The sequence below is a fragment of the Ascaphus truei genome, chromosome 15 (assembly GCF_040206685.1).
Source record: "Ascaphus truei isolate aAscTru1 chromosome 15, aAscTru1.hap1, whole genome shotgun sequence".
Classification (NCBI taxonomy): Eukaryota; Metazoa; Chordata; class Amphibia; order Anura; family Ascaphidae; genus Ascaphus; species Ascaphus truei.
In genome coordinates this window covers 41,159,392-41,231,480 of record NC_134497.1, presented here as the reverse complement: position 1 = coordinate 41,231,480, position 72,089 = coordinate 41,159,392, and the positions used below count along the sequence as shown (strand labels likewise).

The 72,089-nt window shown below is 45.3% G+C and overlaps 1 long non-coding RNA gene across 1 annotated transcript; it reads left to right on the top strand.

The window, feature by feature from the left end:
- Positions 1-32,777: 32,777 nt before the first annotated feature.
- On the top strand, positions 32,778-48,514 carry LOC142466993 (uncharacterized). Its single transcript, XR_012788299.1, has 4 exons — positions 32,778-32,952; positions 46,292-46,412; positions 47,607-47,746; positions 48,467-48,514. It is a non-coding gene; the product is annotated as an uncharacterized LOC142466993 (long non-coding RNA).
- Positions 48,515-72,089: the final 23,575 nt, after the last annotated feature.

Below are 72,089 nucleotides of genomic sequence, written 5' to 3'. Positions count from 1 at the left end.
AAAAGTGTGAAGTGTAGTGACATCCCCCCTCCAAATAATAATTAGGTCGTCCACAAATCTTTTATAAAAAACAATATTGTGACGAAATAAATTAGTGCTTCCCACCATCCCATAAATAAGTTCGCAAAAGAAGGAGCAAAACTTGTACCCATAGCAGTGCCAATAAGTTGCAAATAAAACTTACCATTAAATGTGAAAAAGTTGTGCGTGAGTAAAAAGTGTATAGCGTCCAAAATAAAAGCCGATTGAAAGATTGATATTTCTGGTATCTCAATAAATTGGCGGACCGCTGCCAAACCATGGTCATGTTGTATAACAGAATACAGAGAGGTAACATCAAGAGTTACCCACAGGTAATCATTACCCCATTTAACATTTTTGATCTGATCAAGAAGATCACCAGAGTCCCGTATAAATGAGGGCAATTTCCTAACAAATGGCTGAAGAAAACCATTAACATATCTTGACAGACCATCTCCCAAAGATCCAATACTAGAGACAATGGGATGACCTGGAGGGTCGACCAATGTCTTGTGGATCTTTGGGAGATGGTGGAAGATAGGAATAATGGGATGAGATGGAATAATGAATTTAACCTCGTCCTTCGACAGAACTTCCATAATAACACCTGAGTCAACCAGTTCTACAAGGAACTCCAAGAATTGCGGTGTGGGGTCGGCGGATAGTACACGATAGGACCGGCCATCATCCAGTTGGCGTAATGCCTCCCTGATGTAACCGTCTCTGCCCTGCACCACCACCGCACCCCCCTTGTCCGTACTCTTAATGACCAATGCAGAATTATTTTTCAAAGATTTTAAAGCTAAACGCTCACTTTGATTCAAATTGTCATGATCTATAAAGGATAGGGAAAATCCCTGAGCTAGAAGACGAAGGTCTCTTATAACCAGATTTTCAAACATAGTCAGAAATTGACCCTTGACATGAGTGGGGTAGAACACAGAACTCCTTTTTAGGCCTGAATTCCTCGTCGTCTGGTGGCACAAAGGGCACCACCTTCGTGCGTGTCCTGATCTGCAGGAGACATGAAGTGTTTGTAACCAGGGACAGTGATACCCTGTATCGCAAGAGCTCCTGTACCACTTATACCCCATCCCCAATACCACATTATACCGCCCTCCACAGGGCAAATACCCGTTATACCCACCTCCCCAGGCCCAGTACCCAGTTATACAACCCTCCCAAGGCCCAGTACCCTGTTATACGCCCCTCCCCAGGCCCAGTACTCGTTATACCCACCTCACCAGGCCCAGTACCCATTATATACCCCTCCCCAGAAGGTCATATTTCTATTTATCAAAAATACATTGAGTTACCTCTGGTTTTCAGGCATGTCCTGGGGGAGTTATCACAGAGACACAGAAACGTCACTGAGTTTGGGTTAGTAACTCCCTTAACCTCTCAGCAGTTGAATTCCCCATTAGGCGCTTAGCACGTTAAAAACAAGCGTTGCTATTTCTCTGCATGAAGTTGCAGGTAATTGGGAGAGTTACACAGTGACGGCTATTTCATCACTCACCTTCTTCCCCCGAAACGGTCTTTTCTGTCTTATTTCCGGCTTCACATCGGATATCCATATCCATTCTTGGCCTCTGATCTGTATGCAAGACAATGCTTTAAGACAGGGTTGCACAACCTTTTCCCCCTGCTCCCCCCTCCACCTTCCCCACCTTGTCTCCGACGTTCTGATGTAACGACGTCATGTGATATCACGTTGCTATGGCAATGCCACATCATGTGACGCCATTTTGCTGTCGCCAGAAGCCGCCGGAGACAAGGAAAGGGAACTTACAGAGGCCTTGCGCGCGATCTCCGGCATTTAATTTAAATGCTGTGGGGAAGAGCGAGGGGCCTCTGTAAGCGCCGAGCCCCTCCTCCCAAGAAAATGTTGTGCCCCTCGATTTGTGCACCCTTGCTTTAAGAGATATTCTGGGACCCTCCAAATCCTCCATCGGACCCTTCCTCATATTGACTGACCTTGCAGTGCTCTGCACTGACTTGCACTGACCTGCTATGGTGCCTCTCAAAATACCATGCTAACTCATTCTGAACATACATGTGTCCTTTCTACATGTTACTCAGCTTGTATGGGCCACAGACAGCTTTCCCGGGGTCCAGGACTAGTTTCCACCGGAGACACTCACCCATGGGTCGGCGACTTTGCGAGAACCCACCCCCCCAACCTGTTTTCTCTTGCACTGCCATAGACAACAACATTTCGGCCTGCTGGTCTTTCTCAGGTAAAGTGGCTAAACCCACTAAATCCAGCAAATCCGTGTGCCCTTTCCCATCAATCATATTGTATCCATTGGACGAAATGCCGGTCTTCCCTGAGACTAAGGGGCACCGGTAAAAGTATCACTGCTTATTTTTTTTTTTTTGGTGTGCAGCAAATCCCCATCATTTTTGCGTTCTCTTGCTCTGCCCCAATCTGACACACCACCTTGCTCTCTCACCCCCCTCTTAGACTCCCCTGTCACCCTTTCCTTCCTCAAAGGTTGTCCTTTAATCAGATCTTACCCAAATTGTCTCCATCTCCCTTGGAAATGTTCTGTCTTTAAGCTGTGCGGCTCCTCTTGATCTGAACTTTCTTAGCTGACCCCTTTAGGTTTCGGCTCCGAGGGTCTACAAAATAAGCGACTCCGAAAAGATGTGAAATATGCGCACGGGTCCTAATGGGGCACTGAGGGGGAGACTTAAAAACTAGTAAATATAATCTACTGTGCTAACAAATATAATCTATTAACTAACAAATATAACTTATTAAACTAAGAAATATAATTTATTAAACTAAGAAATATAACTTATTAAACTAAGAAATATAACTTATTAAACTTAGAAATATAATCTATTAAACTAAATAAATATCTATTAAACTAAATAAATATCTATTCAATTAAATAAATATAATCTATTTAAAAACAATACAATAAAAAGCTGGAGAAATGATACGTCAACCAAGCCACAGATGTGATGCCAATGAGCATCATTGAGCTGTAACCACGGCAGTCAGGTTAGAAATCAACACAATATTTTTTGAAATTTAGAATGAGAATCTTCTGTATGTCACATTCTGGGCTCAGACTCTGAGCCCTGTCACATGTTAGCAGCTTGTGATAATAGAAAGTATCCATATACTGGGATGTGATAAGAAACATGAAGGTCATTTTATACTGGGTCCCATAACCTGCTTTATATGAAGTATCATTTTACACTAATTAGTAGAGATGTTACATTTTGAAAAATAGCACTTCTGGCGGCATTGTTCATTTTCTCTACAAATGATAAATCAAAAAGTTGGATAAAACGTTATATATGTGTGTGTGCGCGCAATATATATATATTGAGGTATCAGTACCGTGTTAGCCGAGCTTCAATAATCAAAAAATAAATAGATGATACCGTTCTGTGGCTAACGAAATGCTTTTATTTGTGCGAGCTTTCGAGATACACTGATCTCTTCTTCCGGCGATGTTACAATGAATGAAGCAAGCAAAAGGTATACTTAAAAACAGTGTCTCTTGGAATGTTATCTGTGCTGGTCCTTCCCTCGGTGTGGATGTGTTTTATGCCTAGAGGTGTCAAAAGGTTCCTGAGAGCAAGTGATGAAAGAGTGTGTATGTGTACCAGTGTGAATGAAAATGAATGGAGATCCACAGTATATACAGTGCTTTACAAAAGGTGTGTGATATAAATGGTGTGGGTGGGTGTGGAAATGTGAGAGTTTGTAGCACAACTAAAAGTGTGTGTGGATACTTTGTGGTCCCTATTGATGTATAGGGATGTAAAAACAGTATTTGTATGTGTAAGAGACAGCTGTGTGTGCATACATATAGCACAGTATGTTAAATTACGCCGCGGGGTCATGTGACGTCACCCTCGTCAAATGCCGCTGCAGGTCACATGACGCCGCATCAAGGTAAGGGGGGGGGGCGCGAGCACCGGCAGGGGGGCGAGCTGCAAAAGTTTGTGCTCCCCTGGTATAACCAATAAATAATATAGCTGATATAGCAATTTGGTTGTGGCTAGAGAGAGATTATAATGGCAGTGAGAATTAGTGGTCAGAATTAATAACAGTGCAATTACTAAAAAGTAGCTGTAATAAAATAATAATAAACACTATGCCTAAACACAATAAAAGTCCAGAAACCTAGCTCTAATAGCTATGTTATAACTCAATCATAAAAGGATCCAATTCGAGCGTCCTCTGGAGCCCTGGCAGCTCTCTTCATGGAAACAACACCTCCTCGATAGATATCTAAACAAAAAAAAAGAAGAGAAAGCGCCCGCTCCATGTGTAAATTCGGTTTAACAATTTCATTTCCTGGACAAGATAAAAATAGCAAACTCACAAACATCCGTTTGGTAAAAGCATTGTGTGAGACAGGCTCGGGCTCCGTGGTAATCCGGAAGTCACTCCGCAGCTCCAGACTTTGGACGATGACCGGGAAACTCGATAGGCTGCGCCCCTCGCAGTGTGGTCCTCCAGCCATCTGTGGTATGTTGTGGTTCCACTGTAAATCCGGTGTCTCGTCTTGGTCGTGTACCAACTTCCCTTCCGGCGTCAGGACGTATAGTGTGGCAATAGCAACGAGAAGAAAGTACTGAGGTGGGGTTGGATCTCCCTCGGTTATTTCTTGTTTTATTAATAAATAATTTACTATATTTTAATCTCTGGTGCGCATTGTGTGCATTTTTCTTCTTGTCTGCACAGTGCTTCAGATGCTGCATCTGAAAAAATGCCGGTGGATCGGGATGTGAGGTAGGGAAGTGACGGCCGCGCCGGAATGTTATTGCCACGCCTCCAAATATTTATTGCCACGCCCCCAATCGCACCCGCTGCATACCCTGCAAAGCCATAAAAAAGCTCAGGCTTCAGCAAGTGTATTGCAGCGTGTATGCCTTCCCTCCGTCTGAAATACTACAGACGCAGCCTTATCGACGCTTACTAAATAGGCCCGTGTCTCTCTCTCTCTCTCTCTCTCTGTGTCTCTGTCTCTCTCTGTGTGTCTCTGTCTCTCTCTGTGTGTCTCTCTGTGTCTCTGTCTCTCTCTCTGTGTCTCTGTCTCTCTCTGTGTGTCTCTGTTTCTCTCTGTGTGTCTCTGTCAAAAGAACATTTCAGTATTGCCAAAGCGTGAGTAATAGGGGATGTGGGACAATGATTACACGAATACTAGGGGGTACGGTATAATGGTTATACAGTACATTACTTTTATCTCTCTCTCTCTCTCTCTCTGTGTCTGTCTCTTTCTCTCTGTGTCTCTCTCTCCCTATGTCCCTCTCTCTGTCTCTCTCTCTCTGTCTCTCTCTCTCTTCTCTCCTCTTTCTCTCTGTCTCTCTCTCATTCTCTGTCTCTCTCTCTCATCCCTGTATGATAGGTATGTCCCAACTCTATTTTTTGCTTTTCTTTTCCGTTTGAGAGGAGGGAGTACCTCACCTCTTCAGCCACACACCAGGAACGCTGGATTGCTTTCAGACGTCGGAGAGGCGGATACAGTCGTGGATTGCAGGCACTGATTTATCTGGTAAGTACCGCAAACATGCTTGAACAAGGGCCGTAGACATTTTATTTGATGGTTTAGACTATCATTGTCTGTGGTTGTTAGTTATTGGTATTAGAGTTTTTTGATGTTGTTACGAATCAAATACATTTTGAAGTAGTAATCCCCTCCGAACTGGGCATTCCTGGCCAATAATGCCCTGGCTGTAAGAGTTGAAGGGCCCAAGCAAAGCCCCCACCTCTATATACACTAACACTGCAGGGGCATCAGAGTGTCTTGTTGTCATGGCAACAGGGCGTGTCACGTGATGTAATTTGTTTAATAAATTATTTTTTAAGGTGTCACGGTTTTTCATTTTCGAAATCTGGTCACCCTATTCATCAAGCAGAAAAAGTGAAGAAACAACTGTAGTTTTGCTAATGGACGTCATTTTGGCATATCATTAGCTTTGAGGATATCCATTGATATGAAGAAAAATAACATCGATTCCCAATGTAGCCCCCCTTCCTTGGGCCAATCGCAGATCAGGCCCCCCTCCTCTGTACTAGGGTCTGGCTACGTGTCTGAGTGTGGTGCATACCTGCTGGCAACAGGGGGGCCTGAGTCTCCCGCGATGGTATGGGGGGTGACAGGATCAGGTTTCTGGGGTGAATGCCTCCGTCTCATCAGAGCAGGATGAAATTTCTCTTCAGAAGGACTTGGAGAGACTGGAAACGTGGGCAGGTAAATGGCAAATGAGGTTTAATACAGATAAATGTAAGGTTATGCATTTGGGATGCAAGAATAAAAAGGCGACTTACAAATTAAATGGAGATATATTGGGGGAATCCTTGATGGAGAAAGATTTAGGGGTGCTTGTAGACAGCAGGCTTAGCAATAGTGCCCAATGTCATGCAGTAGCTGCAAAGGCAAAGAAGATCTTATCTTGCATCAAACGGGCAATGGATGCAAGGGAAGTAGACATAATTATGCCCCTTTACAAAGCATTAGTAAGACCACACCTTGAAAATGGAGTACAATTTTGGGCACCAATCCTAAGAAAATACATTATGGAACTAGAGAGAGTGCAGAGAAGAGCCACCAAATTAATAAAGGGGATGGACATTCTAACTTATGAGGAGAGGCTAGCTATATTGGATTTATTTACATTAGAAAAGAGGCGTCTAAGAGGGGATATGATAACTATATACAAATATATTCAGGGACAATACAAGGAGCTTTCAAAAGAACTATTCACCCCACGGGCAGTACAAAGGACTCGGGGCCATCCCTTAAGGTTGGAGGAAAGGAAATTTCACCAGCAACAAAGGAAAGGGTTCTTTACAGTAAGGGCAGTTAAAATGTGGAATTCATTACCCATGGAGACTGTGATGGCAGATACAATAGATTTGTTCAAAAAAAGGTTGGACATCTTTTTAGATGGGAAAGGTATACAGGGATATACCAAATAAGTATATATGGGAAGGATGTTGATCCAGGGATTAATCCGATTGCCAATTCTTGGAGTCAGGAAGGAATTAATTTTTCCCCTTAATGGGGTTTTTTGTTTGCCTTCCTCTGGATCAATAAGTAAGTATAGATATTGATATAAAGTATCTGTTGTCTGAATTTAGCATAGGTTGAACTTGATGGACGTACGTCTTTTTTCAACCTCATCTACTATGTAACTATGTAACTACACTGGCGACACACTTTATTCGAGCTCGGCTAGTCCCACGAATTCGGGTATACCCGGGTGTATTGAGGTTTGTGACTGTTTTCTGCCCGAGTGCATTGAGGTATTTTCCAAGCAGGGATTGAAGCATTTTATTCCCTCTGGCTGCAATACTGCACAGTATATAAATATATAATGCATTACAATTCAGGAATTTATGCCATCTGGTAGACACGCGAAGCATTGCAGCCTATTAAATCCTAATCATTATCATTTAACAGATCAGCCGCCCGTCAGCCAGGCATGAACCCAGGCTGGGAAGGCAAATGCAACGGGGCTTGTCAGAGGTGAGGAGTGGCGCATTCCAGGTATCTGCCAGGTACATACCGGGTATTTGCTCGAATAAAGTGTGTCGGTGCAGTATGTATGTAATGGTGCAGCGCCTCCATCTCTGAGCCCCAGGAATACGGGTGGAATCCTTCCAGAGAGTCCCCCCCCCCCCCCCCTCGGGGATGAGAGATTCCAGTCTCACACTGTATGTCTTTAAAAGCAGCCGCAGCTCTTTATTCACAGCAGCAGAATAGCAGCAACAAGACTGTCAATCAGGTACAGGGTGTCTTCCTCCACACAGGACTGCTCTCCCTCAGGATGGTCTCTGTGTCCCTGCCACCACCCCAGGTCAAGGGCACCCAGGGTGGGGCTAGCTCTTCCCTCGCCCCCTAAACAGGGTGAGAGGAATTGGTCCACCTCCCTAACTAAGGTTGCATCAGCTCTACTCAGAGGCTGATGGCTCCCCTTCTCCAACGGCCAATTGATATAGGCTCTCTCTGTCACCCTGGGCCAGCCAGGTGACAGACTCAGCAGACTCTAACTCTGGACTGAACTCTTAACTCTGACACACACTTCTACTAAATAGGAAGTGCACTGCTCTTTATGATATTGGCAGGCACTGCCCCTGTGTCTCTGCCTACCACACAGGGTCAGGTACCAATTTCAGGAATGTCCCGTTATTAGCGTAAACACAACAGAGTTCCATGGATCTAGCATTAAGACTGTAAGCTCTCCAGGCCAGGGATTTCCTTTCCTATTGTCTGATTTTGTTTGTTGCACTTATTGTACTATAATTCTCTGTACTGTATTGCCTCTCTTATAAAGCGCTATATAAATAAATATTTACATACATAATCTATCTTAATGCATCTTAAGACACCTTAGAGTTCCCTCTATAAGACACTTTATGGTCCACTCAAGTGAATAGTCTGTAAGTAGGGTGACCATTCGTCCCGGTTTTGCCGGGACAGTCCCGTTTTTTTCTGCCCTGTCCCGATTTTAGCTCCGTCCCGGTTATGTCCCGGTTTTTGTCCCTGGTCCCGGTATTGCGGGGCAGCGGCGGTGAGGAGAATGCGGCGGCCGGTAAGTAAGTGTTAACCTAGGGCCTGTCCCTGTGGTACCGCAACCTAAAGTGGCTTTGGGGAAAACTCCTAGAGGCCTACCGGGGTTAATAACCTGCCCCACTTCCCTAACTCTTCCCAGCCTTGACTGTACTTACTGTACTAAGACCTAACGAGTCCCAGCGCCTACAGCAGCAAGCTGTAGCTCACTGGATGCTGCAGCCAACGTGCTGCGCAACAAGGTGCCTGCCTGTCAGACCTCACAGCACTAACAGCCGTGACTCTGACAAGGCAGCACTCTACACTAAGGGCAGCGTCCCTATGTTGGGCCTCCCTAAGCATTTACCCACTAAACTAGTGGGGAGTTGGGGCCTACCTGGGGTGTAGGTACCTATATGGGGCAGGAGCTGCACTCGCTCCCTGCACCCTTCCTTCCCTCACAGCTCCCTGACTCCAACTCTCTGTAACCTTTCTTTCCTAGCTCCCACTAATGTAAGTGGCAGGGTCCCTAACCTGAGGGCTGTCCCTGGCAACACTCACCTTACTGGGGAGCTGAGCTCTCTCGGGCCCTGGGGGTGCTGGCCTAGTACAGGGAGTCCCTGACTCCTGTACCCTACCTCCTTCCCTGGGATGTTCCGGTCTCTGCACACAACATTGTTGCAACTCTGCAGCATGAGAATCTGCCAGCTCTATTGGCTTCAATGCTGCCTGTGACAAGGGTGAAAGTGCAGTCCCCAGAGGCTGCTGGGAATTGTAGTCCTTGGCACAGCTCTTTCCTATGGGGACCGCGTGCACGAACTTTACTGCGCATGTGCGACGCTGTAATGGCCGCCGCTACGCTTAACTGCGCCTGCGCAACCTCCCAGAGCTCCGACACACTGGCGATGGCCACCGCTACCCAGGCCAACCTCTGCGCATTGCGCGAACCTCGCGCCACAACCAAGATGGCGGTGCCCGCTGGGAGAAGTCGCCGTCCCCTTCCCCCACTGCCACAGGGGTAAGGCAAGGGGCAAAGGAAGATCAGGGGAACCGGGGGTAACCCCCTTACAGTTAAATGGGAGTTGAATGCCCAGATATTTCAAACAAGTAACAGGGGCTAGGATGGTTTTAGAGCTGGTTTTTATCTGAAGCTCTGTCATTGGCAGCTTTAGCAATTTAGCTCTGCTCCCAAATACCATTGTTACAGTCTTGTCAGTGTTTAAAATCAGTTTGTTTTGGGAAATCCAGTTTCAAGTCTCAAAAAATCAGATTGAAGTATGTGTTCAAGGTCAGAGAGGCGAGCGCTGCGTGCATATAGGATAAGATCTAAGGCCTCTCACAATAACCCGTTAGGAATATTAATTCCTCATCTATCCGACATAAGTATAAAATATAGTCTACCAAGACCCCTAATACAGAGTTACCCACCTTACGGGAGCAGCTACCAGACGAATATAGTAAATGTATCTTATTTCTTTTACCACTGGAGGGCAGCGTGGAGTTGCAAGCAAACAAACAACATGGAGCCCAGATTTTACACTTTGCACATGTGATGTGACATCATTATACACATCCATCAATCACGAGGATGGCATTTCAGCCATAGATAGGACACTCAGGAATGACCCAAACATGCACATAGAACAAAAATCCTTTATTTTAGAAAGTATGAACTTCATTTTAAAACACAACCTTTTTAACTTCGATGGGAAGCATTTCCTACAAAAATGTGGCACCGCAATGGGTACAAAATTTGCACCTAGCTATGCCAATCTTTTTATGGACGTCTGGGAACAGGACAAAATTTGGTCCACACACGAATTCAGCGCAGATCTGGCGCTATGGCGAAGATATATTGACGATATCTTCTTCATCTGGAAAGGAAGCGAGGTAGATCTGAAACGATTTCTGGAATACATCAATAACAATGAGATAAATTTAAAATTTACAGCATGTACAAACCAAGTCTCAGTAGATTTCTTAGATCTCACTATCTATGTAGAGAATAACACTCTCAAAACCAAAACATTCTTTAAAAAGGTAGATTGCAATAATTACCTACTACAAACAAGCTGCCACCACAGAAAGTGGCTATCCAACATACCCCCAGGTCAATTCCGCCGAATCAGGCGGAATTGCAGTGATAGCAACGTCTTTAGAGAACAAGCAGGTATCCTGAAAGATAGGTTTGTCAATAAAGGGTACAAAAAAACACATTAGAAGAATCCATTAATAAGACAGGCCTCCTGCAAAGAACAGACATTCTTAAAACATGTTCTTAAAACATCCCAAAAGCAACAAAGAGAAGATTTTAACGCTCCATTTTTAACTCAGTATAGCCAGGATTCAGGTAAAATACAACAAATCCTAAATAAACACTGGCACCTTCTACTAGGGGATGACACTCTTAAAAATTACCTCCCAGAAAGACCAAGGGTCATTTTTAAACGAGCAGACAATATAAAAACCAAGCTAGCACCCAGTCTCTTCAGAACAGACAACACCAAAAAGGAACAGAATTGGCTATCAACAGCAAAAGGTTTTTTCAAGTGCAGCACCTGCAAAGCTTGCAAACAGGGCTCCAGCGACAAGATGAACTTTTCATCACAAGTAACAGGTGAACAATTCAAAACTGCACAGTTCATCAATTGCAAGAGCGATTACGTAGTTTATCTACTAAACTGCCCCTGTGGACTACAGTATGTCGGCCGTACCAGCAGACCATTAAAGGTTCGTATACTAGAGCATATTGGGAACATTCGACGACAGTTAATGACCCACAGCGTGTCCAAACATTTTTCACTCCAGCACCAGGGAGATCCCTCCGGCCTCACCTATAGAGCCATAGAACAGATCCCCCCCCTCTGGCGAGTGGGTGACAGACTAACCAAATTAGCCAAAAAGGAGACTTTATGGATCTACAAATTATAGACGCTAGCACCCCTAGGACTTAACATTGATATAGACATTGGGGCTTTTCTAGAATAAAGAATAGATTCTATTCGAGGTATTCTTTATCATGATGTACTAATCACGTTTTTCTTCTTTTTCTTCTTTTTCTTCTTCTTCTCCTCCCTTTTTTTCTTCCCTCTTTTTATCTCGGTTTCCTCTTTTTCTTCTTCTTTCTCCTTTCGCTTTCCACTCTCCTTTCTCTCCCCCTCCCTTGTACCAGCACCGCCGCAACTTTGAGGATCCATTAATACTTGTATTTGTGTTAACTCACTTCTCATTGTACCAACAAGCATACGTTTAATATCTGCATCTGTTTAGCTTAACCCACTAAACACACAGCTATAGAGCGACTAAGTATTGTGACCCTGGAATCGAATCCCCGATGCACCATATACAACAACACTGGCGTTTTAAAGTCTGAAAATGACTTAAATACAAAACTACAGTATACACCATAAAGATACCAACCACAAGGGGGAACCAAAAGCTCCACAAATATCCTTTATTCTATCATCTGGGCAATCCAGCACATTTTTCAATTCAGAGTATTAATGAAGACACATGTGATGCGACTAATTTGCCACACATGAACTTTACTAGTTAATTTATTATGAATTCTACTTTTTATTATGAATTCTATCAGCTATTTTTACTATGAAATTTCTATCAAGGGAATTTTTACTAATTTTTTCTACTTTTTATCATATAGCCCCTTTTCAACTACATAGTCTTTTTTAACCATCAAACCAAATTTTTAACTATCCAATCACCAGCTATATAGCTGTCATACCCAATGTAGACAGCAACAATTATATTTTGCGTTCAAGTTGCCATCATCACCAGTGGATGGATAATGTCCCCTATAGCCAATTTAGAAGAATGCGTAGGAATTGCACGGAAGAAACTGTATTTGAAGAACAGTGCAAAACTTTGGAGTCACGCTTTAAACAAAAGAACTATAAGAAAGAAATTTTAGACACTGCGTTCAATAAAGCGAAAAACCTGGATAGAAAAGATTTATTGGAACCTAAAAAAGAAATAACACCATTAGTAAAAAACAATGTATTTGACACAGCTTTTCTGACAACTTACAATAAAGATGCCAGCAATATTGGTAAAATTATTCGAAAACATTGGCATGTTTTAAAGAGTGACCCAATTTTAAATAGCACACTCCCAGAGAACCCAAAAATAATTTTTAAAAAAGCACAAAATCTGAAGAGTATTGTCGCTCCAAGTGCCCTAAAAAAGATAGAAACAACAAATAAAGGATGGCTTCAGAATCTGGAGGGCTTCTTTGGTTGCACAATGTGCAAGGCATGTGAACATAAACAGACAGACAAAAAGAACTTTATGTGTAATGTAACCAAAGAACACTTTAAAATAAAGCAATATATGAATTGTTATAGTGACTATGTCATATACCTATTAGAATGCCCCTGTGGACTACAATACGTGGGAAAAACTAAAAGAGCCATCAGAACACGTATTGTAGAACACCTCAGCAATATTAGGAGAAGCATACTAACACATAGTGTGTCTAAACATTTTGCTAAGTACCACAATTCCAATACTAAAGGACTAAAATTCACTGCCATTGAGCATGTGCGACAACACTGGAGGGGTCGCAGCAGAGATGTAGATCTGAGCAGACGTGAGATGTATTGGATACACAAATTAAAAACATTAATGCCAAATGGGCTTAATGCAGAATTTGAGATTATCCCATTTCTTATCTAATGCACGGTCTGCTCGGGCCCCTTATCTCTGTATATCCTTTCTGCGACCTCTCCCACCGACATTAGCTATATGTCAGGTGCCTTTTATTATCAATATTGGGTCACTTATTAAATGAACAAAGGTTTTTTTATATTTATATATATTTTATGTATATTTATATTTTTATTACTTTTGATACATATAAGTGTATATTTTAATCAATCTTAATATGTTACTAATATGTTACTAATTCACTCTTATATTCTTCTCCCCTCTCTCTCCCTCGTTTTTGCTCTGTGAGTACATAAGAACCAATTAGTTATGGCTCCCTATAAAATACCTAGAATATTATCATGATTAGATCCTGAATTTTATTTACTTAGATATTTTATTTACTTAGATGTTGTTTTAAATGCCTATTTGTATTAACACTGCGCCGTTTTTTGAACACTGAGTTATGTACCTATTTATTGGAGAACCAGTGTATCTTTTAAATTTTCAATTATATAATTGTTATATTAAATTGGTTAATTGCTTATTTGTTCAATTGTTTAGTATATATAAACCCACAACTCATTTGAGAATTATTCATTGCTCCTGAGGAAGTTGTCTAGTACGACGAAACGCGTAGAGCCACTATCATTGCTGCAGCTGCTCTTTCTACTGAAGGCTTCAGAGTTGCTGAGTTCCCCCACCGTTTGCCTCCAAGACCGGATGCCGTCACCCCAACAGCGGATGTGACGTCAGACGCCATCTCCCACCCGGTCTGTTGTGAGTCTAAGGAGAAGATCCCCGGTGAGCTGCTCCACACTGAACCAGCACTCCATTTGCCTCAAGTAAAGCCTTATGTGAACTATGATTACTGTATGTACACAATGTGAGTACAATTCCTAAAATTTGTTGTTTGTTTATATAAGTTTTATGCACGATCGACACTATGGTCTGCCTTTCTTTTGCATGTCTCTGATCCACTCACATCTACTGACGTCTGAGCTGAGGTGCTGATTTCTTATGCTGTAAACCTGGGCTGTTGTTCCTGAAGATCCTGACACCTTTCTACCTGCTGTGTAGATCAATGCTTTTTACCTTTTGACCTGCTGTAAGTAGGCATTGCTATAGAGCCAAGACATACATGTTTTATCCAGATTGATAAGAACTTATTACACTATTGTATGCATTTATTTTTTATTTTTTATTTTTCATGGTGTATCCCTGCTATCTTCGCTCCCTTCCCATCCCGGACAAGCTACTATTGAAAGGAATCTGTACACATTCCTGGAAGGTTGAGAATTTGATCAGTGATCACCTTGACACATTTTATTTTGAATTTAAATTTTGTGCACTATTTTATCACAGATTGGGTGTGGTTAGCGCCGGTAACAAATCACTTTAAGTTCACTTAGTTATACCCAATGATAGAGCCATGCATACATTCTTTGGGATTCAATCACAAGGTTGTAATACAATATATTTCTGCAACAGCACTCATTTTAAGAAAACTGTTTAAAGATGTGTGTGTATTATCCTAATTACTGAATTGCATACCCACCTGCGAGATAATCAGGATCCGAGTAATCTACTATGCAGAAGTGATACCATGTGTGCATAATTAATTGTTTAACTTATTATCTCCTTTGTATAAATCATGCATCCGCATTTTTTTCATTTTTTTCCTTTTAAAATCACTCATACAGTTAACGTACAATAAGTATAATACCCACTATTGAATAAAGGTCGTTTTAATCATGTAATTTTATGAAACACTAATTGATTGCAATCAACCAATTAACTAGGTTTTAAGAGGTAGGCAAATGGTGAACAGACGGCGGTCACTGCTCCTCTGAAAAAACTCTCCAACCAGGCGTGTAAAACAAAAAAACTTTAATGCATCAAAACGAACAACCTCATGTCAGTGACACTCTGACGCGTTTCGTTCTGGGAACAGAACTTTATCAAAGAGTTTAAGCCTATAGGTTTTAAGCCTATAAGAAGGGAAGACACAGGGCATCCGGCAGGAACCTGACGAAGCATCACTGCGAAACGCGTAGTTCCCTGCCGGAGCCCATTGCCTGAAGGACCCAGCCAGCCTGCTGACATCCGGTAAGCCCTCCTCTTCCGGTCCCGCCATCGGACGCGATCACGGGAGGCACACTGGTCGGAGGAGCGTGAACGGACGATCGGGCTGTTGCCCAAGCTGTATCGTGAGTGTTATTCTTGTTTGCTGTTCTTTTTGCACTTAATAAATTCTATTTTACTTACTCACCGTGTTCGGCCCTTTTTCTTCTAAATTGGGCACCCGGGAGATAAGTCACTTGCATACTGCCTCCATTGGGAGGGGGAGGAAGCCATTCATTGCCTCTGGCAGCACTTTGATAAAGTAAGACTGCCCCTCATTTTCTGCTAATCAGCACTACCACCCCTGTCAGACAGCAGGCTATACAAAAGCCCGCTAACCACCCGCTCTTACCCCCCTTTTCTTATCTCACTACCCCCAACCTTAGATCAGTTCAATTAATCACAGAACTCCATTTTTAAACATATGAAAAAGTTTTTATTCAAGGTTTTTATTCAAGCATTTTATTAAATACTTTAGGAGACAACCTTTTATTACTGCATAATGTACTGTTTGGCTAACTAAACACTAATCACGTGTTCCTTATCCTCTCTTTTTATCCTGTGAGCAAAATCCCATGCGCTGAACAACCCACCATCTCCACTGCAACTCTAAAGAAGATTCTGGGCTTTATCTTCTCTCCAGGTCCAGCTGCAGAAAACAACAAGGGCAAGTATACACTACCCTTTTTTTTTTGGGTTACACATTACAAAACAGGCAACATCACAAGCCTAAGAAACAAGGGAGCGCCCCAGCATCTATTCTTTCAGCCGGTAGAGCAGGTCAGTCGGTCAGCCAGTAGAGCAGGTCAGCCAGTCGAGCAGATCAGCCGGTCAGCCAGTAGAGCAGGTCAGCTGGTCAGCCAGTAGAGCAGGTCAGCCGGTAGAGCAGGTCAGCCGGTCAGCCAGTAGAGCAGGTCAGCCGGTCAGCTCTGAGATCAGCATTACTTATATCTCCTAACCTTTGCCCCCCTGCATGTAATGCTGCAGAACAGCCTACACTGCATATACTGTACATGAGATACTTAACCCTTTCTTTCGCTTGACTCTAATCTGAATGATTTGCAAATTGGTTTGTAATTAAAGAGATATTTGTAGCAGAATCCCATGTATGTTCTTTTTACCTTTTTAGATACCGTTTTGTGTAATAAAAGATATGACAGATCTTGCACTTGTGTTTTGGCAGAAGTGTATATGTGACCCTATAAACCTTCTTCACACCCGGGCTTGGCAGCGTGACACTAGTGCAGCGTCCTGGGGAAGAATCACTGAGCTGTTAGCAATAGATACAACGGATAGAAATGACACTACACATAGGTTTGATTAAAGAGAGTATTAAATTTAAATAATTCATCTCTTTGCTGGGAGGGGCCTGCAGCACATTGCAGAGCGATATAGTAACACGCAGAGCAATGCACTGCAGGCCCCTCCGGCAGCGAAGCGGTGAAGACCAATGCAGGGTGTATAAAGATCTCACTGATAATTCATGCACAAAGGGCAGTTTGTTGCTGGGATCCAGAGGAAGGCGAAACATAACCCCTGCTGTGCAATGGGGGGAAAAAATCCTTCCTGACCCCATTAAATGGAGATCGGATGGTCCCTGGATCACTGCGCAGTGAGATCAGATGGAGCAGCACAGATCAGCATTGTTATACACAGGGGCACACTCGGTATATAGAGATGCGGGTGATGGGGCCCTTGTGCCCCTGTGTATAACTCACCTGCTCCCCCATCCCCCTGCATATCTATCCCATTCACCCCTTTTCCTCCCGCATACCTCGCAGGGCCGGCCGTCCATGAAACCCGTGCTCCGGCCCTGCTCCTTGTTCTCTCTCACCTTCTCACGCCCAATATCCCTATCTCCCTCTAGTACCTGCCCCTCCCGCAGCCTTCCTGATCTTATCTGCCTCTCCTGCGGTCAAACCAACTTCTCAGGGCCCCTAGAATACCCCTGTATCTAAGCCCTGGCTCCTCTGCTACCTGCTCCTGGCTTCTTCTCCGCCTAAAAAAGGTGAAGCAGCAGATCTGTCCGCACCTCTCGTATTCTCCTACCTGCTCCTGGCTTCTCCTCCGCCTAAAAAAGGTGAAGCAGCAGATCCGGCCACACCTGTCGTATGCTCCTTGGTCATCGTACACCACGTCTGCGTCATCGGCCGCCTTGTAGCCCACCTCATTGTTCCACTTGACGCCCGCTTTGTTGTATATGCCTCGTCGTCCGCCTCGTAGCCCGCTTCGTCGTCTGGTGGCACAAAGGGCTCCACCTTCGTGCGTGTCCTGACCTGCAGGAGACATGAAGTGTTTGTAACCAGGGACAGTGATACTCTGTATCGCAAGAGCTCCTGTGCCACCTATACCCCCTCACCAATACCACGTTATACTGCCCTCCACGGGGCAAATACCCGTTATATCCACCTCCCCAGGCCCAGTACCCAGTTATACACCCCTCCCCAGGCCCAGTACCCTGTTATACACCCCTCTCCAGGCCCAGTACCCTGTTATACACCCATCCCAAGGCCAAGTACCCTGTTATACACCCCTCTCCAGGCCCAGTACCCTATTATACACCCCTCTCCAGGCCCAGTACCCTGTTATACACCCCTCCCCAGGCCCAGTACCCTGTTATACACCCCTCCCCAGGCCCAATACCCTGTTATACACCCCTCCCAAGGCCCAGTACCCTGTTATACACCCCTCTCCAGGCCCAGTACCCTGTTATACACCCCTCCCCAGGCCCAGTACCCTGTTATACACCCCTCCCCAGGCCCAGTACCCTGTTATATACCCCTCCCCAGGCCCAGTACCCTGTTATACACCCTTCCCCAGGCCCAGTACCCATTATATACCCTTCCCAAGGCCCAGTACCCTGTTATACACCCCTCCCCAGGCCCAATACCCTGTTATACACCCCTCCCCAGGCCCAATACCCTGTTATACACCCCTCCCCAGGCCCAATACCCTGTTATACACCCCTCCCAAGGCCCAGTACCCTGTTATACACCCCTCTCCAGACCTAGTACCCTGTTATACACCCCTCCCCAGGCCCAGTACCCTGTTATACACCCCTCCCCAGGCCCAGTACCCTGTTATACACCCCTCCCCAGGCCCAGTACCCTGTTATACACCCCTCCCCAGGCCCAGTACCCTGTTATATACCCCTCCCCAGGCCCAGTACCCGTTATACCCACCTCACCAGGCCCAGTACCCGTTATACCCACCTCACCAGGCCCAGTACCCATTATATACCCCTCCCCAGAACTCCGTTATACGTCCCTCCCCAGGATCCTTTACACACACACTCCCCAGATGCAGGACCCCCTACGGTGGAGGTGTAATGTCACATGGGTAGTGGAAGGTTTCCCAGAGAAGGTGTCCATGTGTCACAGCTGTTTCATCACCTTGGGTGAGAAGTCTCCTTACTCTCTGCCTTTCCTTTCCCTCTCCTGTCAGTCTCTCTCTCCCCCTTTAATCTTATCTCTTTTATTTATCTCTGTCCCTCCTCATTTTTGTTTCTATGTATTTCTCTCCCCACCCCCCCCCCCCCCATGTAAGGCCTGGGACATAGAGGGTTCAGCCACGCTGAGCCGCGCTCCTGCTCTGCGTCGCCTGCTGAAAATTGTGTTTTTTTCTGTCCTTGCAGGCGAGGCAGTGAGCGCGCTCTGGGGGCGGGGTGAAGACGGAGCAGAGGCAGAGCGGAGGCGTGTCAGGAGGCGGAGCGGGAAGCGGGGCTAGTCCCCGCTCCCATTGGATGGGAGTGGTCACGTGACCGCTTCTTCGCTTCCCCGAGCGGCAAATTTGAAACTTGCCTGTCTCAGCAAAGTTTCTGAGCCTCTGCACGCATGAGCACGCATGCGGAGGGGGAAACTATAGCCGCGCTGATGACAGATGCAGGGGGTTTGTGCATCTGCTCAGCGCGGCTCAGCCCGCCTCAGCGAGCTTGAACTTACTAATAGGCCCAGGCCTAATAGGGGCACAAACCTCAGATCTAAGTGTGTGGGGTTCTCTGTGTCTGGAGAGACCCCTAAATGTTCTCTCTTTGTTTGGGGAGACCCCTAAATATTCCCCAGTGTAGCTCGTTTCAAAATAACCCAGAAAAGTAGCCTTGAGCCCTCGGTGACCGGGCGCTATGACCAGAGGGACTAGGATCTCCCTTACCTGTGAGTGTGGACTACGTCCCCCCTGGCCTTCCCCCCCCCCCTCTGGCAGTGACGTGACACAGCCGGGGGAAGGGCCAGGGAGGTTAGAATTAGACAGAGGCGCGGGGTCAGTCTACGCCCTGCCATGGGAGTCCCGCCCACCCTGCCCTTTATTGTGAATACTGGTAAATATGTTTGTTGTACGTGTTTAAAAGAAAAAAAAGAATAAATAAACAATGAAAATGAATAACAGAAATAAAATAAAAGGTGGCTGGGAGTGGCGAGTGGGAGCGGCTCATTTACACGTGCGTTCCTGGGCCCATTCTCACCAGACAGGCGGGGCCCAGCTACGGGGGAGTTACGGGCCATTGGATCGGGTACCTTTGGCCTTTACCCAATGAGCGAGCACTCTGACAGGGGGTTGGCACTAATTAGGTTAATTGAAGTTTTACTAAAAAGCAGCGGCCGCCAGACCTCGTGTTTGTGGTTATTTATGTATTGGTTATGGTGGGGTTTGGGAAGCCAAGGGAAGGGGGGGAAGGAGAGGGGGTCTCACAGTCTCCGAGGTCAAGTTTCTATTTATCAAAAATACATTGAGTTACCTCTGGTTTCCAGGCATGTCCTGGGGGAGTTATCACAGAGACACAGAAGCGTCGCTGAGTTTGGTGAGTAACTCCCTTTACCTCTCAGCAGTTGAATTCCCCCTTGGCGCTAACACGTTAAAAACAAGCGTTGCTATTTCTCTGCATGAAGTTGCAAGTAATTGGAAGAGTTACACAGTGACGGCTATTTCATCACTCGAAACGGTCTTTTCGGTATTGTTCTCGGTCTTATTTCCAGCTTCACATCGGGTATCCATATCCATTCTTCGCCTCTGATCTGTATGCAGGACAATGCTTTAAAGCTGCAGTTCAGTCAATATCCTGCATGTGTGTTTTTTTTTAATAAATCAGTTCTGTAGTAAGAAAAAATACTTTTAGCATTTTCTGTTTTTAAAAAAACAACTTTGAAAGACCAATTTTCTTGTATTCTATTTTAACAGCCATTTGCTAAGGCACTGCCCCTTCATGTCCTGTCACAAGCCCTGGCACACCCCTTTGTCAGCCCTGCCCTCCCTCTAGCACATGTCAGTGCAGGAGTGCTCATGAATATTCATGAGCTTCCACTGAGAGACAGAAGCAGAAGAAAAACAGATCCCTTCACTAATTATGTCACCAAATTTCGCCTATCAATACATGGAGAACGAATTGACCTGCAGCTATACAGTTCTTTAGGTAATTAGAGATTGCACACATGAAACTATTGAAGTAAAAAAATAAATAAAAAAAGACTGAACTGCAGCTTTAATAGGGCCTCTTTGGACTTGAATATTTTGGTTATTGAGGAGGTGGGGGAACAACTTAGCCACACAAGGAAGGATATACCAGTCTAGCCCTGGTACGGACGTTGTACAATCATTGGATAGTCTTAAGACCAAGCTGGAAAAAAATTAAAAGTGATCTTATTCACTTTAAGAAGTTGAAATTCAAAAAAGTTGTTAATGACTATAAAGATGGAAGAGTATACCCGTGGCTGAAGCAAGACCCCAAACAACGCAAGAACCAAAGATGGAGAGCACCCCAGGGAGTCCAAGAAGTCCACACCAGTGACTCTGAAGCCCATTCCTCAACAGAACGTCAGAGAGGCCAAAGTCCGGCCCCTTTTTTAGGCCAATCCAAGGACAAGGAGAAAGGAAAAGGAAAATTAGACGCGGGGGCCAGGGGAAAGGGAAGATCACCCTATCCCCTACGTACAACGGAGCAGAAATGAGTATGGACACCTTGGTTGTTAATCTGTCTGATTACACTCTTAATCAATGTGAAATGTCTGTCTTAGCTAGGGGGCCCTCATATGTACCTACTACATTGTTTAATGATTTTGATTTGGAGGTTGACCTATTTAAATTCGAACGTGTATTAAACCTTAAATCATTTCTTTCTAACAGGTCTACATAATCGGTGCATTCCAATATCCAACCAGGGACAGGTAATCCACCTATGAACAACAAGGGACAGTTAATTTGGCCACTGACCAGCAAGGGACAGATAATTCGGCTTCTTATCAAGGTACCAAAATGTGCAAGCTCAAATCCACTTTTGTCCCGCCATTTAAAAATCAATCAGTCAGCGCATATATACGACTGGTTAAGGGGGACATTGCAAGGTACAAAAAAAACAAACATAGGGCTACATACAATATGTCTGTTCAGGAAAAGGAAGCATTAAAAATGTTGACTAATAATAATGAGATTATTATTAAGCGTGCGGACAAGGGGGGTGCCCTAGTAGTGCAGAATTACTCAGATTATAAGGCTGAAACCATCAGACAACTGAGTGACATTAACTGCTACATTAAATTGGATAGGGACCCTACCTTTAACTATGCGAGAGAAATTAAGGAAATTATCCAAATGGGGGTTAATAACCGGTGGATAACAGAGCCTGAATCTGAGTTTCTAACTATGTTGCATCCTAAATGCCCTATTTTCTATACCTTGCCCAAAATACACAAGAATTTAAACAATCCCCCGGGGCGGCCTATTATAGCTGCTATTAATTCATTAAATCAACCCCTTGCAAAATTTGTAGACACATTTCTACAACCTATAGCACAGACAGCCAACTCATACATCAAAGACACGTTTGATTTCCTTGACAAATTAAAAAACTCACCTGGTGATGGGACTAATCATATTCTGGTTAGTTTAGATGTGTCTAGCCTTTATACAATAATCCCCCATGTTGAAGGTCTTGAGATAATCAAGGCCACCCTCATTCGCCATTATAGTGATACTGTTCCAATTGAATACATTATGCTCATTTTACATTTCATTCTCTATAAAAATTATTTTAGATTTGAGAGTGATTTCTTCCTGCAGATTAAGGGGACAGCAATGGGCAGTAATATGGCCCCTGCTTACGCCAACATATACATGACACATTTCGAAGAGCAGTACATCTACAAATCAGACTTTCTGGTGCATATTAAAAGCTATTACAGATATATTGATGATGTTTTTCATATGGACAGGTACGGAGGATCAGCTGTTATCTTTTTTTGAGTATCTTAATGGTCTCCATTCACCGGTCCTCCTCACTAATACATGGAGTACACAGCAACTCTCATTTTTAGATGTCCTCATTACACAGACTAATGGGGAGTTACATACTGATCTTTTTAGAAAGGATACAGACAGAAATGCAATTTTAAGGGCAGATAGCCATCATCCTCCTTCTCTTATTGATGCATTACCTTTTTCACAGAAATTCCAGGTCTGCAAAATCACGAGCAGGAAGGATCATATTGAACCAGCTATTGGAGAACTATGTGGTAGATTCCTGGCTAGGGGATATCTTCCTGCGTATATCCTCCTGCAGTGTTAAACCGGGCACTGGATAAAGAGGTAAGTGCTACCAAAAATAAGAAGGAGGACGGGCTTGTATTTACCACTATATACAGTCAAGCTGGTGGTTTTATTAAATCTACCATTCTTAAACACTGGCATATTCTGCAAAATGATGATATTTTATCTGAAAGTTGCTGTGTACCACCAATGGTGGCATTCAAAAGAGGGAGAAATCTGGCGGATAGCCTGATACATGCAGATAATGAGGGTAACTACAGAACTCCTCATTTTCTGGAGGGTGACAGACCGGGTAACTTTAGATGCATGAGCTGCTCGGTCTGTAACAGTCTGACTACCGGTAGTCAATTCAGTCACCCCCAAAGCGGGACGATCATAAAAATCAAAAATAGAATCACATGTAGATCTGAATATGTAGTGTACGTAATAAAGTGTCCATGTGGTCCTCCTTATGTGGGTAAGACCATAAGAATGTTAAAAACAAGGTTCATTGAACATAAAAGTGTAATTCGAAAAGGTACGGATCCCTCTATTCTTGTGCAACACTGTGTGGAACACAATCATAATGTTGCCTCTTTACGCATCATGGGTATTGAGACAGTAGCACCTAGACAAGGCACTCCAGATAGGGAGACTTTCTTATTGAGACGTGAAGCATTCTGGATACATGCTTTAAATACCAGCAACGGTATGGGTCTTAATGAGCAACAGAATTTAAAATGCTTCCTTAATAGAAGGTAATTTTTTGTCTTTCTACAGGCATATTTGATCTTGCACCATCCATGGACTCTGCACTTACCAATTGGGAAGATTATCCTTTTTGTGTTTTTTTCCCTTCTTTCTTGCCCCTCCCTCCCTCCCCCTTCCCCTCCCTCCATCCCCCTTCCCCTCCCTCCCTCCCCCTTCCCCATCCTCCCTTCCCCTTCCCCCCCCTCTGTTTGTGTGTACCCTTTTCTGACCTAGGTATACACACTAGTATATTCTAAATACGGATGTACTGCATATTCTTATGTGGCATTTCACTGTAACTTTGCAGGATTATACTGATGTCATCAGCAGTATACAGTCACATGTTTTTAATAGTATATTGCTGTATTAGTTTTGTGCACATATGCTTTATTAATATTTTGGTGTGTGGTTTATTTACACTTTCAGGGTGATTTATAGGAGTGTCTCACTCCACCCTGCTCTGACACTGATCCCATGGCGACGGATACATCTTTGTCCAGCCCTGTGAGTACAGTCTTGATTGGTGCACGCCCGCCCCCCCTTCCCCCCCCTGACTGCCGGGTCACTCTGACGTCATCATGGGGGAGTGTTCAGTCTGGGGAGAGGTGTGGCTGTGGCTGCAGTCCTCCAAGACAGCTCTATGCTGTATTGCCAGGGATTTAGACCTAGACGTCTGACGTCACTAGGGGGCGCCATATGGTAGCTCTGACGTCATCAGGTGGGCGTCAACATCCTGGTTATGTGGCAGAGCGGGGAGGGGTGAGTATCAGGGGGGTGGTATATATTGTGACTGTTTCTTGTGTTTGTAGCCTTCACCTTGACTGCCGAAACGTTGGACTTTATGGCATATTAAACCTCCTTTGAGTAAGACCGTGTGCCTGCTTCTTCTTCTTTGTCCGGCTACAGGAAGGGTCAGGAGACAGGGAGGACAGAGGCAGGAGAACCCCATCTGGCTCCGGCCTTGCCTGTCCCTACGAATACAAACATACAACCCCTCACTGAATAACATAGCCCTAATCCCATGTAATAATCCTGGGTGTAAACAAAATAATGGTTTTATGAATATTGTAATGGTTTATTAGGGACCTAGGAGGTGGCCAGTGGGGCTGTTATGTGTATTTTTTTTTATTGTGGGTAGCGGGGGTGGGTGAATGGGGTATTGGCCCCAAGGATGGGTGTTTAGGCCTACCGGGTGGGGGGGTAGCGGGAGGGGTTAACCCCTTCATTACCTTAGCGGTATTAACCGCTAAGTTAAAGAAGAGGTTGTCATCCCGCAACCCCCTGGCAAGGCCTAAACACCCACCCAGGGCCAAATACCACCTTCACCCACCCCCACCCCCGCTACCCACAATAAGCCTGGCACGGGTATATAACCCCTTCATTGCCTTGGCGGTACTGAAGTTGCCTGTAAATGCATTTTTTATGCATCGGATTCATGCCGGGGGTCACTGGTGCTGATATTAATGGATATCAGCTCTGGGACACATGCACTTTATTTTCATCGCAGCTTCACCCCACCTTCTTTCCAACTTTTGTGGCTGGACAATTTGGAGAAGAAACAGCAATTTTAAAGTGGCGATCAGCCGCAATAAGCTGATCAGGGCTTATAGAATTGAGCGTGTTTGAAAAACTGGCGATCAGTGCCGAAAAGTGGCTTATCACCGCGCGTCTGCCGATTTTATTTATTTATTTATTTACCGGCAAAAAAAACCCGGTTATTTTTGCTCTAATCGCCAGCTTCTCTGGGCTTACTGAATCGCTGTAGGCGATTACTGCATGAGGGCCTTAGGGAGGATTTGTTCCTGTAAAGTACACCTAGTTTGGCATAGGATTTGGATGTCAGGGTATCAATGTGCAACCCAAATGTTAAATGGGAGTTGAACTATATGCCCAGATATTTCAAACCAGTAACAGGGGCTAGGATGGTATTAGAGCTGGTTTTTATCTGAAGCTCTGTCATTGGCAGCTTTAGCAATTTAGCTCTGGTCCCAAATACCATTGTTACAGTCTTGTCAGTGTTTAAAATCAGTTTGTTTTAAGAAATCCAGTTTCAAGTCTCAAAAAATCAGATTGAAGTATGTGTTCAAGGTCAGAGAGGCGAGGGCTGCGTGCATATAGGATAAGATCTAAGGCCTCTCACAATAACCCGTTAGGAATATTAATTCCTCATCTATCCGACATAAGTATAAAATATAGTCTACCAAGACCCCTAATACAGAGTTACCCACCTTATACGGGAGCAGCTGCCAGACGAGTATAGTAAATGTATCTTATTTCTTTGGCCACTGGAGGGCAGCGTGGAGTTACAAGGAGTGGCGCCCGTAAGGACGACATGCCAGTTAGGCGGAAGGAGAAGCGCACACACTTTTATGTGAAACGGATATATTTGGGGAGGGATTTAGTAGTCTGAGTAAGAAAATTAACCATTTAAATATGCACAGATTTAATCCCACTTTTGGAAATTAGGGATGTTGCCTAAAAGTTTGAGAATGCATAAAGTGCCACCCATGGGCTTTAATGAAGCAGCATTTGTGGACTAAAGGGAACAGCATTCTGTATAAAGGTATTTTGGACTCGATATAAATAATTGATGCAAAAAACTAATATTAAGTACAGTAAATTGAGAATGGAAAAATCTTCAGCACAAACGTACAGAATGTGATATTTTGAGAGATTTTACAGATGTTATCAAATCCCACAGTGAATATATAGAAAATGTCTGTATAGAACGAGTCAAACAAGAAAATGCCCATAAAATGTTTAATTGGGAGATACAGGGGCCACAATTTAGGTCATTTAGCTGAAAGAAGAGAAGCCGGTCAGCCAGTAGAGCAGGTCAGCCGGTCAGCCAGTAGAGCAGGTCAGCCGGTAGAGCAGGTCAGCCGGTAGAGCAGGTCAGCTCTGAGATCAGCATTACTTATATCCCCTAAACGTTGTCCCCTGCATGTAATGCTGCAGAACAGCCTACACTGCATATACTGTACATGAGATACTTAACCCTTTCTTTTCGCTCGACTCTAATCTGAATGATTTGCTAATTGGTTTGTAATTAGAGAGCTATTTGTAGCAAAATCCCATGTATGTTATTTTTACCTTTTTAGATACCGTTTTGTGTAATAAAAGATATGAGATCAGAGGGGCTTCCTGTTTGCACTAGTGTTTTGGCAGAAGTGTATATGTGACCCTATAAATCTCCCTCACACCCGGGCTTGGCAGCGTGACACTAGTGCAGCATCCTGGGGAAGAATCACTGAGCTGTTAGCAATAGATACAACGGATAGAAAAGACACTACACATAGGTTGGATTAAAGAGAGTATTTTATTGAAATAATTAATCTCTTTGCTGGGAGGGGCCTGCAGCACATTGCAGAGCGATATAGTAACACGCAGAGCAATGCATTGCAGGCCCCTCCGGCAAAGGGGTGAAGACCAATGCAGGGTGTATAAAGATCTCACTGATAATTCATGCACAAAGGGCAGTTTGTTGCTGTGATCCAGAGGAAGGCGAAACATAACCCCTGCTGTGCAATGGGGGAAAAAAATTCCTTCCTGACCCCATTAAATGGCGATCGGATGGTCCCTGGATCACTGCGCAGTGAGATCAGATGGAGCAGCACAGATCAGCGTTGTTATACACAGGGGCACACTCAGATGCGGGTGATGGGGCCCTTGTGCCCCTGTGTATAACTCACCTGCTGCCCCATCCCCCTGCATATCTATCCCATTCACCCCTTTTCCTCCCGCATACCTCGCAGGGCCGGCCGGCCATTAGGCGGTCGCCTAGCGCGCAGAGCTCCTAGGGGCGCATTAATAATGATTATTATTATTTCCTCTTATTATTTTATTTATTTATCTTTTTTTTTAAATTATTATTCTTTTTTTTATCCAGTATTTTGGCGCCCTTTTATTTTTATTTTGCGTTTATTTTATTATTTTATTTATCTTATTATTTTTTATACAACTGGGGCACAAATTTTAAGTTTCGCCTTTGGCGCATGAAACCCGTGCTCCGGCCCTGCTCCTTGTTCCCTCTCACTATCCCAATCTCAATATCCCTATCTCCCTCTAGTACCTGCCCCTCCCGCAGCCTTCCTGATCTTATCTGCCTCTCCTGCGGTCAAACCAACTTCTCAGGGCCCCTAGAAAACCCCTGTATCTACGCCCTGGCTCCTCTGCTACCTGCTCCTGGCTTCTTCTCCGCCTAAAAAAGGTGAAGCAGCAGATCTGTCCGCACCTCTCGTAGTCTCCTACCTGCTCCCGGGGTCTTCTCCTCCGCCTAAAAAAGGTGAAGCAGCAGATCCCTCCACACCTGTCGTATGCTCCTTGGTCATCGTACACCACGTCTGCGTCATCGGCCGCGTTGTAGCCCACCTCATTGTTCCACTTGACGCCCGCTTTGTCGTATGCCTCGTCGTCTGCCTCGTAGCCCGCCTCGTCGTCTGGTGGCACAAAGGGCACCACCTTCGTGCGTGTCCTGATCTGCAGGAAACATGAAGTGTTTGTAACCAGGGACAGTGATACAGTACTCTGTATCGCAAGAGCTCCTGTGCCACTTATACCCCATCCCCAATACCACGTTATACCGCCCTCCACAGGGCAAATACCCGTTATACCCACCTCCCCAGGCCCAGTACCCAGTTATACAACCCTCCCAAGGCCCAGTACCCTGTTATACGCCCCTCCCCAGGCCCAGTACTCGTTATACCCACCTCACCAGGCCCAGTACTCGTTATACCCACCTCACCAGGCCCAGTACCCATTATATACCCCACCCCAGAAGGTCATGTTTCTATTTATCAAAAATACATTGAGTTACCTCTGGTTTTCAGGCATGTCCTGGGGGAGTTATCACAGAGACACAGAAACGTCGCTGAGTTTGGGTTAGTAACTCCCTTAACCTCTCAGCAGTTGAATTCCCCATTAGGCGCTTAGCACGTTAAAAACAAGCGTTGCTATTTCTCTGCATGAAGTTGCAGGTAATTGGAAGAGTTACACAGTGACGGCTATTTCATCACTCACCTTCTTCCCCCGAAACGGTCTTTTCTGTCTTATTTCCGGCTTCACATCGGATATCCATATCCATTCTTGGCCTCTTATCTGTATGCAAGACAATGCTTTAAGACAGGGTTGCACAACCTTTTCCCCTGCTCCCCCCTCCACCTTCCCCACCTTGTCTCCGACGTTCTGATGTAACGACGTCATGTGATATCACGTTGCTATGGCAATGCCACATCATGTGACGCCACGTTGCTGTCGCCAGAAGCCGCCGGAGACAAGGAAAGGGAACTTACAGAGGCCTTGCGCGCGATCTCCGGCATTTAATTTAAATGCTGTGGGGAAGAGCGAGGGGCCTCTGTAAGCGCCGAGCCCCTCCTCCCAAGAAAATGTCGTGCCCCTCGATTTGCGCACCCCTGCTTTAAGAGATATTCTGGGACCCTCCAACTCCTCCATCGGACCCTTCCTCATATTGACTGGCCTTGCAGTGCTCTGCACTGACTTGCACTGACCTGCTATGGTGCCTCTCAAAATACCATGCTAACTCATTCTGAACATACATGTGTCCTTTCTACATGTTACTCAGCTTGTATGGGCCACAGACAGCTTTCCCGGGGTCCAGGACAAGTTTCCACCGGGGACACTCACCCATGGGTCGGCGACTTTGCGAGAACCCACCCCCCCCAACCTGTTTTCTCTTGCACTGCCATAGACAACAACATTTCGGCCTGCTGGTCTTTCTCAGGTAAAGTGGCTAAACCCACTAAATCCAGCAAAGAAAGGCCAGCAGCCGAAACATTGTAGTCTGTGGCACAATAAATTATCTTTTTTTATTCAAATCCGTGTGCCCTTTCCCATCAATCATATTGTATCCATTGGACGAAATGCCGGTCTTCCCTGAGACTAAGCCGCACCGGTAAAAGTATCACTACTTATTGTTTTTTTTTGGTGTGCAGCAAATCCCCATCATTTTTGCGTTCTCTTGCTCTGCCCCAATCTGACACACCACCTTGCTCTCTCACCCCCCTCTTAGACTCCCCCGTCACCCTTTCCTTCCTCAAAGGTTGTCCTTTAATCAGATCTTACCCAAATTGTCTCCATCTCCCTTGGAAATGTTCTGTCTTTAAGCTGTGCGGCTCCTCTTGATCCGAACTTTCTTAGCTGACCCCTTTAGGTTTCGGCTCAGAGGGTCTAAAAAATAAGCGACTCCGAAAAGATGTGAAATATGCGCACGGGTCCTAATGGGGCACTGAGGGGGAGACTTAAATACTAGTAAATATAATCTACTGTGCTAACAAATATAATCTATTAACTAACAAATATAACTTATTAAACTAAGAAATATAATTTATTAAACTAACAAATATAACTTATTAAACTAAGAAATATAACTTATTAAACTAAGAAATATAATTTATTAAACTAAGAAATATAACTTATTAAACTAAGAAATATAATTTATTAAACTAAGAAATATAACTTATTAAACTAAGAAATATAATTTATTAAACTTAGAAATATAATCTATTAAACTAAATAAATATCTATTCAACTAAATAAATATAATCTATTTAAAAACAATACAATAAAAAGCTGGAGAAATGATACGTCAACCAAGCCACAGATGTGATGCCAATGAGCGTTGAACTCCTTGCAGATCCACCGTCAGCTGGTTGTGGCAGAAAGTGGTGACATACAGTAGAACAGAGTGGTTGAGCTGTAACCACGGCAGTCAGGTCAGAAATCAACACAATATTTTTTGAAATTTAGAATGAGAATCTTCTGTTTGTCACATTCTGGGCTCAGACTCTGAGCCCTGTCACATGTTAGCAGCTTGTGATAATAGAAAGTATCCATACTGTATACTGGGATGTGATAAGAAACATGAAGGTCATTTTATACTGGGTCCCATAACCTGCTTTATATGAAGTATCATTTAACACTAATTAGTAGAGATGTTACATTTTGAAAAATAGCACTTCTGGCGGCATTGTTCATTTTCTCTACAAATGATAAATCAAAAAGTTGGATAAAACGTTATATGTGTGTGTGTGCGCGCGCAATATATATATATATAGAGGTATCAGTACCGTGTTAGCCGAGCTTCAATAATCAAAAAATAAATAGATGATACCGTTCTGTGGCTAACAAAATGCTTTTATTTGTGCGAGCTTTCGAGATACACTGATCTCTTCTTCCGGTGATGTTACAATGAATGAAGCAAGCAAAAGGTATACTTAAAAACAGTGTCTCTTGGAATGTTATCTGTGCTGGTCCTTCCCCCGGTGTGGATGTGTTTTATGCCTAGAGGTGTCAAAAGGTTCCTGAAAGCAAGTGATGAAAGAGTGTGTATGTGTATCAGTGTGAATGAAAATGAATGGAGAGCCCACAGTATATACAGTGCTTTACAAAAGGTGTGTGTGGAGTGGGAGTGGATATAAATGGTGTGGGTGGGTGTGGAAATGTGAGAGTTTGTAGCACAACTAAAAGTGTGTGTGGATACTTTGTGGTCCCTATTGGTGTATAGGGATGGAAAAACAGTATTTGTATGTGTAAGAGACAGCTGTGTGTGCATACATATAGCACAGTATGTTAAATTACGCCGCGGGGTTATGCGATGTCACCCTCGTCAAATGCCGCTGCAGGTCACGTGACGCCGCATCAAGGTAAGGGGGGGGGGCGCGAGCACCAGCAGAGGGAAGGCAGGGGGGCGAGCTGCAAAAGTTTGTGCTCCCCTGGTATAACCAATAAATAATATAGCTGATATAGCAATTTGGTTGTGGCTAGAGAGAGATTATAATGGCAGTGAGAATTAGTGGTCAGAATTAATAACAGTGCAATTACTAAAAAGTAGCTGTAATAAAATAATAATAAACACTCTGCCTAAACACAATAAAAGTCCAGAAACCTAGCTCTAATAGCTATGTTATAACTCAATCATAAAAGGATCCAATTCGGGCGTCCTCTGGAGCCCTGGCAGCTCTCTTCAGGGAAACAACCACCTCCTCGATAGATATCTAAACAAAAAAAAGAAGAGAAAGCGCCCGCTCCATGTGTAAATTCGGTTTAACAATTTCATTTCCTGGACAAGAGAAACTCGATAGGCTGCGCCCCTCGCAGCTTTTAACCGTTTGGTAAAAGCATTGTGTGAGACAGGCTCGGGCTCCGTGGTAATCCGGTGGTCACTCCGCAGCTCCAGACTTTGGACGATGACCGGGAATCTTGATAGGCTGCGCCCCTCGCAGTGTGGTCCTCCAGCAATCTGTGGTATGTTGTGGTTCCACTGTAAATCCGGTGTCTCGTCTTGGTCGCGTACCAACTTCCCTTCCGGCGTCAGGACGTATAGTGTGGAAATAGCAACGAGAAGAAAGTACTGAGGTGGGGTTGGATCCCCCTCGGTTATTTCTTGTTTTATTAATAAATAATTTACTATATTTTAATCTCTGGTGCGCATTGTGTACATTTTTCTTCTTGTCTGCACAGTGCTTCAGATGCTGCATCTGAAAAAATGCCGGTGGATCGGGATGTGAGGTAGGGAAGTGACGTCCGCGCCGGAACGTTATTGCCACGCCTCCAAATATTTATTGCCACGCCCCCAATAGCACCCGCTGCATACCCTGCAAAGCCATAAAAAAGCTCAGGCTTCAGCAAGTGTATTGCAGCGTGTGTGCCTTCCCTCCGTCTGAAATACTATAGACGCAGCCTTATCGACGCTTACTAAATAGGCCCGTGTCTCTCTCTCTCTCTCTCTGTGTCCCTGTCTCTCTCTGTGTGTCTCTGTCTCTCTCTGTGTGTCTCTGTCTCTCTCTGTGTGTCTCTCTGTGTCTCTGTCTCTCTCTGTGTGTCTCTGTTTCTCTCTGTGTGTCTCTGTCAAAAGAACAATTCAGTATTGCCAAAGCGTGAGTAATAGGGGATGTGGGACAATGATTACACGAATACTAGGGGGTACGGTATAATGGTTATACAGTACATTACTTTTCTCTCTCTCTCTATCTCTCTCTCTCTCTAACTCTCTCTCTCTCTCTCTCTCTCTCTCTCTCTCCCTATGTCCCTCTCTCTGTCTCTCTCTTATTCTCTGTCTCTCTCTCTCTGTGTCTCTCTCTCATTCTCTGTCTCTCTCTCATTCTCTGTCTCTCTCTCATTCTCTGTCTCTCTCTCATTCTCTGTCTCTCTCTCTCTCATTCTCTGTCTCTCTCTCTCATCCCTGTATGATAGGTATGTTCCAACTCTATTTTTTGCTCTTCTTTTCCGTTTGAGAGGAGGGAGTCCCTCACCTCTTCAGCCACACACCAGGAACGCTGGATTGCTTTCAGACGCTCGGAGAGGCGGATACAGTCGTGGATTGCAGGCACTGATTTATCTGGTAAGTACCGCAAACATGCTTGAACAAGGGCCGTAGACATTTTATTTGATGGTTTAGATTATCATTGTCTGTGGTTTTTAGCTATTGGTATTAGAGTTTTTTGATGTTGTTACGAATCAAATACATTTTGAAGTAGTAATCCCCTTCGAACTGGGCATTCCTGGCCAATAATGCCCTGGCTGTAAGAGTTGAAGGGCCCAAGAAAGCCCCCACCTCTATACACACTAACACTGCAGGGGCATCAGAGTGTCTTGTTGTCATGGCAACGGGGGGTGTCACGTGATGTAATTTGTTTAATAAATTATTTTTTAAGGTGTCCCGGTTTTTCATTTTCGAAATCTGGTCACCCTATTCATCAAGCAGAAAAAGTGAAGAAACAATTGTAGTTTTGCTAATGGACGTCATTTTGGCATATCATTAGCTTTGAGGATACCCATTAATATGAAGAAAAATAACATCGATTCCCCTTCCCTGGGGGAAGGGGGGCCCTTCCCTGGGGGAAGGGGGGCCCTTCCCTGGGCCAATCGCAGATCGGGCCCCCCTCCTCTGTACTAGGGTCTGGCTACGTGTCTGAGTGTGGTGCATACCTGCTGGCAACAGGGGGGCCTGAGTCTCCCGCGATGATATGGGGGATGACAGGATCAGGTTTCTGGGGTGAATGCCTCCGTCTCATCAGAGCAGGATGAAATTTCTCTTCAGAAGGACTTGGAGAGACTGGAAACGTGGGCAGGTAAATGGCAAATGAGGTTTAATACAGATAAATGTAAGGTTATGCATTTGGGATGCAAGAATAAAAAGGCGACTTACAAATTAAATGGAGATATATTGGGGGAATCCTTGATGGAGAAGGATTTAGGAGTGCTTGTAGACAGCAGGCTTAGCAATAGTGCCCAATGTCATGCAGTAGCTGCAAAGGCAAACAAGATCTTATCTTGCATCAAACGGGCAATGGATGAAAGGGAAGTAGACATAATTATGCCCCTTTACAAAGCATTAGTAAGACCACACCTTGAATATGGAGTACAATTTTGGGCACCAATCCTAAGAAAAGACATTATGGAACTAGAGAGAGTGCAGAGAAGAGCCACCAAATTAATAAAGGGGATGGACATTCTAACTTATGAGGAGAGGCTAGCTATATTGGATTTATTTACATTAGAAAAGAGGCGTCTAAGAGGGGATATGATAACTATATACAAATATATTCAGGGACAATACAAGGAGCTTTCAAAACAACTATTCATCCCACGGGCAGTACAAAGGACTCGGGCCATCCCTTAAGGTTGGAGGAAAGGAAATTTCACCAGCAACAAAGGAAAGGGTTCTTTACAGTAAGGGCAGTTAAAATGTGGAACTCATTACCCATGGAGACTGTGATGGCAGATACAATAGATTTGTTCAAAAAAAGGTTGGACATCTTTTTAGATGGGAAAGGTATACAGGGATATACCAAATAAGTATATATGGGAAGGATGTTGATCCAGGGATTAATCCGATTGCCAATTCTTGGAGTCAGGAAGGAATTAATTTTTCCCCTTAATGGGGTTTTTTGTTTGCCTTCCTCTGGATCAATAAGTAAGTATAGATATTGATATAAAGTATCTGTTGTCTGAATTTAGCATAGGTTGAACTTGATGGACGTACGTCTTTTTTCAACCTCATCTACTATGTAACTATGTAACTATGTATGTAATGGTGCAGCGCCTCCATCTCTGAGCCCCAGGAATACGGGTGGAATCCTTCCAGAGAGAGCCCCCCCCCCCTCGGGGATGAGAGATTCCAGTCTCACACTGTATATCTTTAAAAGCAGCCGCAGCTCTTTATTCACAGCAGCATAATAGCAGCAACAAGACTGTCAATCAGGTACAGGGTGTCTTCCTCCACACAGGACTGCTCTCCCTCAGGATGGTCTCTGTGTCCCTGCCACCACCCCAGGTCAAGGGCACCCAGGGTGTGGCTAGCTCTTCCCTCGCCCCCTAAACAGGGTGAGAGGAATTGGTCCACCTCCCTAACTAAGGTTGCATCAGCTCTACTCAGAGGCTGATGGCTCCCCTTCTCCAACGGCCAATTGATATAGGCTCTCTCTGTCACCCTGGGCCAGCCAGGTGACAGACTCAGCAGACTCTAACTCTGGACTGAACTCTTAACTCTGACACACACTTCTACTAAATAGGAAGTGCACTGCTCTTTATGATATTGGCAGGCACTGCTTCTGTGTCTCTGCCTACCACACAGGGTCAGGTACCAATTTCAGGAATGTCCCGTTATTAGCGTAAACACAACAGAGTTCCATGGATCTAGCATTAAGACTGTAAGCTCTCCAGGCCAGGGATTTCCTTTCCTATTGTCTGATTTTGTTTGTTGCACTTATTGTACTATAATTCTCTGTACTGTATTGCCTCTCTTATAAAGCGCTATATAAATAAATATTTACATACATAATATATCTTAATGCATCTTAAGACACCTTAGAGTTCCCTCTATAAGACACTTTATGGTCCACTCAAGTGAATAGTCTGTAAGTAGGGTGACCATTCGTCCCGGTTTTGCCGGGACAGTCCCGTTTTTTTCTGCCCTGTCCCGATTTTAGCTCCGTCCCGGTTATGTCCCGGTTTTTGTCCCTGGTCCCGGTATTGCGGGGCAGCGGCGGTGAGGAGAATGCGGCGGCCGGTAAGTATTTTCTATGTGTGTGTGTGAATGCTGCCAGAGAGACTGAATGAAGGAGAATGCCGGGGGCGGGACTTAGAATGCCGGCCGGCCCGTATGGGATTGGATGAATGATGATGCCGGGGCGGGACTTAGAATGCCGGCCGGCCCGCAGGGGATTGGTTGCAGGCAGGTCAGAGGAAGCCGGGGGCGGGACTTCCGCTTTGTGCAGAGCACACGTGTCTTCCCGCTCCCGGCTCCTCTGTTCGCGGTGAGTGTCCCCTTTCTGTCCCGGGTCCCAGCCAGGGGGGGTAATAGGAGGTGGTAGCGGGGGTGCGCCTACCTTTGTACCACCTTGTACCTTTGCCCCCCGGCGCTCCCACCATTGCCCCCCCGGCGCTCCCGCCATTGCCCCATCGGCGCTCCCACCTTTGCCCCCCGGCGCTCCCAACTTTGCCCACCGGCGCTCCCACCATTGCCCAATCGGCACTCCCACCTTTCCCCCCGGCGCTCCCACCTTTGCCCCCCCCCCCGGCGCTCACAGCTTTGCCCCCCGGCGCTCCCACCTTTGCCCCCCTGGCGCTCACAGCTTTGTCCCCCCGGCGCTCACAGCTTTGCCCCCCCTGGCGCTCCCACCTTTGCCCCCCCGGCGCTCACAGCTTTGTCCCCCGTCGCTCACAGCTTTGCCCCCCGGCGCTCACTTCCCCCCGTCCCCTTGGTGTGGGAGATGGGCTCGGGGGCGGGCAGTGGTTGCTGCGCGGTCGCAGGCAGTGCAGAGGGAGGCGGGGTGTATCTCTGTGTGTGTGTGTGTGTATCAGTGTGTGTGTGTGTGTGTATCAGTGTGTGTGTGTGTGTGTGTGTGTGTATCAGTGTGTGTGTGTGTGTGTATCAGTGTGTGTGTGTGTGTGTGTGTGTGTTTCAGTGTGTGTGTGTTTCAGTGTGTGTGTGTGTGTGTGTGTGTGGGTGTGTGTGTGTGTGTATCAGTGGGTGTGTGTGTGTGTGTGTGAATCAGTGTGTGTGTATCTGTGTGTATCTCTGTGTGTTTGTGTATCTGTGTGTGTGTGTGTGTGTATCTGTGTGCGTGTGTATCTGTGTGTGTGTGTGTGTGTGTGTGTGTATCAGTGGGTGTGTGTGTGTGTGTGTGTGTGTGTGTGTGTGTGTGTGTGTGTGTGTGTGTGTGTGTGTGTGTGTGTGTGTGTGTGTGTGTGTCAGTGTGTGTCAGTGTGTGTGTACCAGTGTGTGTGTGTGTGTGTGTGTGTATCAGTGTGTGTGTGTGTGTGTGTGTGTGTGTGTGTGTGTGTGTGTGTGTGTGTGTGTGTGTGTGTGTGTGTATCAGTGTGTGTGTGTGTGTGTGTGTGTATCAGTGTGTGTGTGTGTGTGTGTGTGTGTGTGTGTGTGTGTGTGTGTGTGTGTCAGTCAGTGTGTGTGTGTACCTGTGTGTGTGTGTGTGTGTGTATCAGTGTGTGTGTGTTTCAGTGTGTGTGTGTGTGTGTGTGTGTGTGTGTATCAGTGTGTGTGTGTGTGTGTGTGTGTGTGTGTGTGTGTGTGTGTGTGTGTGTGTGTGTGTGTGTGTGTGTGTGTGTGTGTGTGTATCAGTGGGTGTGTGTGTGTATCAGTGTGTCTGTATCTGTGTGTGTGTGTGTGTATCAGTGTGGCTTTTTTGGCGATAAGCTGGTGATAAGTGGCTTTTCGCTGCTTACTGCATGAGGGCCTTAGGGAGGATTTGTTCCTTTAAAGTACACCTAGTTTGGCATAGCATTTGGATGTCAGGGTATCAATGTGCAACCCAAATGTTAAATGGGAGTTGAATGCCCAGATATTTCAAACAAGTAACAGGGGCTAGGATGGTTTTAGAGCTGGTTTTTATCTGAAGCTCTGTCATTGGCAGCTTTAGCAATTTAGCTCTGGTCCCAAATACCATTGTTACAGTCTTGTCAGTGTTTAAAATCAGTTTGTTTTGGGAAATCCAGTTTCAAGTCTCAAAAAATCAGATTGAAGTATGTGTTCAAGGTCAGAGAGGCGAAGGCTGCGTGCATATAAGATAAGATCTAAGGCCTCTCACAATAACCCGTTAGGAATATTAATTCCTCATCTATCCGACATAAGTATAAAATATACTCTACCAAGACCCCTAATACAGAGTTACCCACCTTATACGGGAGCAGCTGCCAGACAAGTATAGTAAATGTATCTTATTTCTTTTGCCACTGGAGGGCAGCGTGGAGTTACACGGAGTGGCGCCCGTAAGGACGACGTGCCAGTTAGACGGAAGGAGAAGCGCACACACTTTTATGTGAAACGGATATATTTGGGGAGGGATTTAGGAGTCTGAGTGAGAAAATTATATTTTGTCACAATGGAAAAATGAAAAAATTAACCATTTAAATATGCACAGATTTTATCCCACTTTTGGAAATTAGGGATGTTGCCTAAAAGTTTGAGAATGCATCAAGTGCCACCCCTGGGCTTTAATGAAGCAGCATTTGTGGGCTAAGGGGAACAGCATTCTGTATAAAGGTATTTTGGACTCGATATAAATAATTGAAGCCAAAAACTAATATTAAGTAAATTGAGAATGGAAAAAACTTCAGCACAAACGTACAGAATGTGATATTCTGAGAGATCTTAGAGATGTTATCAAATCCCACAATGAATATATAGAAAATGTCTGTATAGAACGAGTCAAACAAGAATATGCCAATAAAACGTTTAATTGGGAGATACAGGGGCCACAATTCAGGTCATTTAGCTGAAAGAAAGGAAGCCGGTCAGCCGGTCAGCCGGTCAGCCGTTCAGCCAGTAGAGCAGGTCAGCCGTTCAGCCAGTAGAGCAGGTCAGCCGAAAAACATTAGATACCTGGGGATCAACGTCACCAAGTCCTATAATACGCTATAACAGGCAAACTATCCCAAATTGGCACAGACTCTGAGAGGGGACCTCAAAAGATGGTCCACCCACAATATTTCGTGGATCGTAAAGATCCACTGCGTTAAGATGAACCTGCTTCCACGCGTCCTAAACCTCTTCCAAACCCTCCCAGTGCCGATAGGATTGAAGGATTTCCTCTCACTTCAATCAGCTATAGATAAATTTATCTGGGGAGGCAAGAAAGCGAGGGTGGGAAAACAAATTATGCGTAAACGCACGGAAGCAGGAGGGTTGGCGGTACCTTGTTTGTTGTCCTACTACAAAGCGGCGCAATTATGCCAAATCGTGCAATGGCACACGAATCCAGACTCAAAGAGATGGGTCGCCCTAGAAAAGGAGCTTTGCTCCCCTGTAGCTCTGGAACACTTAATTTGGCTCCCCAAAAAGGCACGGATTAGTGCCAAAATGCCGCTATCCTCCATGACCAACTCACTCTCGGTTTGGGAGGCCACACGGATGAGATGTAGTCTGACCCATAAAGCGTCAGGTATGACCCCACTTTGGGATAACCCACTTTTTGCTCCGGGCCGGACCAGCGCAGACTTTACTATCTGGATAAAAGGCAAAATAAACAGGCTAATAGATCTGGAGGGATTACGAGGCGTTCAGACATTCGATCTACTTAAAGAATACCAAAACATTCCCAACGCCGAGTTCTTTAGATACCTCCAGCTCAGAGCGTTTTATCAATCAGTGCAGCCCCACACCCCAATGACGAATTTTGAACAGCTCTGTCGTTTAGGGACATTCACCAAGGGACTCACATCGCAGATGTACAGGTTAGTAATCGGTTCTAGTAAGACAGTGACGGACAAAACAGGATACATGATTAAGTGGGAAAAGGACTTAGGGGAGGAAATTGATGTAGAGGAGTGGACAAAAATCGTGACTGCGACGTCAAAAAGCTCAATGTGCACGACTTTGAGGGAGAATGCATATAAAGTTATGATGAGATGGTACCACACCCCCACTAAATTAGCTAAATTTCTGCCCAGTTACTCCCCATTGTGCCCAAGACAATGTGGACAACAAGCAGACTTGTTGCACATGCTGTGGTCTTGCCCCAAACTTACGCCGGGCTGGGATTAGTGATTGGCTGAATAGGATCCTCGGCACATCCACCCCCGTAGACCCATGGCGGTTCCTTTTGAACAGGCCGCAAAAAGATCTCTCCAGGGGAGCAAATAAACTGGCGGTACATTTCGCAACGGCGGTGAGGGGGGAGATCGCAGCACGCTGGAAACAAAATGAAATCCCAATAGTCGCAAAGATCAGGAATCGAATTTGGTCAGTTTGCCAGATGGAGAAATTGACGAGTCTGGTCAATGACACTGGCACAAATTTCTTAAAAGTCTGGTCACCATGGTTGGCACAGACAGACATACAGGGGGTAGATAGGGCCACGAGTTGGCACTGATAGACGTAAAATGCATTCTCCCTTAAAGAGGCCCTGAGAAACCTCGACGGTCCACGAGCACACGCAGTTCATAGGTGGACAGAGAGTGTGAGGTGCAACGGTTGCACACCGGACTCTCGGTTTTCTCAGATGCAGAGAGCCAGCGGTCACACGTTTAGAAGCGGAACCTCGGTCGGAGGACCCCTCCCACCCCCCCCCCCTCCATCTTTCCTCCCGGCTGGGAGCTAAATGTAGTCTGTCGGTTAGTCTGTTTGTCTCCCCGTCTGTCCAAAGTATACAGATACTACACATGCTGCATGTTTTCCACTTGCAGGAGGCACGTTTCCCTCCAATGTTTATCATGAATGCATGGCATGTATGTACTCACACAATTCAAAAATAAAAAAAATTAAGTTGAAAATGTCTGTATAGAACGAGTCAAACAAGAATACGCCAATAAAACGTTTAAAGCTGCAGTTCAGTCTTTTTTTATTTATTTATTTTTTTACTTCAATAGTTTCATGTGGGCAATCTCTAATTACCTAAAGAACTGTATAGCTGCAGGTCAATTCGTTCTCCATGTATTGATAGGCGAAATTTGGTGACATAATTAGTGAAGGGATCAGTTTTTCTTCTGCTTCTGTCACTCAGTGGAAGCTCATGAATATTCATGAGCACTCCTGCACTGACATGTGCTAGAGGGAGGGAAGGGCTGACAAAGGGGTGTGCCAGGGCTTGTGACAGGACATGAAGGGGCAGTGCCTTAGCAAATGGCTGTTAAAATAGAATACAAGAAAATTGGTCTTTCAAAGTTGTTTTTTTAAAAACAGAAAATGCTAAAAGTATTTTTTCTTAATACAGAACTGATTTATTAAAAAAACCACACATGCAGGATATTGATTGAACTGCAGCTTTAATTGGAAGATACAGGGGCCACAATTCAGGTCATTTAGCTGAAAGAAGGGAAGCCAGTCAGCCGGTAGAGCAGGTCAGTCGGTCAGCCAGTAGAGCAGGTCAGCCGGTCGAGCAGATTAGCCGGTCAGCCAGTAGAGCAGGTCAGCTGGTCAGCCAGTAGAGCAGGTCAGCCGGTAGAGCAGGTCAGCCAGTCAGCCAGTAGAGCAGGTCAGCCGGTCAGCTCTGAGATCAGCATTACTTATATCCCCTAAACGTTGTCCCCTGCATGTAATGCTGCAGAACAGCCTACACTGCATATACTGTACATGAGATACTTAACCCTTTCTTTCGCTTGACTCTAATCTGAATGATTTGCAAATTGGTTTGTAATTAAAGAGATATTTGTAGCAGAATCCCATGTATGTTCTTTTTACCTTTTTAGATACCGTTTTGTGTAATAAAAGATATGACAGATCTTGCACTTGTGTTTTGCCAGAAGTGTATATGTGACCCTATAAATCTCCCTCACACCCGGGCTTTGCAGCGTGACACTAGTGCAGCGTCCTGGGGAAGAATCACTGAGCTGTTAGCAATAGATACAACGGATAGAAATGACACTACACATAGGTTTGATTAAAGAGAGTATTTTATTTAAATAATTAATCTCTTTGCTGGGAGGGGCCTGCAGCAAATTGCAGAGCGATATAGTAACACGCAGAGCAATGCACTGCAGGCCCCTCCGGCAGCGAAGGGGTGAAGACCAATGCAGGGTGTATAAAGATCTCACTGATAAGTCATGCACAAAGGGCAGTTTGTTGCTGTGATCCAGAGGAAGGCGAAACATAACCCCTGCTGTGCAATGGGGGAAATAAATTCCTTCCTGACCCCATTAAATGGCGATCGGATGGTCCCTGGATCACTGCGCAGTGAGATCAGATGGAGCAGCACAGATCAGCGTTGTTATACACAGGGGCACACTCGGTATATAGAGGTGCGGGTGATGGGGCCCTTGTGCCCCTGTGTATAACTCACCTGCTCCCCCATCCCCCTGCATATCTATCCCATTCACCCCTTTTCCTCCCGCATACCTCGCACGGCCGGCCGTCCATTAGGCAGTCGCCTAGCGCGCAGAGGTCCTAGGGGCGCATTAATAATCATTATTATTTTTTCCTCTTATTATTTCTAATTTATTTATCTTTTTTTTTTGGAAAATTATTTTTATTTTTTTTATCCAGTATTTTGGCGCCCTTTTATTTTTATTTTGCGTCGCGCTGGGGTGCGGTCGCACCCCCTGCAGCCCCGATAGCTACGCCACTGTTTATTTTATTATTTTATTTATCTTATTATTTTTTATACAACTGGGGCACAAATTTTAAGTTTCGCCTCGGGCGCATGAAACCCGTGCTCCGGCCCTGCTCCTTGTTCTCTTTCACCCTCTCACGCCCAATATCCCTATCTCCCTCTAGTACCTGCCCCTCCCGCAGCCTTCCTGATCTTATCTGCGGTCCTGCGGTCAAACCAACTTCTCAGGGCCCCTAGAATACCCCTGTATCTACGCCCTGGCTCCTCTGCTACCTGCTCCCGGGGTCTTCTCCGCCTAAAAAAGGTGAAGCAGCAGATCCGTCCACACCTCTCGTATTCTCCTTCGCCATGGCCCACCTCGTCGCCAGACTTGACATCCGCTTCGTCGTCTGCCTCATCGGCCGCCTTGTAGCCCACCTCTTCGCACCACTTTACGCCCGCTTTGTCGTATGCCTCATCGTCCGCCTCGTAGCCCGCCTCGTCGTCTGGTGGCACGAAGGGCTCCACCTTCGTGCGTGTCCTGACCTGCAGGAGACATGAAGTGTTTGTAACCAGGGACAGTGATATTCTGTATCGCAAGAGCTCCTGTGCCATCTATACCCCCTCCCCAATACCATGTTATACCGCCCTCCACGGGGCAAATACCCGTTATACCCACCTCCCCAGGCCCAGTACCCAGTTATACACGCCTCCCCATGCCCAATACCCTGTTATACACCCCTCCCAAGGCCCAGTACCCTGTTATACACCCCTCTCCAGGCCCAGTACCCCGTTATACACCCCTCTCCAGGCCCAGTACCCTGTTATACACCCCTCCCCAGGCCCAGTACCCTGTTATACACCCCTCTCCAGGCCCAGCACCCTGTTATACACCCCTCCCAAGGCCCAGTACCCTGTTATACACCCCTCTCCAGGCCCAGTACCCTGTTATACACCCCTCTCCAGGCCCAGTACCCTGTTATACACCCCTCTCCAGGCCCAGTACCCTGTTATACACCCCTCCCAAGGCCCAGTACCCTGTTATACACCCCTCCCCAGGCCCAGTACCCTGTTATACACCCCTCCCAAGGCCCAGTACCCTGTTATACACCCCTCCCCAGGCCCAGTACCCTGTTATATACCCCTCCCCAGGCCCAGTACCCTGTTATACACCCCTCCCCAGGCCCAGTACCCTGTGATACGCCCCTCCCCAGGCCCAGTACCCATTATACCCACCTCACCAGGCCCAGTACCCGTTATACCCACCTCACCAGGCCCAGTACCCATTATATACCCCTCCCCAGAACTCCGTTATACGTCTCTCCCCAGGATCCTTTACACACACACTCCCCAGACGCAGGACCCCCTACGGTGGAGGTGTAATGTCACATGGGTAGTGGAAGGTTTCCCAGAGAAGGTGTCCATGTGTCACAGCTGTTTCATCACCTTGGGTGAGAAGTCTCCTTACTCTATGCCTTTCCATTCCCTCTCCTGTCAGTCTCTCTCTCCCCCTTTAATCTTATCTCTTTTATTTATCTCTGTCCCTCCTTATTTTTGTTTCTATGTATTTCTCTCCCCCCCCCCATGTAAGGCCTGGGACATAGAGGGTTCAGCCACGCTGAGCCGCGCTCCTGCTCTGCCTCGCCTGCTGAAAAGGGTGTTTTTTTCTGTCCTTGAAGACGAGGCAGTGAGAGCGCTCTGGGGGCGGGGTGGAGGCGGAGCAGAGGCAGAGCGGAGGCGTGTCAGGAGGCGGAGCGGGAAGCGGGGCTAGTCCCCGCTCCCATTGGATGGGAGCGGTCACGTGACCGCTTCTTCGCTTCCCCGAGCGGCAAATTTGAAACTTGCCTGTCTCGGCAAAGTTTCTGAGCCTCTGCACGCATGAGCACGCATGCGGAGGGGGAAACTATAGCCGCACTGATGACAGATGCAGGGGGTTTGTGCTTCTGCTCAGCGCGGCTCAGCCCACCTCAGCGAGCTTGAACTTACTAATAGGCCCAGGCCTAATAGGGGCACAAACCTCGGATCTAAGTGTGTGGGGTTCTCTGTGTCTGGAGAGACCCCTAAATGTTCTCTCTTTTTTTGGGGAGACCCCTCAATATTCCCCAGTGTAGCTCGCTTCAAAATAACACATAAAAGTAGCCTTGAGCCCTCGGTGACCGGGCGCTATGACCAGAGGGACTAGGCTCTCCCTTACCTCTGAGTGTGGACTACGTCCCCCCTGGCCTTACCCCCCCCCCCCCTCTGGCAGTGACGTGACACAGCCGGGGGAAGGGCCAGGGAGGTTAGAATTAGACAGAGGCGCGGGGTCAGTCTACGCCCTGCCATGGGAGTTCCGCCCACCCTGCCCTTTATTGTGAATACTGGTAAATATGTTGGTTGTACGTGTTTAAAAGAAAAAAAAGAATAAATAAACAATGAAAATGAATAACAGAAATAAAATAAAAGGTGGCTGGGAGTGGCGAGTGGGCGCGGCTCATTTACACGTGCGTTCCTGGGCCCATTCTCGCCAGACAGGCGGGGCCCGGCTAGGGGGGAGTTACGGGCCATTGGATCGGGTACCTTTGGCCTTTACCCAATGAGCGAGCACTCTGGCAGGGGGTTGGCACTAATTAGGTTAATTGAAGTTTTACTAAAAAGCAGCGGCCGCCAGACCTCGTGTTTGTGGTTATTTATGTATTGGTTATGGTGGGGTTTGGGAAGCCAAGGGAAGGGGGGGAAGGAGAGGGGGTCTCACAGTCTCCGAGGTCAAGTTTCTATTTATCAAAAATACATTGAGTTACCTCTGGTTTTCAGGCATGTCCTGGGGGAGTTATCACAGAGACACAGAAGCGTCGCTGAGTTTGGGTGAGTAACTCCCTTAACCTCTCAGCAGTTGAATTCCCCCTTGGCGCTAACACGTTAAAAACAAGCGTTGCTATTTCTTTGCATGAAGTTGCAGGTAATTGGAAGAGTTACACAGTGACGGCTATTTCATCACTCGAAACGGTCTTTTCGGTATTGTTCTCTGTCTTATTTCCAGCTTCACATCGGGTATCTATATCCATTCTTCGCCTCTGATCTGTATGCAGGACAATGCTTTAAAGCTGCAGTTCAGTCAATATCCTGCATGTGTGTTTTTTTTTTTAATAAATCAGTTCTGTAGTAAGAAAAAATACTTTTAGCATTTTCTGTTTTAAAAAAAACAACTTTGAAAGACCAATTTTCTTGTATTCTATTTTAACAGCCATTTGCTAAGGCACTGCCCCTTCATGTCCTGTCACAAGCCCTGGCACACCCCTTTGTCAGCCCTGCCCTCCCTCTAGCACATGTCAATGCAGGAGTGCTCATGAATATTCCTGAGCTTCCACTGAGAGACAGAAGCAGAAGAAAAACAGATCCCTTCACTAATTATGTCACCAAATTTCGCCTATCAATACATGGAGAACGAATTGACCTGCAGCTATACAGTTCTTTAGGTAATTAGAGATTGCACACATGAAACTATTGAAGTAAAAAAATAAATAAAATAAAAAAAAGGCTGAACTGCAGCTTTAATAGGGCCTCTTTGGACTTGAATATTTTGATTATTGAGGAGGTGGGGGAACAACTTAGCCACACAAGGAAGGATATACTCAAAGTGGAAATCCTCATTGAACAGTCTAGCCCTGGTACGGACGTTGTACAATCATTGGATAGTCTTAAGACCAAGCTGGAAAAAAATTAAAAGTGATCTTATTCACTTTAAGAAGTTGAAATTCAAAAAAGTTGTTAATGACTATAAAGATGGAAGAGTATACCCGTGGCTGAAGCAAGACCCCAAATAACGCAAGAACCAAAGAGGGAGAGCACCCCAGGGAGTCCAAGAAGTCCACACCAGTGACTCTGAAGCCCATTCCTCAACAGAACGTCAGAGAGGCCAAAGTCCGGCCCCTTTTTTAGGCCAATCCAAGGACAAGGAGAAAGGAAAAAGAAAATTAGACGCGGGGGCCAGGGGAAAGGGAAGATCACCCTATCCCCTACGTACAACGGAGCAGAAATGAGTATGGACACCTTGGTTGTTAATCTGTCTGATTACACTCTTAATCAATGTGAAATGTCTGTCTTAGCTAGGGGGCCCTCATATGTACCTACTACATTGTTTAATGATTTTGATTTGGAGGTTGACCTATTTAAATTCGAACGTGTATTAAACCTTAAATCATTTTTTTCTAACAGGTCTACAGAATCGGTGCATTCCAATATCCAACCAGGGACAGGTAATCCTCCTATGAACAACAAGGGACAGTTAATTTGGCCACTGACCAGCAAGGGACAGATAATTCGGCTTCTTATCAAGGTACCAAAATGTGTAAGCTCAAATCCACTTTTGTCCCGCCATTTAAAAATCAATCAGTCAGCACATATATACGACTGGTCAAGGGGGACATTGCAAGGTACAAAAAAAACAAACATAGGGCTACATACAATATGTCTGTTCAGGAAAAGGAAGCATTAAAAATGTTGACTAATAATAATGAGATTATTATTAAGCGTGCGGACAAGGGGGGTGCCCTAGTAGTGCAGAATTACTCAGATTATAAGGCTGAAACCATCAGACAACTGAGTGACATTAACTGCTACATTAAATTGGATAGGGACCCTACCTTTAACTATGCGAGAGAAATTAAGGAAATTATCCAAATGGGGGTTAATAACCGGTGGATAACAGAGCCTGAATCTAAGTTTCTAACTATGTTGCATCCTAAATGCCCTATTTTTTATACCTTGCCCAAAATACACAAGAATTTAAACAATCCCCCGGGGCGGCCTATTATAGCTGCTATTAATTCATTAAATCAACCCCTTGCAAAATTTGTAGACACATTTCTACAACCTATAGCACAGACAGCCAACTCATACATCAAAGACACGTTTGATTTCCTTGACAAATTAAAAAACTCACCTGGTGATGGGACTAATCATATTCTGGTTAGTTTAGATGTGTCTAGCCTTTATACAATAATCCCCCATGTTGAAGGTCTTGAGATAATCAAGGCCACCCTCATTCGCCATTATAGTGATTCTGTTCCAATTGAATACATTATGCTCATTTTACATTTCATTCTCTATAAAAATTATTTTAGATTTGAGAGTGATTTCTTCCTGCAGATTAAGGGGAGAGCAATGGGCAGTAATATGGCCCCTGCTTACGCCAACATATACATGACACATTTCGAAGAGCAGTACATCTACAAATCAGACTTTTTAGTGCATATTAAAAGCTATTACAGATATATTGATGATGTTTTTCATATGGACAAGTACGGAGGATCAGCTGTTATCTTTTTTTGAGTATCTTAATGGTCTCCATTCACCGGTCCTCCTCACTAATACATGGAGTACACAGCAACTCTCCTTTTTAGATGTCCTCATTACACAGACTAATGGGGAGTTACATACTGATCTTTTTAGAAAGGATACAGACAGAAATGCAATTTTAAGGGCAGATAGCCATCATCCTCCTCTTATTGATGCATTACCTTTTTCACAGAAAGTCCAGGTCTGCAAAATCACGAGCAGGAAGGATCATATTGAACCAGCTATTGGAGAACTACGTGGTAGATTCCTGGCTAGGGGATATCTTCCTGCGTATATCCTCCTGCTGTGTTAGACCGGGCACTGGATAAAGAGGTAAGTGCTACCAAAAATAAGAAGGAGGACGGGCTTGTATTTACCACTATATACAGTCAAGCTGGTGGTTTTATTAAATCTACCATTCTTAAACACTGGCATATTCTGCAAAATGATGATATATTATCTGAAAGTTGCTGTGTACCACCAATGGTGGCATTCAAAAGAGGGAGAAATCTGGCGGATAGCCTGATACATGCAGATAATGAGGGTAACTACAGAACTCCTCATTTTCTGGAGGGTGGCAGACCGAGTAACTTTAGATGCATGAGCTGCTCGTTCTGTAACAGTCTGACTACCGGTAGTCAATTCAGTCACCCCCAAAGCGGGAGGATCATAAATATCAAAAATAGAATCACATGTAGATCTGAATATGTAGTGTACATAATAAAGTGTCCATGTGGTCTTCTTTATGTGGGTAAGACCATAAGAATGTTAAAAACAAGGTTCATTGAACATAAAAGTGTAATTCGAAAAGGTACGGATCCCTCTATTCTTGTGCAACACTGTGTGGAACACAATCATAATGTTGCCTCTTTACGCATCATGGGTATTGAGACAGTAGCACCTAGACAAGGCACTCCAGATAGGGAGACTTTCTTATTGAGACGTGAAGCATTCTGGATACATGCTTTAAATACCAGCAACGGTATGGGTCTTAATGAGCAACAGAATTTAAAATGCTTCCTTAATAGAAGGTAATTTTTTGTCTTTCTACAGGCATATTTGATCTTGCACCATCCATGGACTCTGCACTTACCAATTGGCAAGATTATCCTTTTTGTGTGTTTTTTTCCTCTCCCTCTCTCCCCCTTCCCCTCCCTCCCTCCCCCTTCCCCATCCTCCCTTCCCCTCCCCCCCGCCTGGTTGTGTGTACCCATTTCTGACCTAGGTATACACACTAGTATATTCTAAATACGGATGTACTGCATATTCTTATGTGGCATTTCACTGTAACTTTGCAGGATTATACTGATGTCATCAGCAGTATACAGTCACATGTTTTTAATAGTATATTGCTGTATTAGTTTTGTGCACATATGCTTTATTAATATTTTGGTGTGTGGTTTATTTACACTTTCAGGGTGATTTATAGGAGTGTCTCACTCCACCCTGCTCTGAAACTGATCCCATGGCGACGGATACATCTTTGTCCAGCCCTGTGAGTACAGTCTTGATTGGTGCACGCCCGCCCCTCCCTTACCCCCCCCTGACGGCAGGGTCACGCTGACGTCATCATGGGGGAGTGTTCAGTCTGGGGAGAGGTGTGGCTGTGGCTGCAGTTCTCCAAGACAGCTCTATGCTGTATTGCCAGGGATTTAGATCTAGACGTCACTAGGGGGCGCCATATGGTAGCTCTGACGTCATCAGGTGGGCGTCAACATCCTGGTTATGTGGCAGAGCGGGGAGGGGTGAGTATCGGGGGTGGTATATATTGTGACTGTTTCTTGTGTTTGTAGCCTTCACCTTGACTGCCGAAACGTTGGACTTTATGGCATATTAAACCTCCTTTGAGTAAGACCGTGTGCCTGCTTCTTCTTCTTTGTCCGGCTACAGGAAGGGTCAGGAGACAGGGAGGACAGAGGCAGGAGAAACCCATCTGGCTCCGGCCTTGCCTGTCCCTACGAATTACAAACATACAACCCCTCACTGAATAACATAGCCCTAATCCCATGTAATAATCCTGGGTGTAAACAAAATAATGGTTTTATGAATATTGTAATGGTTTATTAGGGACCTAGGAGGTGGCCAGTGGGGCTGTTATGTGTATTTTTGTTTATTGTGGGTAGCGGGGGTGGGTGAATGGGGTGTTGGCCCCAAGGATGGGTGTTTAGGCCTACCGGGTGGGGGGGTAGCGGGAGGGGTTAACCCCTTCATTACCTTAGCGGTATTAACCGCTAAGTTAAAGAAGAGGTTAAGTCATCCCGCAACCCCCTGGCAAGGCCTAAACACCCACCCAGGGCCAAATACCACCTTCACCCACCCCCGCTACCCGCAATAAGTCTGGCACGGGTATATAACCCCTTCATTGCCTTGGCGGCAATGAAGTTGCCTGTAAATGCATTTTTTATGCATCGGATTCATGCCGGGGGTCTCTGGTGCTGATATTAATGGATATCAGCTCTGGGACACATGCATTTTATTTTCATCGCAGCTTCACCCCACCTTCTTGCCAACTTTTGTGGCTGGACAATTTGGAGAAGAAACAGCAATTTTAAAGTGGCGATCAGCCGCAATAAGCTGATCAGTGCTTATAGAATTGAGCGTGTTTGAAAAACTGGCGATCAGTGCCGAAAAGTGGCTTATCACCGCGCGTCTGCCGTTTTTATTTATTTATTTATTTTCCGCCAAAAAAAAACGGTTATTTTTGCTCTAATCGCCAGCTTCTCTGGGCTTACTGAATCGCTGTAGGCGATTACTGCATGAGGGCCTTAGAGAGGATTTGTTCCTTTAAAGTACACCTAGTTTGGCATAGGATTTGGATGTCAGGGTATCAATGTTCAACCCAAATGTTAAATGGGAGTTGAACTATATGCCCAGATATTTCAAACCAGTAACAAGGGCTAGGATGGTTTTAGAGTTGGTTTTTATCTGAAGCTCTGTCTTTGGCAGCTTTAGCAATTTAGCTCTGGTCCCAAATACCATTGTTACAGTCTTGTCAGTGTTTAAAATCAGTTTGTTTTAAGAAATCCAGTTTCAAGTCTCAAAAAATCAGATTGAAGTATGTGTTCAAGGTCAGAGAGGCGAGGGCTGCGTGCATATAGGATAAGATCTAAGGCCTCTCACAATAATCCGTTAGGAATATTAATTCCTCATCTATCCGACATAAGTATAAAATATACTCTACCAAGACCCCTAATACAGAGTTACCCACCTTATACGGGAGCAGCTGCCAGACGAGTATAATAAACGTATCTTAATCTTTTGCCCGTAAGGACGACATGCCAGTTAGACGGAAGGAGAAGCGCACACACTTTTATGTGAAACGGATATATTTGGGGAGGGATTTAGGAGTCTGAGTAAGAAAATTAACCATTTAAATATGCACAGATTTAATCCCACTTTTGGAAATTAGGGATGTTGCCTAAAAGTTTGAGAATGCATCAAGTGCCACCCCTGGGCTTTAATGAAGCAGCATTTGTGGGCTAAAGGGAACAGCATTCTGTATAAATGTATTTTGGACTCGATATAAATAATTGATGCCAAAAACTAATATTAAGTAAATTGAGAATGGAAAAATCTTCAGCACAAACGTACAGAATGTGATATTCTGAGAGATTTTACAGATGTTATCAAATCCCACAATGAATATATAGAAAATGTCTGTATAGAACGAGTCAAACAAGAATATGCCAATAAAACGTTTAATTGGGAGATACAGGGGCCACAATTCAGGTCATTTAGCTGAAAGAAGAGAAGCCAGTCAGCCAGTAGAGCAGGTCAGCCGGTCAGCCGGTAGAGCAGGTCAGCCGGTAGAGCAGGTCAGCCGGTAGAGCCGGTCAGCCGGTAGAGCAGGTCAGCCGGTCAGCTCTGAGATCAGCATTACTTATATCCCCTAAACGTTGTCCCCTGCATGTAATGCTGCAGAACAGCCTAAACTGCATATACTGTACATGAGATACTTAACCCTTTCTTTTCGCTCGACTCTAATCTAAATGATTTGCTAATTGGTTTGTAATTAGAGAGATATTTGTAGCAGAATCCCATGTATGTTATTTTTACCTTTTTAGATACCGTTTTGTGTAATAAAAGATATGAGATCAGAGGGGCTTCCTGTTTGCACTCGTGTTTTGGCAGAAGTGTACTGTATATGTGACCCTATAAATCTCCCTCACACCCGGGCTTGGCAGCGTGACACTAGTGCAGCGTCCTGGGGAAGAATCAATGAGCTGTTAGCAATAGATACAACGGATAGAAAAGACACTACACATAGGTTTGATTAAAGAGAGTATTTTATTGAAATAATTAATCTCTTTGCTGGTGGGGGCCTGCAGCACATTGCAGAGCGATATAGTAACATGCAGAGCAGTGCATTGCAGGCCCCTCCGGCAGCAAGGGGGTGAAGACCAATGCAAGGTGTATAAAGATCTCACTGATAATTCATGCACAAAGGGCAGTTTGTTGCTGTGATCCAGAGAAAGGCGAAACATAACCCCTGCTGTGCAATGGGGGAAAAAAATTCCTTCCTGACCCCATTAAATGGCGATCGGGTGGTCCCTGGATCACTGCGCAGTGAGATCAGATGGAGCAGCACAGATCAGCGTTGTTATACACAGGGGCACACTCAGTATATAGAGATGCGGGTGATGGGGCCCTTGTGCCCCTGTGTATAACTCACCTGCTCCCCCATCCCCCTGCATATCTATCCCATTCACCCCTTTTCCTCCCGCATACCTCGCAGGGCCGGCCGGCCATTAGGCGGTTTTTTTTTCCTCTTATTATTTTATTTATTTATCTTTTTTTTTTAAATTATTATTTTTTTTTTTATCCAGTATTTTGGCGCCCTTTTATTTTTATTTTGCGTCGCGCTGGGCTGCAGCCCCGATAGCTATGCCACTGTTTATTTTATTATTTTATTTATCTTATTATTTTTTATACAACTGGGGCACAAATTTTAAGTTTCGCCTCGGGCGCATGAAACCCGTGTTCCGGCCCTGCTCCTTGTTCTCTCACCCTCTCACGCCCAATATCCCTATCTCCCTCTAGTACCTGCCCCTCCCGCAGCCTTCCTGATCTTATCTGCGGTCCTGCGGTCAAACCAACTTCTCAGGGCCCCTAGAAAACCCCTGTATCTACGCCCTGGCTCCTCTGCTACCTGCTCCCGGCTTCTTCTCCGCCTAAAAAAGGTGAAGCAGCAGATCCGTCCACACCTCTCGTATTCTCCTTCGCCATGGCCCACCTCGTCGCCAGACTTGACATCCGCTTCGTCGTCTGCCTCATCGGCCGCCTTGTAGCCCACCTCTTCGTACCACTTGACGCCCGCTTTGTCGTATGCCTCATCGTCCGCCTCGTAGCCCGCCTCGTCGTCTGGTGGCACGAAGGGCTCCACCTTCGTGCGTGTCCTGACCTGCAGGAGACATGAAGTGTTTGTAACCAGGGACAGTGATACTCTGTATCGCAAGAGCTCCTGTGCCATCTATACCCCCTCCCCAATACCACGATATACCACCCTCCACGGGGCAAATACCCATTATACCCACCTCCCCAGGCCCAGTACCCAGTTATACACCCCTCCCCAGGCCCAGTACCCTGTTATACACCCCTCCCAAGGCCCAGTACCCTGTTATACGCCCCTCCCCCGGCCCAGTACCCTGTTATACACCCCTCCCCAGGCCCAGTACCCTGTTATACACCCCTCTCCAGGCCCAGTACCCTGTTATACACCCCTCCCAAGGCACAGTACCCTGTTATACACCCCTCTCCAGGCCCAGTACCCTGTTATACACCCCTCCCAAGGCCCAGTACCCTGTTATACACCCCTCTCCAGGCCCAGTACCCTGTTATACACCCCTCCCCAGGCCCAATACCCTGTTTTACACCCCTCCCAAGGCCCAGTACCCGGTTATACACCCCTCCCCAGGTTAAGTGGCGTGGGAATCCACAGTTCTAGAGCACCTAGAAATAAAATTCTTTTTGCCCATGGTTCCTAGGCCTCCCCCCACTCAACCACCACCGGGTCCCCGAATCCTGGACCCCCGAGAAGGGTCGTGCCGAGAGAGCGGGTCGCGCCATAGGTTACAATGGCGGCGGCAGAAACAGCTCCGAAAAGTGACTAAGTGTAAACAGCTGAAATCCATGAATCCATATCTCCGGTTCCGGAGGGTCCAGAGGGCCAGAGGGTCCAGAGGTTTGGGGTACCTGTAGTCACTGCTCCGGCATGGCTGCAGAACCATCCTTGACCCTCTTGGACCAACCCAATGGAGTATGGACCCCCTTGAAAGTTTGGGACTTTTCCCATAGACTCCAATGGTGGCCAATTTCCATTGAAAGTCTATGGCGGTGGATTCCCATAGCCACCAATGGCGGCGGTTTGCCATTGAAAGTCTATGGCGGCGGAGCCCGTTGTTTTCCATGGGGATTTAGTGAAAAAACTTGATTTAATTTACAGTGGAGATTTTTGTATTAAAATGAGAAACGGTTTAAAGTGTATTTGTGTAACTCCGGTTCCGAAGGTCGTAGCGGGTCGCAAATTGGACCAGATGGTGTCCCAGTTCCGGCATTGAGAACTGGGAAGTTTGGACCCGCTAAGACCAACGGAACCGGACCTTCTAGAATGTTTGTATTTTATCTTAATACTGTGTCCCAAGGCAGGAACAGAAACCAGAGTAAATTCCTTTGGGCAAAAGGAAGCATAGGGTCAGAGAGGCGTCCTAATGTCTAGGACTTAAGTGTTGTTCAAAGGATTTTGTCACCCTCACTGTTTACCTGAGGGCGGAGACGACTCAAACCAGAGCAGTCTGTAAGTGTCACATTTTACACCTTACAACAAAGAGTATCCTGCCAGAATCCCCATCTTGTAGACTGGCTGGCATTCCTGATGCAAATGTGGGGCTACAGAAATAGGACCCCAGAATCCTAATGCGCATGAGCCAACTAGCTGGGGGGCTTGTATCAAAATGTGTTCCCACGTTAAAGATTGGCTACAGATAATTGCTGCCCAATCACCTGTACTTAATGTTAAGGATAGGGTTACAAAAGATATTTAAACTGTGGTAACCCATACATCCATTGTCTTCTATACCATCTTGATTGTACCTGATTGCAGGAGAATTGCTATGCAACATACTTCTCATCCACCATTCCCCAAGTAAGTGTTACCTCTTGCCTGTTACTGTACTATATTGTGTGTTCACCTATCTAAAGGAATAAATATACTTTATTATATCTAAGACTCGTTCAGTTCAACCAGTTATTTGGTGTAAATTACAACCTGTCATAAGTTACCGTGACATAGCCCACCACTCGATTACAGTATGTTTATCTGAACTTGCCCTTGTCCAGATATTGCATTGTGCCACCTGCTTCCATGGAGCAACCCTGATTCTATGGACGCAAGAACCCACTCGCCTCTGCCGTGCCTGTCAAGCAGAAAAGGCGAAAGGCGGCAGCCGTTTCCACGCCAAGGCCAAAGTGGCAGGCTAAGGCCAATAAAGAAAACCTTCCGCTGATCCCAAAGGCTAAGGGCTGGGACCCGCTGCGCCCGTTGGCGCGGGCGGCGGCGTGAGCTCAACTTACCATTCCGGTTTGAACTCACGATCGGGTCCCAGTCCCTCCTCACTTGTAACTTGCGACATACTGTGACGCGGCAGCCAGCAGGAGACACGAGAGAATGGTGTTCTCTTGCGGCAACGCGTCACATGGTACGCGAAGGGGCCAATCATAGACTGGCTCTATGGCTCCTTGTGTGTAGAGCTGCTGCAGTGCTGTGAGCCCTGCTTTGTTTTGGTTTTGGTCCCCGCCCCCCCCCGTCATGGCCGCGCCCCCTTACGTCATGGCCGCGCCCCCTCACGTCATGGCCGCGCCCCCCCGACCCGTTTGGCCACGCCCCCCCCGCTCCGAGAAAAGTTTCCTGTAGACCGCAGATCGCGGTACAGCGAGTTGCACGCGCCGCCGGCAAGCAAGCCAGCCGTGCGGACGCGTGAAACGGGACCTTAGCCTAAGGGTTTTCATAGACGTAAGCCTTATGTCAAGAAGATATACGGCGATGTACTGTCGACGCAAAACGATTGGCAGCCAACCCATCGAACCCGCAGGCCACCACCTCCCATACGCTTCAACGACTCTTCCGCCGCTGTCCCGGAAATCTTCAGGCCGTCTTCTCCACCCCTCGTCGAAGACGCTGCCGCCTCTGAAATTCACGGGTCACTTTCTCCTTTGCTCTTGGACGACTCTGCTTCTCGCCCGGAAATCCAAAGGTCACTTTCTCCATCCCTCTTTGACGACGCTGCCGCTTCTCCTCTACCGGATATCCACAGGTCACCTCCTCCACCCTTCTCATCCTCCGTTGCACCCATCCACCCAGATGTCCAGACGCCATGCACAAGAAGGAGCTCGTTTGACCAGATGCTCAATGGGATAAGTGTGGATATCCCCGGGAACGCTATTGTGCTGGCAAAGATAGATTTGCTTCTGGAGACAATGCTAGATATGGAGCAGTGGATGCAGAAGATAGAGTCTGACATAGCGGGCATACATTATTTTCTCGGTGTTAATGCCCCTGTTTCCCCAATGCAGGAGCAGGGGGGTGACATGGATGTGATGAATGGGACCTTCGACCCCCTTCCATCACCAAGCGCACCCCATCCACCAGAAGATGTAGTGTACCAGTACATGTATGCCGTTGAGGAGGAGGATAACATGACAACCCGGTCAAGACCACGCCAGGAGACAACACGGCGACCAAGACCGGAGGAAAGCTTACTCCCAGACAACCTACCATCGCCCGTCGCCTCAAGTACACCCGCTCCCAGAAGACCTACACCCGCTCGCATCGATGTGGTGCCCGACATCACCCTGCGCGATATGTCAGTGGCACTCAGGGAAAAGTATAGGGTGAAGAGTGCTGGTGCACCCCACAAGTATGCCTTGTTACTTTTTAAGCACCAGGTTCCCTACTTGTTGTACTGCGACTGGGCCTTCAAAGTGAACTACAAGGGAAATCGCGTAAAAAAGGCGCTTCCTGTCAATTTAAGACAGAACATTTTGGACGAATTGCGGCGCTTTTATCCAATTACAGATCCTGTAATGAGAGGCGTTCGAGACTGCATTAATGGCGTTTTGCGCCATGCAAGGCATCGGCCATGGACGGACCATGTGGAGGACATACTGTTGTGCTGAACTGTATAGTGCATGTTTTGACCTGCTGTACTTAAAGGAGATGTTGTTGTGTGTTTTTTAACTTGTATTTACTGTATACACAAATGTTGCAACTTGAAACACACAGGACCGATTGTACTGTACCTGCACAATTCCAGTCCCTGAAGGCCGCAAACAGGCACGGTTTTCACGGTAAGGTTGTCCTTAAAACAGGGCCTGCCTGCTGCCCTCGAGGACTGTCGTGGTGCAATGGTGCAGGCCTGACTGACCATTTTGCACACCATCCCACTGTACTGTATACTGTACTGTATGTTTCTTTAATAAAAGAGATGTTGATTTTTGTCACAGGTACAGTAAGACCATACTGTTGCGCTGAACTGTATTATACATTTTTTAACTTGCTGTACTTAAATAAAGAAGATATTGTGTGTTTTTCAACTTGTATTTGTACTGGTGCAGACTGTTTTGCAGACCATCCCACCGTATACAGTATGTTTTGACTTTAATAAAGGAGATGTTGGGTTTTGTATAATTTATGAATAAAGAATTTGTTTTTAAAGCATGTGACTGTAAACCATACTGACTGACAGTAAATGTTTTTACTTTCTATACATAAATAAATATTTTCACTGCTGTAGCAGTAAACCATACACCTGTTGATGTTTTGAATTGCTGTGCACTTAAAATGTTTCCACATTGTACAGTATTTGTAAATAAATGTTTTTGTACTAACTCCACCAATAAAAGAACATGTTTATTTGTTTTACATTGTTCCATTGGCTCCATTGTAACAAAACACAGTGTGTCTAAAATGTCGGGGCACACTGGACTGCACTGTATACTGTAGGCATGCTCAGTATAAGAGTATCAAAAAATAGAAGACGCATACTGTACTGTTCTGTATGAACTGTCAGTGTAATACATGTAGAATAAATGCATAGTTTTTATTTTTCCGGATTTATTACACACTGTATATAAAACTGTATTGTATACTATACGGCCGGAAAACATCAGCATACTGTTTCAGGTACAGTATTCTGTCCTAAACATTAACAACGGCCATTAAACTGTAGACTCCGGTACGTGGCTTTTTAGATCCGATTCAGCAATGTGCAGCGATATTATCCATCGAAATCCCTCCATTAGCCGTTTTATTTTCTGAGGAAAAACAAAAAGAAAAGTTTCACTGTAATGTTCAGTCCCCTAAAGACGTTCCCAGCTAGTCCCACCAATAATTTTCTCGGGTCGGGGGGGCGACGTCCCCGGTTTACATGCGCATGCGCCTACCGTCGATGTAATGACACGCATATACGTTTCAAGAAGGTTCCAATGCGCATGCGCCTAGCGTTCCACCAATAGTTCAGTATCTGCAGTACAGTACTGTAGAATCCGCTCAGCCAATGATATTGCTTACAGGAGAATTGCTTGACTTTCAAATCGCGCCAATATTCTTACTGTATTGTCAAAATAAAACAAAACACAGAAAATAATACGGCAACAATACTCACCATAGAATTTCCCATTTAGCTGGCGCCGGCGCCGGTCCACTGCCAGTCCAGTGTTCCCGGTCATCCTTGTCGATAGTTTGCAGCGGGACTAGTCCACCTGTAGTCAGCTGATGATGCTGGAAATTGCTTAGGTACTGTACATGCAAGCTTGCTCGAAACTGCACGCGAAATCCGTCTCAGGCTCACTAACGGTGGGAACGTTATGGGAAGACGGTGCCGGTGCATTGCTTGGCAGCGAATGTTGTTTCTTGGGTGGTTTTAACATGACCCTTTGCCTTTTGCCGTCTGCACGATCATAGATACAGGAAAAAGCCGGTGATACACACCAATACCCTCCAACAAATTGTGGCTCAAGACGATAAAAACAGGGATCGCTACATAACCTTTTTCTTATTGCACGCTTCCACGTATGAGGAGCTGGCGAAAATTTGTAAAAGTCATAGTTTTCCATAAAATACTGATAAATTTGAACAACTGTTGCCATCTTATCTTCCGTTGCTTTAATCGCGGCTCATATCAAATACTGTACGCGTAACTTCTGTCGGGTTTTTTGAAAACGGACTGCACTTGAACGCTCATGGCGGACGGCGGGTCTCTGGGGAATACTGTAACTGAAACTGAAACTGGTCTTTGTCTTTCTTTAATATGAAAAGCCTAAATTGATACATTTTGCAACCTCTTCCTTCAGTCTCAAGGCCAAGGCCAAGGCACACTGTGGTACAGTATCTTTTTTTCAACGAAACACCTGCAAGTCGACACATTAATGAAGCGCATGCGCATCACAATTCATGAATATCTGCCATCTGGCGGACACGCGAATAATTGCAACCTATTAAATCCGAACCATTCTCAATAAACGCATCAACCGCGCGTGAACCCGTGGCTGAGAACGCAAAATGAATGCGGCATGCTCCGGGTGAAGTGCGTCGCATTCCAGGAAAAAGCCAGGGAAAAACCGGCGATGTGTTAGACTCAGATGCGCCGCAGCAGTATATTAGTGCCTATCTGAGATTCTATGGTCAAGTCCTGATGAAGTGTCATGTGACACGAAAAGCGTTGGTGACGTCATTACGCAGCGACGCACGGCCGTGACGACGGTCAGTTTGTGTTGCTGTTGGAGCCCAGCCTGCCACGAGGAGCACAAATGAGAATTTTAGTGCTTAAGGTCTGTGTATCTTTACCATCTTGCTTTCCTAGCACTTCTCCCTCCCTGTTACAACTAGGGTTTGTGCATTTGGGTGTTTACATCCCTCATTCCTATGTGGCTAGGGCTCTTGTGCAATCTTATTGTGTCATATTAGACAAGGTTAATTATATATTGTTGGATTATGTGTATTTTTGGGTGATGAATTATTTTTCTTGATAAAAATAAATGTATTAATTCTGGCTTCTTTTGGTTTCATTTTCATGCGCTCCTATTTTTGTTTTTTGTTTATATTGCTGCATATTAATAGATCTATATAGTATAGATCTATCTAATTTTATACTATTTTTACTGTAAATGATGTGCTGTACTTGTGGCCTACTGCACTGTAACTTACCAGATTGTTGTTTTTCTGTACACTGTAGGGAGACAACTCTTCTGGTCGACAAAATAAGTGAAGAGAATGATGAGAAGAGTGCCTTAAGGGTCAAATACACTCTGCAGCAAAATCACAATCTCACTGTATCCGAGACCAGCATAAAGAAGATGATACGCAGAATTTGATGGAAATCTGGAAGTGTGAGGTTAGTACTGGACAATACAGGAGGTTAAAGTGTTGTTTAAGAAACTGTACTGTACCTATGAAATTATCCCTTGTCATTACAGAGCGTACCCTATGATAAGGGATATTAACAAGATCAAGAGAGTGGTCCAGGCCCAGGCATGAATCAACAGTGGAGAAACTTTCCAGGATTGCATCTTCACTGACGAGTCTACTGTATCGCTGGAGAGATTTGCCACCTTTGCATTCCACAAAAAGGTTGCATATCTATGAAGCTGCGTCCAAAACACCCAGTGAAGATGCATGTGTGGGGTGCCATCTTTAGGCGTGGACCAGGATGCATTGTCATCTTTGAAGGTAAAATAATTCACACGCTTTTGCCTTATGCACTGTACTGTACCAGTGTGCAGTTTTTTGATCACTTTTCTTTTCTTGTTATAGGAATCATGAATACAGCTTTTTTCCAAGAGCAAATTGTGCCTGAGATTGTGCAATACATCACACGTGAGTTCCCAGATGGTTACCGTTTCAACCAGGACAACGATCCAAAGCACACCGCGTCAACAGCTCATATTCTTGAGCGCGGTATCATCTGGGTGAAGATGCCAGCGGAGTAAGTGCGGTAACCGTGTCTCATTTTTTCCCACTGTTTTTACTGTGTACTGTATCTCTTTAACTAATTGTCCTTTTCCCCCCCTCCAATGACAGATCGTCAGACTTCAATCCTATCGAAATGGTCTGGCATCAGCGTGAAGGACCATATCCGAAAAGTCGTGAAACCCTCCAAAAAGGATGCAATAAATATATTGACCATATTGCGACTGTGTTGCCCATTGTGATCGCGCGTATCAGGAAGGTAGTATGGTATAGTACTGTAGTATTGTAAGTACAGTATGATACAGGTAAGTATGGCACAGATTTTTTCTTTCCTGAGAGAGCAGCACTAGCCATCTGGTTGCAAAGTATTTAACAGAAGTTACAGTATACAGTAGTTCCAGTATAGACTAGTTTGACAGTACTATACAGCGCACAATGCCATAATACAGTATGCACATAACTGCACAAATTTTTTGTTTTCTTGTCTTTTCAGAAAAAAAGGATGGACTGGGGGAGAGGGGGGGGTATCATGTGTAAAGTTTGTGAACTGTTTGTACAGTTAAGTGTATCTAAACTGCAGTCATGATGTACACAAAACCTCCCCTCCCTCAATGAACTACTGTACACAGAATGAGGAAGAAGATAAAGACGGAAACATTTATACAGTATTATTATATATATATATTATTATATATTATATATTATTAATTAATATTATTATCAATGTGCATTATTCATGATTATCCACCGGCCCTCAATTTTCAACTGACAGAAGAACAGAATAAAGACTGCATTTTGTATTATTCATGATTATTTGCATATTTGTATTTTTTGTTCCTGATAAAATAAAATAAATATTTCTTTACATTCATGCTAATCATAATCATTGACCCCCCCCCCCCCCTACACCAAAGAAAACGAAAGAATGACAAAAAGTGGTAACTTACTTCATCAAAACATGAATCAGATTATGGCTTTTTTAACTCTCAATTTCACAGTGCTGTGCAAATCAGATTTACATATCAAATTCGAGAAGGGATTATCACAAGCGTTACCGTAAACAAAAACTCAAAGGATTGGGGGGGGGGGGTGGATGGGTGAGTCATGCGCAGTAATCATAAAATAGCTCCCTTCCCAAAGAGGATTACAGAGAGGTGACTCAAAACCAACAATAGGAAAATTAATGAATGGTAGGCACCCAGGCACAGAGAGGTTATGCTCGGCTAGGGACGGACGATTAAAAGCACAATGAGAAGCTTTAGAAACGGAATGGCTCTGGAGAGGTGTCGATAAGTGGTTCAAATCCTTGAGCGAGGCTTGTGTGTGTGCGTGGGGGAGGGGGGTACAGGGTACAGCTGCATGAAGGATTAGCTGTACTGTAATTCAAAGACATTACATATTTTCAACAGGCAGGTCATCATAATAATTTAATCCCCACACCCCCAAATATAGAAAAAGCACACAAATCAACCATGTGCAGTCAAATGCACAGTGTCGCAGTCCAAAGCTACAGCACAGATTGAATATCGTAAGATCAAGATGGTTTAGGCAGGCTTGACGGAGAAAATAAAAATAAAAAATGACGAGAAAAAAAAAATATTTTTTTTTTTGGTCACTCACTCTTGAACTTCGCAAGCAAGCAGTGGTGAAGTTATAGACGCATGTGCAGTAATTATCAGCTATATAGCTCCAATCCCAAAGAGGATTACACACAGGCGCAGAGAGGTGATGCTCGGCTAGGGATGGACGATTTAAGCACAATGACAAGCTTTAGAAACGGAATGGCTCTGGAGAGGTGTCGATAAGAGGTTCAAATCCTTGAGCGAGCCTTGTGTGTGTGCATGAGGGAGGGGGTACAGGGTACAGCTGCATGAAGGATTAGCTGTACTGTAATTCAAAGACATTACATATTTTGAACAGGCAGGTCATCATAATAATTTAATCCCCACACCCCCAAATACAGAAAAAGCACACAAATCAACCATGTGCAGTCAAATGCACAGTGTCGCAGTCCAAAGCTACAGCACAGATTGAATATCGTAAGATCAAGATGGTTTAGGCAGGCTTGTGGAGAAAATAAAAATAAAAAATGACGAGAAAAAAAAAATATATATTTTTTTTTGGTCACTCACTCTTGAACTTCGCAAGCAAGCAGTGGGGAAGTTATAGACGCATGCGCAGTAATCATCCGCTATCAAGCATGAATGTGATTGAAACCAGAATGACACACATTCAGAGGAATGGTGTGGGAGAGGTGTACTGTACTGTAGATAAGATAAGAAGTTGAATTACTGCAGTGCAGTAAATTAGCCTGTGTGTGCTGGGGCGAGCGAGGGGTGAGCGCTGTATATGCCGAAATGTGATACTGTTACAGTACACGCCTATGCGTTTCAACAATGTTCAAATGAGACATACAGCACTGCACATGCATGTATAAATATGCAAATTTACAATTACTGCGCGCGCACACGCAGACTGTAGGTTGAACTGCTAAAGTATTAGACTTTGAAGACAACAGCTCGTGAAGGCCCCCTTGAGTTTTGAAACGGTATTGCAGTATTGCAGACAGCGCTAATAAAATGCTAATATTACGAGCGCTAAAATACCAAAACATATTCCGGAAAAAAAAAACATACTGCATCTGCCCGCGGTTATCAGAGTTGTGCCGATACGGCCACACTAGGATAAAGGCCGCCGCCACTGTAAATGAATGTGAAGATCCCAACAGATATATAAATAACCCACACATATAGAAATTAAAGAGGAACAACACAAGGGAAGGGAATAAGACAACGAAAACCGCAAAGGGAAAGAGGGGGTGGGGGAGTGTTGTAGGGGGGCAACGTTTCAGTGTAATGACCCCTTCCTCAGGCCCGTTCCCTCAGGTCCAAAGGGACCAAAAGGTACTTCCCTAACCCTGTGTCCCACAAGAGAATATTGCAAACCCAAAGTAAAGCAAAAATGCACAGTAGAAGTAAAATAAAGTCCAGATACAGTAGAGGATGTAAATCCAACCGTAAGAAAACCTCAGTAAGTGATACGCCAATTCTCTCTCCTGCTGATCCAACTGGGTGTTGCTGAATGAATATTCCAAGAGCTACGTGTCACGGTGGACCAGTACTTATTAACACTTTTATATTTTTGGAATTCTCGAATGAGCATAACAAGGCGGGCAAAATACATTGTCATTTATTTCTTTACAGACAAACACACGACAACCTCAGAATACACTTAATAATCACTTACGGGGATGGGGAAATGAAATAAATTGTCCATTGAACGAAAAATGAAGAAACAAAGTCTCTGGGTTACAATCCTTCTGGTTAGGGCGCAACTTCCCTGCCCGATATTTCCATCAAATGTAAAAAGTTAGTTCTGGTTTGTTGAGGTTCGTTCTGAGATCCCTAGCGCTAACGAATTCCTGAAGTAGAGGTAAACCCTTGGTTATGGTGTTTTAACCCCTTGCGTTCTGGAACCGCTGCTGCTGTACTGGGATGGGATCTTGAACCACGCTTGAAGAAATCATGAATCACACTGGGGCTGCAGGCATCTTTATAGGGTTAAGGGTCCTATACCTAACATACACACCCAATCCCTTCCGTGGGAATACTTTCCAGTAGTTAATAGCATGGGCAGAAGTGGCTTCGTGGTTTGCACGGAGCATGTGCTAACTTGACACTTAAGCTGCTTTGCATACTGGGTCCCACTTCTTCCCTGGTGACAGTAAGTCTGGGATTTGGCTACCAAGTGTGACTGCCCCATACCGTTGATGAAATAATATTATTGAAATAACTATTGTAGCCCCGGTAAGAAATGGGGCTATATATCTTTCCTCCTACTGGTATAAGCCCTGGCAAGGGCAGGCTGCCAGTAGCTATCATGGGTTTCCCCCACTTCAAGCACTGCTCTGAGTGGTGGAGGTAGGCCACCTGACTCTGTGTCTAAGGCAAGAGACACAGGGGAGGGGCCTGCCAAAGTCCTAAAGGGCTGTGCACAGCCTATTTAGTTAGTTCCTGACAGTCAGAGTGTTAGTGTGAGTAGCTAGAGCTAGGTTCCTGAGGAGTAGGGCCTAGTGATATAGTGAGCTATAGGTGGACCAATTCCTCTCACCCTGATTAGGGGGTTGTGACGGGAGCTTTGTGACAGGCTATTAATAATACACACCAAATATATATAACTGGGTTGAACTGGTACGAGACTTAGATATGATAAAATATAATTTATTCCTTGATAAAGGTGAACACACAAAATATACAAATAACAGGCAAAATATAGACACTTACTTAAAGATTAGGATAAGAAAGCCATCAGGATACAGGATGGGCCATTTCTTCCATAATTCAGGTTCAGATGAAGACATTACAGCAATACATGAAGATCATGAAGACCATACATGAAGACACTGAGTCAGGGTGACTCTGACTTATATATCATTTTAACCCTTCTCTACCATTCAAGGCACCGAGCTGTCTAGCAAACATCTCTTTGAAGCTTTTTGACTTCCATTGTTTAGTGTGAAGTATCACACTTAAAAATTTGGTTCCTTGGTCCCTGGGCCCAGCATAAACAATTAGGCAATTAGCCTTTGATCATCGGGTATGTTAATTCTTTGCAGGATGTTCTGCTTGCCTATTACCATAACAGAGGGAGTTTGCAGTTTCCAGAACACAACCAAAATTCCATATACACTGCAAATAACTTCATAACTTCAGTTCAGTGATACTTACTGGCACGCGAGCCATATTAATACATTCCGTCACACATGACGCTCCCAATGAGACTAAATATTACTATGTAGTACTAAAATTAAGAGAGATATTAATATCTGGCTCTTAGTATCTGTTAGATATCAAGTGTTTAGAGTAATTCGTTGGGGCTTGGTCCCACGAAAACACCTATGTAACTCTTAGCACGTTCAGCCAAGGACATCTCATAATATTCTTATATTTAATAAGGTCACTCATTCTGTAGCCCCACTCCTAAATCAGAGGCATTTGGGCCAGTCTATCACATGGCAGGATACTATGGTTTGTAAGTGAGTTATAACGCTCACCCCCCACTCTAGCTTCCTGCAAACAGGTAGAGTGGCTGGGCCTTTGATCAGGGCTGTTTCCTAGCCATTTGGTAGCTCTCCTGACCATTTGCATTCCTTAGTAGGCAGACATCTTTGAGGGTAATTTAAACAAAGGGCTAGAATCACTGTTTTAACATTAACCCTTTCCCTCCCGCAGCAACCCTAGTGTATGTGTGGGTGCAAACACTAGGATAACACAATACATTTACACAGGGGAATACACATTTGGATATTGAAGAAAGGCAAAACTCATTACTGGACCTCAGTCAAGTTAACCCCTTGCTTCCCTGATGAGAGTAGAGGGTGGCCAAATGGGGTTGTAACCCCTTGAATCCCGGGCCAAATCCTCTCGACCGTGACAGGGTTGAGGGAAGAGCTAGCCCCAACCTGAGTGTCCTTGGCTTGGGGTGGAGGCAGGGAACAAAGATATCATCCTGAGGGAGAGCAGTCTGGAGGAAGGGAGAGCAGTCTGGAGGAAGGGAGACCAACTGTACCTGCTTGTGTTCCTGCTGCTATTCTGCTGTGCTGCACTGAATAAAGAGCTGCTGCTACTTTTAAGTAAGAGACTGTGTGAGACTGAAATCTCTCATCTCTGAGTGGGGGGACTCTCTGGAAGGATTTCACCCTACGTTCCTAGGGCTTACCAGAGATGGAGGCGCTGCACCATTAAGTGAGACGGAGGCATTCACCCCAGTAACCTGGTCCTGTCATCCCCCATACCAATGCGGGAGACTCAGGCCCTCCTGTTGCCAGCAGGTATGCACCACATACATACATGTAGCCAGACCCTAGTACAGAGGGGGGGGCCCAATCTGCGATTGGCCCCGGAAAGAGGGGCTACACTATACTGTTGATATATTATTGAAATGGACTGGGGGGGTCTCTGGAGGAGGATTGAAAGTGATGTTCAGTTTCCATTTTGTAAAGTCAGTTATGTCTCTAGTATCCATTTTGTGAGTAAGAAAGTGTATGTGGTATGTACTGTATGAGAGATTTCGCTTTTAAATTGATTTACGACTGGGTGTAAAGTAACGCCCACATTGCTAGCAAAAATTGGTGCCTGGTATTCTATTCAAAACAACTTTCAAGCTAGTTCTTACCAAGTTTAATGAGCTGTAAGATGATTGGTTTAAGAATTAAGGAGTGGTTAGTGTAATCTGCCTAGTAACAGTTTGAGACAAAGGAATCAAAAATGTATAAAGAGACTGCCAGGACACTCCCTGGCAGAGAGAGAGAGAGTTTTGAATGAGTATGGTCATACTATACAATGTACAATAAACTACTTATTATCAACTGAACCCCATTTGTCAATTTGGAACATTGACACCGTGTACCAGGATCTGGTACTCAGGGATATCCTGGTCACTCTAACACCTTGGCTCTCTGAGGCTTTTCAACTTTGGATTTCTCATAGACATTGAGGCATTCACCTCGCCTAGGGCCCTTTGAAGTGCGGAGATGAAAGACCCTCAGCTCATTTACTCTTAACATATATGCATGTTAATACAATCATTTCTGGTCTCTCTCTCTCTCTCTCTCTCTCTCTCCTACCTTCAGAAGATGGGGCCCTCGGATGATGTTGAAACCTATCTTCTCACTTTTGAACGCACGGCAGAGAGAGGGTTGGCCAGAAGCTGAGTGGGCCAGTCTAATCGCACCCTTCTTAAGCAGCGAGCCCCAGAAGGCTTACTTTGATCTAGAGCCAGCCGAAGCTAACGTCTATGCAAAATTGAAGTTCGAGATCCTCGCCCGCCTCGGCGTAACCACGGCTGTTCGCGCCCAAAGGTTCCACGCATGGTCCTTCACATTGGATAAAGCCACCCGAAGCCAGATGTACAGTATGACTTCATCCACCTCGCTCGGAAGTGGCTACAACCCGAGATCAACTCAGTAAGCCACATCGTGGAACGGTTGGTCATGGACCAGTTCTTGAGGAAACTTCCCTCTGCCCTACGCCGTTGGGTCAGTCAGAGTGACCCTCACAATGCAGATGAGCTGGTGGCCCTCGTAGAAAGGTACAATGCAGCAGAAGAGCACCCGCAACCCATAGTCATGGAGCATCCCAACTACCCAAGGTTCCAGGACTCTTCCAGAGACGGTAAAAGGGTACCAGGGTTAAGGGGGACTGAAGAGCGGCGACCGCCTTCACACAGCACCAGCAACAGTGGCTCGCATACTAAGGGCAACAGCCAACATGGGGAGCCGAAAAAGGTCTCTAAGTGGGACACAGACTATGTACCTAAATGTGTAAATTGTTATGAGAGGGGCCACACCGCGAAAGTCTGCCCACTAAATGCTGAACCAATGCAATGCAACAGCGTTGAATCTTATTCGTTGTGGTCCCAATGTATGGGCCCTAGCCCAGAGGACCCCTTGAATAACCATCTCTGGCCATTTGTAAAGGTAAATGGTAAGAGGGTTCGGGCACTTCTTGACTCTGGGAGTATGGTTAAACTAGTGTCCGAATGCCTGTTGCCCATTGGGAAAAAACAGGTAAACAGTTCACAAAGAGTGGCAATTTGTTGTATACATGGGGATAATCACGAATATTCCACTGTTGATGTTCTTATTGAAACAGAGTTTGGTTCTTTAGATTTCAAAGTGGGTATAGTACCCAAACTGGCACATGGTGTGTTAATAGGGACCGATTTTCCCCATTTTCTAAAAATGTGGTCCTCCTCTCAGAATAGCGCCCAGAGTTCAATAGCAGACCATAAAGAAGTAACAGAAGAAACAAATCCTTTGCCTTTTTCAGAAAAAGAGGTTGACGAGGGTCCAAATAAAAAGGGGAAAGAGGAAGAGTGCTGTAAAATTCCCTTTCGCATGGCTACCTTGGTAGGGAATACCCCAAATCAAGATGTTGAAAAGGCGCTTACCACCCAGAACAGGGTAAGACCTTCGCTGACCTAGAGGTCAGTCCTGGCAGTTTTAAGAAGGTCCAGTGGGAAGACCCCACATTAGCCAAAGCAAGGGGGAATATACGGGACCAGAATAGTACCCCTGGCCAACCAGATAGGTCACTTGCCTACCCCTACTTCGAGGTAGAAAATGACCTAGTATATCGGGTTGATAGGAGGAAATCCATTATAACTAAACAATTGTTGGTACCACGGACATTCCGTAATGTAGTATTACACCTCGCACATAGTCACCCATTGGGGAAACACCTAAGGGTGGAAAAGACAAAAGAAAAGATTCTCTGAAGCTTCTATTGGTCTGGTGTTCTGGCAGAAATGACAAATTATTCCTCCTCATGCCCTGAATGTCAGATCACTGCCCCGTTCAAAGCGTATCGTAGCCCATTGGTACGCCTTCCCATAATAGATGTACCATTTGACCGGATTGCTATGGATCTAGTAGGACCCCTAATAAAGTCTGCTAGGGGACATCAGCATATATTGGTAATATTAGATTATGCCACCCGATATCCGGAGGCATTTCCCCTACGTAGCACCTCTGCTAAAAACATAGCAAAAGAGTTAATAGTTCTGTTTACCCGGGTCGGAATTCCTAAAGAGATCTTAACTGACCAAGGAACACCATTTATGTCCCAAGTAACAAATGAGTTATGTAAACTCCTAAAAATCAAGCACCTCAGAACCTCAGTCTATCATCCACAAACAGATGGTTTAGTGGAACGGTTCAATAAAACCTTAAAGAGCATGTTACGCCGGGCGGTCGATAAGGATGGGAAAAACTGGGATTGTTTGTTACCAAATGTAGATGGACGTTCACAGAGGTACACAATTGGAGTCGTTATAATGTGAAATTATAATAGGCTTTATTGTGCCTTTTCCTTTTCATCAGGAAATTATCCAAACACAGGGGGAACAAAGCTTCCATTCACTTGGGAGTATTTCTAGTGAAATCCTTGCAATTAGTTCACATCTCCATTAGTTAAGCATTTATCCCATCCCAAACATATAGCATGAAAATAAGCAGATATAAGCAGTCTCTTAATAATGAAAGTCTTATCTGTTTATCAGCTGTAGAGTAAGCTTCTCTGGTCTCCTGGAACCGCACCCGTGCGTGCACAGAAAAATATCAGCATCCAGGTTTAGAAGTCTTATTGGGTGTCATGCAATCAGCTCTGCTGTGTGGCTGGCAGAACTCAAGACATTGTGGTGTCTCCAAAGGTCAGCTCTCAGTCAGAGCTAAGGAGACAGTCACTTCCTGTCTCAAAGGCAGGCTTTTTGTAAACAATCTAATCAGGCAGGTGGTGTTTAGTAATTAACTACCACACTGCTAGATTAAAGGAACATTACTGAACAGGGATAAGTCCCCTGTTACATACCTCCCCTGTTTGTGGGAAGCTCGGGCTTACCATGGCCAAAGCCCATCCTTCCACTCTCATTCTAGATATCTCTGTGACTTGAATGAGAGTGGATGGAGGAAGAGAACCCTCTGTCCCGCTGGGATTGGAGCCCTTTCTCCAGTTTATTTTTGTCTCCTCCTGAAGATGCTTGAGATCAGCACTCCTCAGTCGCTCGAGGAGGACTTTTTCCACGTAAGGTATTTTTATCGCGTGCGCGGTCTTGAGATTTCTGTTGCGTCGGGCACTCCTCTTTTTGTAGACAAAGTGTATGGCAACAGTTGTAGAGCAGTTAGGACTAGCCCTTAGAGTTTTCTGCTCTTGAAGTGGTCTTTCTGCAGCTTCTCCACACTACGGAGTCGCCAGTTCAGCTTCTTCAGCTAAGGATTCTTCTGGCTTTGACTCTGCACTCCTACCTCTGTTTGTTGCCTGTTGGGCAGCTGTAGGTTTGGCTAATGCTTTCTTTGGTGGCTCAAACTTCGTAATTTTGTTTTGAAGTTGTGTGGAGTCCCAAACTCTCACTGTACCCTTGTCCTTATGGGCATTAGTTACTGTGGGATACTGGTGCTTGGGCAGCGCCAATACCTTTTTCCGTATTGGAGGAATCTGTATCAGAGTCTCCTTCATATTCTGGAGTTCTGTAATTTTTGTCGTCAAGGTTGCCGCTGCGTCTGTTTTCTCCTTTGTGTACTGACTCAAGGGAATGGAACAGTCTCTCTGTCTCTCCAGCTCTTGCTCCAGTTTCTGAGCCTTCTCACGCTCCCTCTCATACAGAGTCACCTGGTATCGAAGCTCGGCTTCCAACGATGCTCTGAAGACATGCAGCGTGGCCTTTAGCTCCTCATACTGCTCTGTGGGGACGTACTGGGTATTCAGACGTTCCTGCAGCGCTTGTACCTCTTTAGCAGCCTGCAGTTTTTCTTCCTGCAGCGTTTGCTGCTTCTCCTCAGCATACTGGAGGTGTGTACACAGACCTTGCAGTTGGTTCTGCAGTCGGTGCTCTGCGTCAAACTTTTCCTTGACTTCTTCTAACTGAAAATTTTCTTCTTTCAGTTTTAAGTTTTCTCTTTTTAATCTTGAACTTTCTCCTTTTTCAGTCTCTGTATTCTTCAGGGCTTCTTTGCAGTCCTCCTTCCATTTACGCACATCTGCTTTGAGAATGACAATCTCTTGGTGTGAGACTTCCTTCTCTAGGTTGAGGGTCTGAAGCTCCTTCTGAGAGACTTTGAGAACTGTACCAAGATTACCAATAGTTTCTTTAGCAATGTCCAGCTCCTCAGTGAGACTGTGTAGTTCCTTACTGGAAACTTCCAGGTCTGTGCGGCAGCTGTTGGTCTCATGATGTGAGGCATCAAGCTCTATACGAAGAGTGTGAACCTCTTGCTGGAAGACTGTCATCTGCTTCAGTGCCTCCTCATACTTCCGCTTTAGCGTAGCCACCATTTTATCAGATTGGCTCTGCTTTTCATCCATGGTGGAGATAGTAGCCTTTGTAGTATCTAGCACAGTCTTGAGATCCTCCAATTCGGTATTGGCCGCAGAGTAAATTGCGAGCACAGTCTTCTGTAGCTCAGCATTATTTTTTCTCTCTCTTCCTAATTCTTCACAGAGCAGATCACAGTCATGCCTGGCAATTTTCAGGGCGTCTTCAGGGCTGGTCAAGGGATCGTCACTCACTGGTTCCGGCTCCGCTTCCCTGGGATGACTAGTTGAGGGTTCCTCACTGTTGGCACCGGACAGACACTTCTTTGGGGTACACGACTTCTGCCTTGGGCCCTCTGGATATTCGGTTAACCGTGGGACGAATTCTCCATTTTCTCTAGGCTGCAGGGCAACTCGGTCCCCCTTTCCCTCCACAGGATCTGCGGACGTGTCTGTTCCTTCCACGGTAAGTGAAGAACTGCTTTTCTTTTTCCGCCTTTTTGATTTGGATGACACCGTCCCTTCAGGGATATTGGGGTCTCCATCTTCATTTGAAATTTTAGCAGCTTCATTATATACGCCAGGCTTTTCTTGCCGTTGCTTTAGCTGACAGAAATATTGGGTGATCTGCTGCTCCCGCTCTGTCGCCTGTTGATCATATTCATCATCAAAGGGAGCGGTCTTTTCTATTCGTGCCGAGTTCAGGCACCCCCACCATTCTTGGGGTGTTTTGTGGGTGTGACTCGGTTCGGGTTCTCCGTAAGAGATGTCTTCCTCTTTATTGGACTGGAAGGGCCACTCTTCCGTGGGGTAGGGTTCATTACAGGAATGCTGCATCTTGTCCTCCATTTTTAGGCTATCAGGTGTAATTTTCTTCCTGACCTCAGGAGGCGCTATTGCAGCTGTT